Raw genomic sequence first — 72,089 nt, 5'->3', positions numbered from 1 at the left:
CCTCAAATTCTACTTTCTCCAGGCACCATCCCCAAATCTCCAGGGATATTCAAAGCCAAAGCTGGCAACCTGAGGCAGGCTGCAGCTGCTGCTTTCTTCTCCTGATCTCTAGCTAAAATGAGGGTTTTGTGGAACCTTAAAGGCTAGCAGTTTTATTCTAGCCTAAATTTTCATGGGCCCACAAAGATGCAAGAATGAAATCTTGTTAGTTTTTAAGGTATCACCAGACTACTGTTTCGTGTTGCTTCAGCCTCCTCTGGAAATATTCTGGCTAAAAGGAGTCCCAGATTCAATAATATACATCCAGCGGTAATGGGCTGTTAACTTTAAGACCTCATTAGCAGGTCTAGGGTGTCAATCCTGTTAACCTTTGCACGTTGCTGCTTCTTGGACCAGAAAATCCCAGCTCCCTGGGAAACCCATCCAGAAACGTGCGGCTGGTGCAGGTGTTTCAGCCACCAGAGTGGTGCTCTCGGACCCTTTTGCAGGGCAAAGCTTATCACTGGCATGTGTGAAGTTTGCTTGTTAAAGAAAGGGAAGAGAGTGTCCCTGAGTATATGCAGAGTGCATTCTCCTTGTGCCTAGGATTAAACTGAAGGAGGTAGGATTGCGGACTCTGGGTTGGCAAATTCTGGAGATTTGAGGACAGAGCCATGGACGGACCTCAGTGAGATATAATGCCATAGAGTCCATCCTACAAAGTAACACTTTTTTCCCAGAGTAATTGACCTCTGTTTTCTGGAGATCTGTTGTAATTGCAGGAGATTGCCAGGCCCTTCCAGGAGACTGGCAACCCTAAAGGAGGTGGAGTATAACTCTTCCATTCCTTGACCTCCTTTCATTTAAAAAAAAACATTTTGTGTTAAGATTATAGTCTTTCCAGGGTAAATGAGTTTAAATGAATCTCGTAAGAGATTCTCATAAAAGAGCTGGAGTGTAACTTTCCAGCAGAAATCCCCTTTCCAAAGTGAAACTGAAAGCACCACCAAGGGACACGGCAGCAGGCCAAAGGCCCCAAAGGCCGTCAGAGACCAAACTTTGGAAAAATAAGGTACTTTTCTGAAGCCTGGGGGCTGCTGTGAGTAGTGTTATGTGGAAGGAGATTTCTTAACATGGTGGTTTCACTTCCATGGTAAGAAAATAATTCATTTCTAAAAGGGGATGGAATCACCCACCTTCCAGGAGTCTCTTCCTCCCACATTATACTGCTCAGGCAAGAGTCCTGAGCAGTTATTTTGCAAGCCAACCTACATCAGCTCAGAGAGAATAATATCTCATTATTTATAGAGCAACAAATAACTGGCAGTCACTTGTTGTGACCTAAGACCGTAGGGGGTCTATTTAAGTTTATGTGGCGTGCCATACAATTTTTTTCCTGCACTGTTCCTCAAAAGCAAACAAAAATCCCAGTGGGAGGTGTATTTCCTTCAGGAGTTGTTGATGTCCACACAAAATGGCTTTGAGGTTCAGGGCAGGGTTTTGATGGGAGGTGGGAATCAAGGAACACAGAGGAAGAAATACTAGAGTAACACAAACCCCTTGGTTCCCAATTTGCTTTGGGAAATCCCTGCACTGCAGAGAGAGAGAGAGAGAGAGAGAGAGAGAGAGTGTACTGGCTGTGATTGATAGCAAACGATGTAAATATGGTTGTTCCAAGGTGCTGCTGCGCACCATTGATGCTTACTCCTTGTGCATGACAAGACCTCTGATCTGTTAAGGAAAGGGCTGCCAACTGGCTTAGATAAAAAATGCCTTTTCCTTTTAATGGAAGCTCAATGCCTGGAAATGGGCAGCTGAAGCTTTTCGTGGCATGGGAGTAAGTAACAAACCATTAATTAGGGTTTCCAACCTCCAGATGGGGCCTAGAGTGCTCCCAGAATTACAACTGATCTCCAGACTACAGAGATCAGTTCCCCGGGAGAAACTCAGGGCCAAGCTACACATGACGAATGACACTTGAACGGCAAGTGTATTTCTCCCTGTTCACTTGCCCTCCACTCAATCCACTTGCCATTCAAGTGTCATTCGTCATGTGTAGCTTGGCCCTCAGTTTTAGAGGGAAAATGCTACAGTATACTGTAGATTCGAGGCAAAATCCCTCTCCAACAGGCACCACTGCAAATCTCCAGGAATTTTCCAGGATGGAGCTGACAACCTTACCATTAAGCTTCTATTAAACATACATGGTATTTTCTGGAGGCCCCTGGCCAACCCTATTAAAGGGAGGGGGTCCTAATACATGTACCTTGTATACATTAACCAGATGGTTATATAACAATTGTTGTTAAGTTGTTGCTTGAACTTAGTATTGTAAAGTGTTACTTTGTTTTGTATTATTAATATTGTTCTTATTGAAAATTAATAAAAATTATATTAAAAAAAGGGGGGAGGGGGTCCAAACTGAATCTTTGCTATCAAAATAGGGATCCTCATTCTATAAGATGGATGGTATCTTTCTGTGAACAGGCCAGCTAAAGTTTTGTATTTTTGTACCTTGTTTTTTATTGATACTTTAAATTTTTTCATGAAAAATTTCCTAATAAACCGATGACTGCCAAGCTGCACACCATCCAAGCACACATGTCCACTCTGAGACACCTCTCTGAGCCCCCAGCAACACTCCCCCCCTCTCAGTGGTACAAAACAGCCTGTTGTTAAGGACAAATTGGTGACTCAAAAGCCCTCTCATTTTAAAACCAAGCTAGGGCTGGGTTGGCCATTGTGCAGGTCTCCATGGAAACGGGCCTTGCAAATCCAGTTGTAGCTGATACCGCAGGGGACCTGACTCCCCACCTCCTTGGTTGCATCCTCCTTGGGCTGAATCGAAGAAGCCCCCAGAGATCCCCCTGGGATATGTCAGGTGTAGAAGGTATCTCAAGGTTGCCTAGATCTACCACTTAGTCAATGAATAGTGAACCAAGAAGGCCCGGAATGGAATTGTGCCTCTGTCCACAGACTTAGGGCCAAGCTACAAGTGACGAATGACACAGGTTGGACACTTGTCAGCTTCCCTCAAGTTTTGATGGGAAATGTAGGCATCCTGGTCTTGCAGCTTGGCTCTCCGACTGCTGTCCAATGGACTTTAACTGTCACTGTCCAACATTCTGCCAAGCTGCCTACATTTCCCATCCAAACTTGAGGGAAGCTGACAAGTGTCCAACCTGTGTCATTCGTCACTTGTAGTTTGGCCCTCACTCAGTGACCTTAGGCAACCTCTGTTCTCAATTTCAGCCCCCAATGAGGGTTAATAACACTGGGTCGCCTTCCAGGGCTGTTGTAAGGGTCTACAGTCCTGATCTGAACCTTCTTTAACTTTTGTGTCTCCTGTGCCCTCCTGCCCAATTGTAGGAGTTACAAATTTTGCGAGGGAGCAGAAAATACCTTATTAGAGATACTTTCTTCAGTCATCTACAGACACTGTGGTTCTTAGGCTTGGAACAATGACCGATCAGTACATTTGGAAGTGGCTTGTATTTGTAGTGTACAAAATGGGTCTCAAGCTTTTTGAAGTGGGACTCGCTTCTAAACATATTGTGCTTTTGGGGACCCGCTGGCAAAGGAACACCACACTTCTCCTCCCCCCTCCTGCAACATAAAATGCAGCAAACTCAAATCAATTGTTTGTTTTATTTATAGCCCTGAACCAATTTACATTTTGTGTGTGTGTGTTCAATACAGTACCGAGCTACGGGCTGTTTTTCATGGCCATTTCACTACCTGAGGGAAGTCAAACCCAAATTTGCCATCCAGCTTCCCAGAGCTTTCTTCTCACTCACTCACTCTGTTCCTGAGCCAGCAAGTTGTACCCATTTTTGGGACCCCTACTGACCCACAGTTTGAGAACCACCCAGTGCATTCAAACCCTGAACTGGTTTCGACTGCTTGAGAAATGCTATATAAATGTGATTGTGATGCTGCTACTGTCTGCCAGGAGCGATGAAGTTGTTTTTTCAGGCTTATACAGGGTGTGTGTGTTAGAAATAAATCAGTGGAACTACCAGGCAAAGGACACACACAACCCTTCTCCCGTCTGCCAGACCCTCCCCATTCACACCTGAATTGCAGGGTGTGAAGAAGTCCTTTAAACAGGTTTAAGTTTTGCAAAGGAAACCGACCCCACTTGCATAGGCAACTGTGTGATGCAAATTTCGGCTCAGGATTAAACCAGTTCAATGTGGTCTGTGTTTAGGAATGTGAGTCAGTCAAGGTAGATCATTGCTGAACTGATTCATTTAAGAACATTCCCTGCCATTCCTAAACACATTATGAGGAGTTATCGGATTGATTTTGGTGGGACTCGCCTGCACTTCAGGTGATGTATTTAGGCCTGGGGAATGTAACACATTGTTTTCTACCAGTGAAGGTATGAGGTAAGATTTCATTCTAGAGATAATAAAGGTTCTTTTTTGCAACATAGTCCTTGCTCCTCTGTGGGTGCCTCCCACTCATTCATCTCCAAGATAGCGTTAATTCTGCTGTCTTTTGGGGGCAATGGAAATGTAAACATCATGTATTTCACTCGAGAAGGGCAAAGAGAAAAATAAAATCCCCTGTGCCCACAATATTTTGGAATAACGTGTAAGTAAATGGATGTTCCAAGTCTGTAGGGGGGGGGATTCATGAAATGCCATTAATTAAAGCTACCAGCAGTGACACAAAACTGCATGCAGACTTTTGAGTTCAACAAAGCTCTTCATCGGGCTAGATGTTTAAAAGTGGTGTGTTATGTGTTTGTATGTATGTGTGTATGAGAGAGAAGTGTCTTAATATGATTGATGAAGGCCTCAGATGGACATTTACAAGCTTTTTTGGACTAAAGCTGCATCTACACATTGTGCTCATTTCAGTCTGGTTTACATGTGCTTGTCACTGCGCAGTGTATTGACAGCTGAATGTGTGAAATGACTCCCTTGGATATCATGGGTTTGAGTAGCTATGAATGTTCTATCTGTTTCATAGCTATGACCCGTATAGGTCATCACCAAGTTATTACTGTTGATATTTTCATTTATATTCTGCCTTTCTCACTTGGATCCAAAGCAAAATACAAGTAACATAAGTAATATTCAGTCAATGTATGAACCAGATTTGGAAAATGCTGTACTTTGAGATCAGCATTTGAGTCTAACCTACTGTACTGCCAACAATAACACACACCAGAGAGTTCAATATCTCAGATTCCTAGAACAATAGGATGCCTTCTTCATGGCCTTCCTTTACGGAAGCCATGAGGCTGTCCTCACTTCACAGAGGCCTTGCATTCCTGCCATATTTCATAAGGCTATTCTGGCACAGCTTCTGCTGGGAAGACCCAAGGCCAAAGTCATCATAGAAAGCAGTAGATTCCTATTCTCTTTCATGAGCCCCCCCCCCCATTCCCAGAGTGTTGCGCAAACTTCAATGACGGAGGCATCTTTGCCAAGAAGACGGTGCTCGTCCGTAGCCATGGCAACTGTAGCTCATGCTCCAGGATGCCAAAAGGAGAAAGAGGAACATGGATCCAGGGGGTGGGGTGGGGAGTGGGGAGAAAAGAAGGAAAGAAAGCTGGAATAAATGGCATGGTGTGGTTGGTGTCTTTTGAGCTCTTCCTGGGAAATGGCTGGAACATCCCCTCCAGGCTCTCGGGCAAATTCATAGAAGAAAAGATCCATTAGCGGCTGCTAGCTATGGAGACTAAAGGGAACCTCCATATTCAGAGGCAGTATACCTCTGAATACCAGTGCCAGGAAGCAACCTCAGGGGAAGGCCTTGAACTCTGTGCCCCATTGTTGGCCTTTCATAGCCACATAACGTTGTGCGAGACGGGATGCTGGGACTAGATGGACTGCTGGTCTGATCCAGAAGGGCTTGTCTTATGTCCCTCCATCCCAACAACACCACCAGCTGTATATGGAATCCACTCGAAAAAGGTGCTGCAAAGTGGGCTGGGCTGGGGGGAGGGCTAGAGCTGAATCCCAAGCAAAAGACCGGCTGTTCTGACCCCCATGGAGTTTGATCCACTGGCCTGACGGGAAGCACAACATCTCTTCTTGCCTAAAGCCAGGTTTTGGAAAATACCGCCTCTTTTTCTCAAAGGGACATATTATTTAATGGAGTAGAGTGGGTTCTCCTGATTTCTTGTAGCAGCTTCGGGGTCTCCAAATGAGGCCACAGAAACTCCGAGTAATCGTCACACTTGCCCTGTGAGGTAGGCCAATGTGATTGTTGCAATATTGGAACTGGGAAGTTGACACAAAGCTAGCCACTTGCCTAAGGCTGCCCACGGCTAAGCTGCAAACTGAACAAGGGACTGCAGACAGCTTATTTACACAGGGACAAATTGGTCCTTTAACTCACTGGGAAAGTTCCCAGCCAGCTGCTGCCATGGAGAGCCACCAGCAGCCAGGAGCAAACTAATCATCATCAGTGCAGGATCTGCTCCACTTCAACCGGCCAGTGGCAGCAATATGGCCCGGCATAGGCTTGCTCATGGCCAGGCAAACCTACCCGTGGCATGGGTGCTGGCTCGACCCAAGCCAGCAAGAGTGGTTCGGCTCGGCTTGCTCTTGGGTCATTCTCATTGCTCCAACCACTCCTGTTGATGTGGGGGGTTCAGCTACTGACACATTTTGCAAAGGTACATCCACCCCCCACTTGTGTACTTGTAGAGCTGCAAAATGCACAGGGAGAGAGAGGGGGAGATTCAGAGATGCTTCTTTGCCGAGTGGCATAAGGAGGTACCCGGGTACTCCTGCTCCAAAAAGCAGAGGGAGGGATGGGGTCGGAGGAGGAGGAGAAAGGAAATGATCAAGGGCTCCGGGGCCACTCTGCTGCTTGCCAAGTGGGGCTGATTGTCCCTTTTATCAGCAGTTGAGCCAGGCCATAAAGGGCTAGCTTGTTTGCTCAAACGCCCCGGCGCAGGGTTTCAGCAAGACACTGTCGGCCAAGCTAACTTTTAACCTACGGCACTCTTTCATCTTTCGCCTCTCCTTCTCAGGCCTGCGCTGAGAAAAGTGTTCTGAGCCAATGGCACAAGGCCAGCAATGGGACAAGTTTGAGGCACGATCCCCCCACAACCATGTTGATATCACTGCAAATCCACTACAGTTGGGTGTCTTTGTACTGCTTCGAAAGCCTGCAAAACCTGTTATACCAGGATGGGGGGGGGACAAGTTTACTCACAGCAGTGCTGGCTGTGTCATCCTGTTTTGCAAACCTTCCGGGAACACTTTCCCACATCACTTTGTCTGCTGAGGAATCCCTGAACATTGTGGAGGGTTCTGGGGCATGCCTAGACATAGGATGGACAGGCATTTCTCATGGGCCAAGCCTGTTTGGCTTCACTGTCACCTGTGCGAACCAACACCCCTTCAGGTATGCCCGTCACTCTTCTGTGGCTGTGAAGAGGAGCAGTGGAGTCTGTTGGAAGGGCTTGCCTGCCAGAATTGCCTGATTTAAACTTCTGAGGAACTCTGAGGCTTCCTGAAACACAGGTTGAAAACTGCCCTTGAGTCTTTTGAACACACCTCTGTACAGATGAAATCCAGATGCTTGTTGTGGTCTCAGCATACCAGGGCCGTTTCCAGACGGCCCCCCGCCTCGCGAAACGTCACGCGTCGTTGCGCAGAAAACGCGAAATATCGCGTTTTCTCGCGCGAGTTTTGCGCGACGTCGCGCAAAACTCGCGCGAGAAAACGCGATATTTCGCGTTTTCTGCGCAACGACGCGCGACGATGCGCGACGTTTCGCGAGGCGGGGGGCCGTCTGGAAATGGCCCAATTCTGCACCTCTGACAGCTGGAGGTGGGGTTGGGGGGCGGGAATAGTGGCAATTAGGGTTGCCAGGTCTGGGATGGGAAATTTCTGGAGATTTGGGGTGTGGAGCCTGGAGAGAGTGGGGTATGGGGACAGGATGGGTCTCAGTGGGGTACAATGCCAGAGTCTACCCTCCAAAGCAGCCATTTTTCCAGGGGAACCGATATCTGTCACTTGGAGATCAGTTGGAATTCCGGGAGATCTCCAGCCACCACCTGGAGGCTGGCAACCCAAGTGATAATCCATTTATTGACCCTAGCTAGGTCAATATTGATGTCTGCAAAAATCTGTGCAGAGGGCCCAGAGGTAGAGTTGAAACAGAGGAGTAGCACAAAAAACTTCATATTAATTGGTGCATCCTTGGAAGTTGTAAAATGCTCCAGCCCATCTTCATCCTGAGCCATAGCGAATTCTGTGCATATGGAACTTGAGAGGGCTCATCCCTTGATCTGTTTCTTATCCCTTGATAGCCTTGGCTCTCCCATCCCCCATCTCTCTGATGCCTGTGGTCCTTTCCTCCCTTTCCTTCCTTGCCTTTAGTCAACATTTACATAGTCAGCTCCATTTTTTACTATGCAAAGTGCCATTTCACCAAGGGCACAATATAAATCCATCAGCATTTTGAATGTTGTCCCTCCCCCAACTTACCCTTCCAGTTTAGTGCAGAGGACTTTGGAGAAGGCGGACAAAATGATTGTGTGACCAGAAGCAAAGCCCAGACAAAGTGTGAGGCTTAATCGCTACCACCTCATTAACAAGTTGTGAACCACTAAGGTTGAGGGGGAGGGGGAATACCCCAGGGGCTGTGTTCACACTTAACCAAAGCTGCCTATGAGACTTGTGTAGAAGTGTGAAATGAATACAGCACAATTAACCTTGATTTGCTGTGTTCACACTTTAACAGAGGCCAAGGCCCTCTTTCCCACACAATCAGGGCTTTGTCTTTTGCAAGCCCCTGTTAGTTTAAAGAGCATAAGAGAAACCCCGCCAGCTCAGAGCAAAAATCTACCTACGCCATGATTGTGGGTTGGATTTCACCGCTTTGCTCTGCTAGTGGAGGTGCCTTCCACTGGTGGATCTGCAAGATTCAGCCATGTGTTCCCAGCAGAGGCGAGCCAGTTTCCTCTGGGACAGCCACCAATAAAGCATGAAGCCACTGGCCCTCCCTGTCCGTTCTCTCCCCACTCCCACATCTGGTACAGTGCCTCTGAACATAGAGGTCCTATTGAACATGTGTCATGCAGGGTCCTCGTGCCATCTCCGAAGGTGGCATAACTCAGAAGCACTTGAAACTCTTCCTGTTCAGCAGCCATACTGGGAAGGAAGGGGGTTGCCAACCTCCAGGTGGGGGCAAAAAAAAGAGAAAGAGTCACGGAAAGCAACAGCAAGCCACAAAATGTGCCATGAACTGCTTACTAAGGCAACAAGTTAAACCGTATTGTAATCACAATAAAGAATGAATACAACCAATTTAAAGGTGGTGTTTATAATGAATCATATCCAAAAACGCACATGAACATAATGCACTGGGAGCAATTGGTCTTGCTCCCAGCAATTTTGTAACACAACCTCCGCTTGAACTACTATGGGGCAGCCCTCAGAATGGGACTGACTTCTGCTGGCTACCCAGTAGTAGTTCACAAGTGGAGGAATCCAGAAGATATATCCCGTCTTTATATTGAATGGCACTTTTTGTATGAAAATGTATTGCTGCATTTGCACATTGTTTACCATTTCAACTCTGGGAAGCACAGTTACTTTATGCAGGCATTAGCACTTTAAATTGCTACTGTAACTAAATACAAACTTGTGATTGAGAAATTCAACCACTAGCACTTTGCATTTTAGGATTTCATGTTTGTACCCTTATTGCATTGTTGGTTTGGTTGTGTTACAAGATTTATAAATGTTCCTAGTACTTTTGCGTTGTCTGAATGACCAATTGCTCCCAGTTCATGTGCATTTTTGGATATGATTAATTATAAACAACATCTTTAAATTGGTTGTATTCATTCTTTATTGTGATTACATGGTTTAATTTATTGGCAACTTCCAGGTAGGACCTGGAGATCTCCCAGAATGACAATTACTCTCTAAACTACAGAGATCAGTTCCCCTGGAGGAAATGGCTGCTCTGGAAGGTGGGCTGTATGGCATTATGTCCCACTAAGGTCCCTCCCCAAATCCTGCCCTTCCCAGGCTCCACCTTGAAACCCCTAGGAATTTCCGAATGTGTGTTGGCAACCCTAGCCAGGTAAGGTGGAAAGGGGCCAAGGCAGCGCTCTCTTGTAGAAAAAAAACTACACCTTTACCTCCTGCTTTATATTTGAATGTGAACGCACAAATCAATATATTTGAATGTCCTTGTCTAGTTTAGCGCAAGGGAAAGTATGACCATTTGCTAGGTAGCACATTATGATTGCTGGGTACAGGACTGGCTCAAGAAATTTGGGTGCCTGAGGCAGAGGATCTGAGCACACTCCCCCACCTACACACTCATTAACATAATTAATGTGTATGCCAGCCATTTCTGTCTTTTGGGAGACGTAGGGATCACCGGATCACCAGAAGCAGGGGAATTGTGTGTGCCAACACACAGCTCACACAATGACGTTATTTGTTGCACAATGAACTCATTTTAGAAGTTATCGCACTATTACTCAGTAGCAACCACTCATTTTTTTAAATGCCTGAAAATAGTCTTTTGATGCCACAGTGGGGGGAAATGGTGGCTCTGACAGGCTTAGGGAAGGGGAAATGGTTCTAATGTGGGTGTTCCCTAGGATAATGCACTGCTTCCCTTCTAGACAGCCTGATAACGTGCTTTGACAATGTTCTTCCCAAAACAGATTGGAGAAAAGATGGTCTGGGAAAGAGCATGTCAAGGAGAGGGAAAGGACAATGTGGCATGGATGCTTAAAAACTGCTTTTGAGGCCAAGCCCCAACAGAAATTAAGGCTCAGCTTCAGGGAACTGCAAAGGTTTCATGTGTGTGTATGTGTGTGTGTTGGTTCTTATGCGCCAGCGATACCAGCCAAGGGCATTATTGTCATGCTGCCTCTATGGGTGATGCTAGCTCCCCTCATTCCTCTGTTCCTCCATCGCTGCATGCGTTTTGCTCCCTTGCCCACTGGTGGTGAAAGAGCCGTTAGCCCTGGGCCAGCGGCTTTGGCAGCAAAGCATCTCAGCTGGAGAAAAGCCTCCAGCACTGTAGTGACCCACTAACCTTGTTCTCTTGAAAAATGCATGAAATGCGGGGAGGGATCCCTCTGCAAAGGGCTCACAGCCACACTTGGGGGGGGGCGTTCCCTCTTAACCTTGCCTTGGCTTGCACACAGCCACTCGCTCACACCCACTCGCAAATTCCCTTCCATGCAAAAAAGACATCATGGACATGTGCACACTGACACATACATTCTCCTCTGTTGCACACAATCCTAGAATGGAGTGCTGTGCCTCTGTTGTCATCTCTCGGATATGTGCCTAAACACACACGCAGCCTTGTTCTCATGCACGCACACACATATTTCATAGAGTGCAACCAAACACAGAGATTCACATTCTCTCTCTTACCCCTCCCCCCCCATTGGCAGGCAGCATGACGCGCTGGATAGATTGATGGAGGTAGCCTGGGGAAATCTCTGTTCCATGCAGCCATGAAACTCAGGGCACTACAAAACAAGGCACAGGAAATATGGGCTCTGTTCTCCCAGATTCTTTACTTTAAAACTGACACTTGAGCAGGGTGGGGAGTGTGTGTTCGATCAGGGCAGCTCCGGATTTTTAACCCTTTCCTCCACACTGCATCCTCCATGGGCCTCCTCCAGTGCCTACTAAGGAAAAAAGGGGCACCCAAGAGGGTGCTTTCAGTCTGAGAAATGATCTCAGGGGAGTAGTGCCCCTACGCACACGCCATGGCTGCCCTTAAATAAAATTAAGGGTATGGGGAGACCAGTCACAGATCTACTGTATCTTGTATAACTACACCCTGGTCATGTGAGGTCCCATTCACCATTCTTGCAGGGCAAAATCAGATGTGCATTGGACATTCCAGGGCTTTGGGTTCCCTGTGTTATTCCAAATTTAATTTTCAAGTGGGCAGGGGTTGAATTCGGATCAGGACTGTGGAAAGAGGTTTTTTTTTTCCCCCAAACCCCTCCCACCACTGTTTGGCAAGAGAGGAGATCTTCCTGCTGGCCCAATCCAAATGGTGGGGCTCATGTCCAAAAATTAGTTTTATAAAATTGCTGAAAACTCTGAACAGAGCAAGGGGTCTGTCTCCCCTCTCTAATCGTGTTAATGAGGAGACAATAGGATAAGATTGCACATGTGATCCTTAGCTCCCTGGAGAAAAAGTGGGAGCAAAATGTGACCCAAGTCCACCGTCTGGAGTCCTCCTCTCCCATCCCCCTCTCCCATCCCTCTCTTGCTCATACAACATACCCAGACAGGCAGGCACAAGCCTACATTTGCAGCCTCTTTCAGGCAAAGCAATGGCCCCGTTCTGTCACATATACACAGTCTCGTGTGCACAAACTGCATGCTTCTGATGTGCACGCCAGCTCCCTCTAAGCTCAAACGGCACCCAGAGATCAGTGGAGCCCCTCCCTCTCACACCATCCAGAGGCAGGCGCATGAAACCTGGCTCTGTCCTGACCCTTTCTGGTTGTTGTGTATTTGGCAGACAGCATCTGCATTCTCCCACCTCCTTCCTATGATAGGCACAAATCATCCGCTGGGTTCATCTCTGTGCTAGCACTGACGCTGGGCTTTCTGCTCTCCTGCTGCCACAGCCTCATCCCTGATAATTCTGCTCCAGCCGAAGCAGCGGCAGGGTGTAGCGTGCCGCGGCGGCCCTTGCAGACAGCAAGCTGCTCTGGCCAAGCTTGTGAGATGAACTCATTTCTCTCCGGTGTTGTTGTTTTTTAATACACTGGATAGTCTACGATTCTGTCACTCCCTTGTGGAGCGCTGCCCCATAAAACGTAAAAAATGCCTTGCTGGATTGGACACAAAGTCCGACATGTCTGGCAAGGATTTGATGGTCATCCCCTTGTGTTTGTGAGCATCTGGTACTTGGGGGGGGGGGGTAGGAGGGACAAGCATGCTGCCTTTGAACATGGGTGTTCTGTTTTGCTTCTATGGCTCTGTGGCTGTCTAGGTCTTTTTTCCCCAATAGCTGTCTTAACTACAGTGCTATGATTTCGATGGGTATGTCCCCAGCTCTGGTCAACAGGCATCGTTGGGTGCCATGCTCAGGGCTTAATTCTCAGGCTTGATTCAGATCAGATCACAGTGCACAGGGAAAGGAGGTTTAAACCTTTACACCTGAGCCCTGAGACATTTTCAGGACCTGAAACAACTCAGGGTGGGGGGTTTGCTCTTTGTCTCAAAGGGGAAACTTAAGTGTTCTGATTGGCAACATGTTTACCAGTGGGCTACACGTTGGTTTCCGTGGTAGGGCATTTAGCAGCTTCTTAGGGCTTTTTGCCCTAACCTGGATGGTCCAGGCTAGCATGATCTCATCAGATATTAGAAGCTAAGCAGGGTGAGACCTGGTTAGTCCTTGGATGGGAGACCACCATGGAAGTCCAGGATCACTATGCAAAGGCAGGTAATGGCAAACCACCTCTGGACATCTCTTGCCTTGAAAAGCCTATGCAGTCACCATAAGTTGGCTGTGACATGTACACGTTACACACACACACAAGCAGAGGGCTTTTCCCAGTTGGAATACAGGTATGTGTATGTGTCTCCACATGTCGCAGTCCCAATCTGAATTGGGCCTGAGACTCAGAGTCTCTCTACATGAGATGCCTCAGTGCATGTTCATCAAGTGCAGGGAGAAGCAATGTTAGCTGGGAAGCGTAGTTTAAAAAGACAGAGCAGGCGGAGGTTGCTCCTCAAAGGGTTTGTTAATTTCATCTTCGCCTCCCCAAGGCTCAGTCAATTTCACCTCTCCAGTCTAAAACTGTGTGGGATTGCAACCAAAGGGCAGTGAGGAATGGAAAAGGGCTAGGGCTGCCTTCCAGAGCCGAGCTTGGACCTGGAGAGGTTATAAGGGGCTGAAGTTTCCCTTCTGGCATTTCACAGTCCCTCCACACAGCTCCAGTGTATAGCAAAGCCTTTGCACTGCCACCGACTCTGTCTTTTTAAACTTCCTTTCCCAGCTAACATTGCATCTTCTGACACGTGTTCTTCACGTGTCAGATGTCTCATGTAGAGAGACTCTCAGGAACTCGCAATTCATGTCTGGCCGACAAGACCTGGTCGGGGGCATGTGACTAGTGAACACAAGGACTTTGTAACATGTCAGCAACTAATTCAAGATATCCTGGTATGTTTCACACTTGAGCAGAAATCTGAACACAGCCCATGCCAGAGGATATCTCAAAAATCATGTCACCAAATTTGGAGGAATAAGGATGGCTTTTCAATATCGCCTTCTCCCCCCCGACCCCCCCCCCCGACACTCCAATGGTTAAAGTCACAAAACCGCAGGCTTTTCAGCATTCAACTGACAGGGTCATTTAGCTGTTGTTCCTTTTGATGTAACAATGTTATCTTGGTGTTTTCTTGAGCTAGCACATTGTTCTGCTGGTTAAATATTACAAAGGATGTGGGGATAAGAACACGTTCCCCCCTCCCTCAAAGAAACGAAGCCTTTTGTTATGATGTTAACAAAAGAAAGTACTTCTTCACCCACAGCATAATTAATTTATGGAATACACTGTAGCGATGGCTTATAGATTAGATGGCCGTTTCAATGGATTAGAAAATTATCGATGCGCTAGGTAAAGCTAAATGGAACCTCCATGGCTGGTGGCAGTGTGGCTCTGAATACTAGATGCTGGGAACAGCCAACGGGGAAAGGGCTGCTGCGTTCATGCCTTGCTGATGAACATCCCAGAAGCATCTGGCTGCCTGCTCTCAGACCCTCCTTTGAATCCAGCTTGGCTCTTTTTAAGGATGTTCTATTGTTGATAAGGCAGGAGAGCAGAATGGAAATGGGGAGGGACTTTTGCAGCTACAGTTCTTTCCTCCATTTGCCCACTGATCTTTCTGGAAGTCATAGCTGCACCTCCCCCCCCCCAAAAAAAGAAATACATCTTTTATGTATTGCTGACATAATGAAAAGAAGCAATTTCTCCCCAAGGCCTAGCTTTTCATACTGTTTTCATGAATGCAATGAATAGCCATCTTCAGTGACACGTCCAGTGACGCGTCATTTGGCTCAAATCCCCCACTCTTGATTTCACCAGGATTTCAGTTCAGCATCCACCCCTAACCAAAGCCGGGGCACTTGCTCACATTTTCCTCCTTTTTCTTCCCTCTTTGGTCTTTTTTGCATGGGTGATTTTTGCTGCCTTTGGCCTCGTACCTCTTCGTGTTCTCTTCCAAATTCCAGACGCTTAACTTCCCCTTCAGATTTCAATTGCGGTGTTTCAAGGGTTCAAAAGCCGCACTGAGATCTGAAGAGAGAGTTAAGCATCCAGGATTTGGAAGAAAACCCAAAGAGGTATGGGGCTAAATGTGGCAAAATCACCCATGCAAAAAAGGGTTTTGTATGATTTTATCCCCTTTCTTTCTTTTCCTTTCCTTTACCCCACAAGGAAGAAAGTTTCTTGGGGCAGGAACTTGTCTGTCAGGTTGCTTTATGAAGGGCAGATACACGAACAGTGTCATCATAACCGGGGTGACAGTAGCTTACCTCTCTAACTTGTCCTTTCTCTCTTGGGAGACTCTTTGCAGAAGGCGGGAGATACCAGATTGGCCACTTTCTTCCTTAGCAGCCCAGCTGGCTGACTTTCACCTTTCATCATAACAATAACAACACATTCCCTGCTATTCTCTAATTGCTAACTCCAAACATGTAATTGCTTTAAGCCGTCCCCCTCCAAAGCTCTTGAGAAAGGCTTAAAAAAGCCTCTGCTGGCATAACCAGTTTGGGCTTTTTTCCAGCAAAGATGGCTGCTCCATGTCTCAGCGCAACTGATGGGCCAGATTTACTTCTGCTGTCACTCTGTTAGAAATGAGGGAACTTGTGCAAAAGCAGAACTGTGCCTTTGTGCCCACCCTGTGGCTGTCCACAAGCGTTTGCAAAGGTGATATTTCCATTGCTGTTGTCTTGCGTGGTTGTGATTTTTTCCCCTAGAACCTCCCTTGTAAATGTAAGGCTGATGCAAGGCTGTTTTAGTTCAGGCAGGCACTGACTGATGCCATCTTTGCTCTCTTTCTCACATATGCTTTCTCCTCCTCCCTTTGCAATCTCATTCCCAGGGTCACAGCAGCACACGCCTATGCATTCACTATATTTATAACAATGGCTCACCCCACTGGAACAGAAGATACTCGATGGGGCTACCCTTGGCATGGATTCTGCAAGATGCAATGGGAACACTGACCCCTCTGGTGCATTAGTGCAGACTTTCTGCCCATTGGCTTCATCACAGTCCATTAATCACTTCTCAACACAGGCAAAAATCCTGACTCAGCTATGAAATATACTGGTTGCTTCCCTACTGCAAGGATTCATTGCCACTGTGAATATAGAGACATTGAAAAGAGATTGTCCATGCAGGAGTTTTTGGCACAGTTTCCTCCCTTAGCCATCATTTTCCCTGCACTTTCCTCCCTCGGCCATCACTTCCCCTGCACTTTACCACACCATCGGAAGGCTTTTTGAGGACTTAATGCTATTCCAGTTACCAATTTTTTTAAAAAATAAAAGCCTCCCAAAAGGTCTCCAGTAGTCCGGCGGGGAAAATGTATGTACTTATTTATTTATTTACTTCATTTATACTCTGCCTTTCTCCTCAATGAGGGCCCAAAGTGGTTTTACATGTGCATGTACTCTGTTTTATCCTCACAACAACCTTGTGAGGTAGGTTAGGCTGAAAATGTATGGATGGTCCAAGGTCACCCAGCATGCTTCCATAGTGGAATGGGGATTCAAACCTGGCACCTGTGTGGGGCTGACGGGAGGAAACTGCTGCCAATGTGGGCAGAATCTTACAACATACGCACCTTCCTTCCAAATGTCATGACAATACACCAGGAGTGTTTGCTTTCAGAAAAAAAATCATAGTAAATCACGTTTGAGAATGATTGTGCTAAGGATGGAGAAAACCTAGAAAATGGATGACTTGAGGGCAGCATCTTGTAGATGCTCCTGAAAACAGGGCTCCAGTTTGCAAGCAATGGTGGAGAAAAACTTCTCTATTGAAACAGCCACTGTATGGTTTTAGGCACACCTCTTTTTCCCTCTTAGAGTCTCCACTGTTTTTTCACCTAGCAAATTATGAACCATCCAGGCATTCAAGGATCTCCTAGGAGAGGCTGTTCTCTGACTTCAGGCTAGTGTGCTGCACAAGTGCTTCTGGGATAGCCATATTCAATTTTACCTGCCATTGGACTGTTGAATTATCCTACACGAAGGGGACTGTTCCTTTCTGTCAACATGGTATCAAAGCGGGCCAAGCACCGTGGTGTACAGATCAGTCTGCACCAAGAGAAGGGGCATCATTTCATTTGATGTCTTAAAAGAGGAGTGGTCAATATGTCCACTTTTCATTGTTCATGCAAAATGGACCACCCTTCCCTAAGATATTATTATGTTCAATTATGAGCAATTCCTCCGCTCCAACCCTAACTCATAATTTGCAAAGTTTCATCCTCCCCATTTCTCTGAGCCATGTGAAGTTTCAGGAGGTTCCTTTTAAAGGGGCACTCTGGGAAGAGTTCTGGAGAGTGCTTTATTTATAGATACACAAATTGGGCAAGAGGTATGAATGCATTTGGGGCAGAGGAGTGGGCAGGTATCCTCAGACACAGCCCATGCAGTCTGCAAAGCAGTTTCCTAAAACAGGTCGTACGCCCTTGAAGCCCGCCCCCCTTAACAGCCAGCCATGAAACATAGTTCTAATTCCTTTGCTGGCTACGTGTCATTGCCTGCCCATTCCCAAGTGACCAGCAGCTGGTAGTCACCAGCCAGGAATGCTTATTTGAGGAACCATTATTGAGCGATCATTGTTCAATGAAAGTAAATTGTTTTGTTACCAGCAAAACAAGAGCCCTTTTTTAAAAAAAAGGTGGTATCCCAGATCAAAAGAGAACAGTATATTTTGTAGATGGCGATCCCAAAATATCAATCCATGCCCATCAGGAAAAGGTGGCAACCTAGTGGCTCAAAAAGGCACTTCTCTTGTTCCTGGGGGTCAGGAGCTGCATCACTTTGGGGAGGAAGGCAAGGTCATTTTTGCCTCCCCTGGCCTGGCCGTTCCTGCCACTCACTGCCATCTGTCTTGAGCGCAGGCCAGCGGAGAAGTCTGAGTTGTTGGTCACCATCCAATTCCTCATGGGCAAAAGTCCACCTGACAGAATCCACCCTCCTAACTGGTGCTAATTGGTATTCCTTCTTGTGACAGACTTGGCTTGGGGGAACGAACGGAATGCAAGCAGGCACAACTTCTGTGCATGAACGCAGATGGAACCCAAAACTGAGCCAAGGGGTAATGCTGCTGAGACAGAGCTTGCTGTGTCCACGGCAAGAAGAATCACTTCTGCATCACTTAGAACCTCTGAAAATGGCAGGTATTTGTGACAACATAAGCGACAGGAAGAAACTGTTATGAAGGGTTTCAGGTGGGTAACCGTGTTGGTCTGCAGTAGAAGAGCAAGATCCAAGTCCAGTAGATTCAAGACCTCCGATCTGATGAAGGGAGCTTTCTGTGCGATCCTAAGAAGAGTTACTCCAGTCTTTAAGGTGCTACCGGACTCAGATCTTGTCATGAAGAAGAGACTCATTCTCTCAAACGAAAAAGTCATGGTAGTCCAGTAAAAATGGTAGGCTACCTTTTTTAAATTCTAGATTATTATCCTATGAAACTCATTGCCACAAGATACTGTGAAGAACACAGCCATGTATGTCTTTAAAGAAATCTATACAGCCACAGAAGTTGTCAGATTTCAGCAGGGTACTTGGATGGGATACCCCCAAGGGAGTTCAGGGTTGCTTCGCTGAGGCAGGCAATGGCAAACCACCTCTGAACATCTCTTGCCTTGAAAACCCTCTGGGGTCGCCCTAAGTCAGCTGCGACTTGATGGCATGTTCCAGCACTACATTTGTACCTGATGAGTGGTTGACATTTTTTGGTGTGCTTTTTAGAATGCCTTCACATATAATCATGAAAACACCACCGTAAAGTGGCTTGATATTATAATCCTCATGTTGCCCCACTTGGCAAACTCATGACTATGGTGACATTTGAACCAGGGGCTTCCCAGTCACTATGCTACCCCAGTGCTTTTTCTGTTGAAAGGTTACCTTTTGTGAAGACGTAACTGATATGAGGAGGACTCAGTGTCAGAACCTGACGGGCATAGATACAGAGGAGCTAGCCGTGTTAGTCTGCAGTTGCAAAATAGTCAAGAAGAGTCCAGTAGCACCTTTTAAGACTAACCAGCTTTATTTTTAGCATAAGCTTTCGAGAACCACAGCTCTCTTCGTCAGATGCATGGGCAGTTTCTTTCTGCATTTTGTGCAGGAAACAAAAGTGAAGGCAAAGGAAGAGCTGATTTCTCAGCTCTTTGCAACCAGCAGCTCTTCCTAATGGCCAGGCCTGTCCTACCATAAGCAACGCCTTTCTCCTCAACAGAAGTGCCCCTTCATTCTGCAGGTACCTTTGCTTGGTATTTCAAGGCCAATAAGAGAGAGGGGGAGAACTAAGCAACAAGACAGTTTTAATTCGTATTCAGGAGATTTAGGCATTTGCCTGGCTGCTGTAATAACCGATGCCTAGATCATGAGTTCTAGAAACTTGGTTCTTAAAAGAAATGAAAGCTAAGCTTTGGACTGCCTATTCGGGCAGCTGCTTCATTATAAGTAGTGGCTGGGCACTCTATGTTGTCGGCTCTGGCTGCTGGGTGACCACCAATCTTTGAGGGCTAACCTGACTAAGATCAAGACTGGATATCCTAGGTACATGTTTTTTGAAGGATAAAGCAGATAAGGGAGGGTTGGATCAGGTTTTTTAAAAAATAACAAAACACTCTTCCTTCCCAAACCCCTGCTTGTTTTCTTCTTTATCTAAATCACCTTCCTCATTGTGAGGGGGGGTCATACATGTGTCCTTAGCAGGGCTTTTTTCTGGGAAAAGAAGTGATGGAACTCAGTGGGTTGCCCTCGTTGAAAAGGGGCACATGGCTGGTGGCCCCGCCCCCTGATCTCCAGACAGAGGGGAGTTTAGATTGCCCTCCACGCTGCTCCAGCAGCGCAGAGGGCAATCTAAACTCCCCTCTGTCTGGAGATCAGGGGGCAGGGCCACCAGCCATGTGACCATTTTCAAGAGGTTCCGGAACTCCGTTCCACCACGTTCCAGCTGAAAAAAAGCCCTGGTCCTTAGACTACGCTCAGAAGCTCCAGGTATCTTTTATGTGTGGTCACCTTATATCTTGTCTTCTTTAAACCCAAGAGTGGAAGGAGGCATGGAGATGTTCCACTTTGTGGCTTTGCCCTATATGCTGGTCTCAGTTCTTCTGGTTGCCAGTATTTTGGAAGCTTGCTGGGTGACCTTGAGCTAGTCACTATCTCAGCTGAACCAGCCTCACAGGGTTATTGTGAGGGGAGAATGATGATGTAAGATGAGAAAAGAGGGATATAATATATAAATTATAAATAGATAGAGGCACATGAGCAGGTCTGGTCAGGGTGGTTTTTTTTTTTATCAAGGGGCTATCAGTGGTGTGGTGGCACTTTACTTACTGGGAAAGTTCTGGGTAAGCTGTGGCCCTGAAAACAGAGTTGCCAACTGTGGGCTGAGAAATCCTGGAGATTTGGAGGTGGGCCCTAAGGAAAGTGGGGTTTAAGGAGGGGAGGGGCCTCCGTGGGGTATAATAGCACAGAGTGCCCCCTCCCATGTAGCCATTTTCTCCAGGAGAACTGATCTCTGTCATTTGGTCGGTTTTAATTCTGGGAGATATCCCAAGCTCCCCCTAGAAACTGGCAGCCCTCTTGGGTCTGAGCCAAGTGAGGCAGACCCAGTTGTGCTGCCAGCACTGCAGGGGCCACTTCATTCCAATTTGCCCCAAGGTTGTTTTAGGGTCCCACTGTGCCCTTGGGAACAATCCTCGCCAAGGCCCCCATACTACCCTTCCTTCTCTGTCCCTAGAAGCATTGCCTGCCAAGCCTGTAGCACTGCAGTTTTTTCTTCGATGGGACCAAATTTCTGCTGGGCAAGCTTGTTTTGGAAGACAAGCTTGGGTTGGGGACAAACTTGTGGAACCATTTGCATAGCTGCTAGACAGAACTATGCCTCCATGTTTGTGCTGTGTGTTTTGACGAGCGCACACACATTTTGAGGCAACCCCCCCAGGATCCAGGAGGCCACACAAAGGCCCTTCCTCAGCTGTGCTTCAGTGCAGTTGCTATAGCAACCCAAGAGCCAACCGGCCTCTTCTCTACGGCCAGGCCTTGTCTGTGTTGGGAAGAGAATGAGCGAGAGGATATTTCATAGGGGAGATGCTGCTGGATATAGAACACCCTGCACCTGCCAGCCAATTCATACATGATATTCTTTTGAATTCTGCTACAAAAAGTATCCAAATGGTAAATGGCACCAAGGTTGCCAGCCTTTTCAAAGTCCCCTGAGCTTTTACGGGCAGCCTGATTTGCAGCTATCAGGAGACAAAAAAGCTTTGCTGGGCACTTTGGGAAGATCAAACATGTGTTAAAGGCCCAAGAGTTGTCTGGTTAGCCAGGAATCCATGCACCTATACGCTTCATCAAGACACAAAGTGATGAAGGCCTCATCCCTTTCTCCCAAAAGGGTATCACCAGATAGCAAGGGAAACTATGGCTTCACATATTTCCATTATTTTAATTAACAAAGATGGCAAACAGGTCAGTAATGCCTAATGAACATTATAGCCCCTTCAATTTCATTTTTCTAAATAGCAACCTAGGTGCATAATAGTCCTTTTGGGGCATTATATTTCTGGAGGTCCTATCTTGTGTATTAGGACAGCATGTTTTATGTGATCATCTCAGAATGCACAACTGCCATTTTGTCCGAAAGGACAATAAGCACAAGTTGCAATTTCAGAATGCACACACCCCAAAATCCAGTTTTCAGGTAGCATGCACTGAAGCTATAAAGTACACATGTTGTCCTTTTCAGACAAAATGGCAATTGTGTGTACGGAGATAATTGTGCTTCGTGTCCTCTCCCTGTACATGGGATAGGAGTGCTAGAAACATGATGCATGCAAAGAGCTAAGAACTTGGCAGAATCCTTATGGCATAATAACCCTCTGTTTTGTAGCAAAAGAGATGAGCAGAGAGTTTCTTATTCTGGGCCATTTTCACACTGCTTACCGGCCATGGAACATCGTGCCGAGCTCCCGGAACGACAGCGTCTTCCTGGCGCGTTCTCGCGAGAAATCACGCCAGGAAGACACTATTATTCCGGGAGCCCGAAGCAATGTTCTGTGGCTGGTAAGCAGTGTGAAAACGGCCCTGCTTTCAGCCTTTCACGATCTCTCCTCTGCTACAACATACCTGCAGCTATGATCAGTAACCTCCAGAGCTGTGGCTTTAATATATGTCAGAGTTAACTAATCCACATTAAAATATACTAGGGTGCAGCATGGGGCTGTTCTGGGCAAGGCTCTTGATTTATTTAACTGATGAAGTGCTGCAGCCTTACAGACATCTTTTAGATAAGCTACAATATTCTGTATCGAAAAATACATCTCATGGGGTGAGAGGGTGAAACGAAGAGTTGGAAGGAACTCCTTTAGCAACTCACAATGTTGCTGAGGCAAGTGCCCTCTTGCTTCCCCCAGCATGCTGTGTATCCTGCTCACCTTTGCCTGAGCTGGGCTTGGGATGCAAGGCTGAGATGTATGGAAGAGATGTCTCAGCACCAGCGCCAGTCAATCTGTGTGTCTTGCACCATGTGCTAATACTCGCACAATTGCAAATTGTGAATGTCGCTCTCGTAATTTGCCAGTTCACTGGCCATTGCTCAGTCACTGTCTGGGCTTGCTATCAGATCTGGCTACCTGCCAAAAGCCAAGCGTTTTTGAGGGGAGGGTGCTCAGGAATTGAGGGCCAGAAACGGGGAGGGCTCGAGAAGGCCACATCTACAGTGTCACAAGAGTAGTTGTGAAAGAGAATTCTGGCTTGAAAGTCCAATTCCTCTATCTCAGATACATAAGAAGAGCTGTGGTAGTGCCTTAAGGAGGATAACACCTTTCACATATGCTCACAGATCTTCTCGCCTGTTTTACTGCGTCACATTTCATTGGCCTGAGCCTTGCACCAAATCTAAAGGGATTTGTCAAAGATCCATGGACCAGTCCACACATGGTGTGGACCAGTACACTGCCAGAAATCTAGAGTTCAGGAATCCAGCACATGCCTTATCACATGAAAACTGTTTCCTTCCCCCACACCACAGCCTGCACACCTCCAGTGTTTCCAAAGCTATTCACCGAGACACGTTTCACTTCCTGCATGGTATCAGGAAGGAAGTGACGAGCCACCTTGGCTTGCCGCAGAAAGCCGCAGATACAATCATAGGCAGCTCAGTGGGGTCCCTGGACAGGAAGCTCCCAGCGAAGATGAGGCCAGCCCTCTTGATCCATAGTGAAGGCATTCCTCGGTCACTGGAGGGCTGCGCTAGGCAGGGAAGGCCACTCTGATGGGTCCCGGCTCATCCCACACAAGCCTTTCGCATTTGCCGGCTGATAACAGATAACGTTTCTTTCCAGCATTCACCGATAACACGTCCACAAAATCACTCCCTTGTTCTCTGCACTAACTCATTTCAAAGAAAGCTCCCACTGCCTGGTTCTGTCTTCACAACCAGCAATGTGCAGCCTGCAAGTCAGCCCACAAAACTCACTGGCCCCCAAATCAGTTTTACTGGCTTGCCTAACGGGTTGCACGAGAGACGTTATCTTTTTGGCTGTACAGATATGTCCTCAAACTTGACTGCTTCGGAGGTCATTCCAGGCAACCTCTTTCCTTCTAATGAGGCATGTGCTGGAGAACTTCCTGTTGGATTGAGCGGCTTGTTCATTAGCCCAGGGCTAAACCATGCCAGGTGGACTTTCCATGCTGGACTTTCCCTGTCCTGGACACTGATATTTTTGCCAGTCTTTAACAGCCCTGATAGGTTGGAGCTGGTAGTCCCGGGCATCAAAAATAGAGGCCTCCAAGATGTCATCTGCTATACTCATGTCTAGCCTCTGGGAAAGGGCCAATTCTGCCTTCTTACTGGTACTCCTCATGCATGTAGGGCTACAGCCCACCATTCTTCCTGTACTTGCACCTGTAGATAGGGTTGATACCTGCTTATAGAAAAAAGGTGCTGTCCCTTTAACAGAGGCTTAATGGGCTATGATGGACCTCCATGCCATGACAAGCTTCAGCTGCTGGTTTCCATGCATGGAGCCTCTCTTAAAGGGTCAGGATGTTTTGCTCCAGGCCTATTTGGCAATCCTGTCTGTAGAAATAAGTGGATCTTTCCTTTCATGTGGTTCCAATGCTCTGCTCGCTAACCTTACAGGCTGCCTTCTGTTCCCCATCACTAAGGGAAGGTGGAGAAAAAGCAGCAAACAGGAAAAGTGCCAACCATTTTATTGGAGTGAGAGGACGAGGCAGAGTGGGCCACAGCCCAGAGAAAAGTTCCTCACAGGAGAAGCATCTTTCTTGGCTGAGGAGCCAGTCAAGCAGCAGAGAAGCTCCTCGGATTCTACTGGGGCAGCTGTAAGAGCAAAACATGAAAAGTCAGTTCCATTGGTTCCATCCGCCTGGCTTCTCTCCCTGTCTGTCCCCTGGAGCTTTCCCATGTGGGTTAATTGCCCCCTGGATCAATGTTGTTGGGAACCATTCCCCCTCCCCCCTTCCCCACAGGATGTGGTACATTCATTCACCTTCAGGGTTTCCCCTAGTTTCTCTCATATCGTTCCCAAACCTGCTTTGCTGTGATGTTTGGGAAAGATCACAACAAAGGGGGGGGGGCAGCTCTTAGAATGGGAAAGTCTGGATCTTCACGGTACCATCAACATGGCAACTGTCTCCCCTTAGCCGTTCCGATGGGGGCTGTTCTCCTTCCCTGTATGCAACTCAGGAGGGGAGCTATTTGAGTTTTGTTTTTAAATTGGTAATTGACAAATCAGCATACCAATAAAATGGTATATTGCTATGTCAATTACTGGGGGGGGGATTCTTGGAAAAAAAGGGGGGATGGCCACTGAAGGCACTGGGGTGGGGAAAATGTGGGAGAATTCACCATCTGGAGGCCCTGTTGCTGCTGTGCTGCTCCACTATGGCTACCACCTGCCTGGAGAAAAAAAAATGTCCTGCCCCTTTAATAGAGACTTAATAGGATGTTATTTCCCAAGTGATTTGGTTGCATGCCCTGAAAAATTTCAGCTACCCATTTCCACACATTAAGCCTCTATTAAAGGGACAGAACATTTTTTTCTCCAGGCCTGTTGACAGCCCTAAGCTGCAGCAGCACCAGGGCTTCCAAAGGAAAGCACTGCCATGTGGAAAAGTGCGTGTTTTGTCCAGCACCTTGAAAGCACAAAAACTATTTTGCAAATCATGTGATTTCCCCCCCCCCAAAAAAAGATTCATTATCTGGAGCTTTTATTAGCTTGTTAACACCTGAGCTTGCTACTTATATTTTTATTTTATGCAAATATATTTAAAGTGCATTCAAACCATGTCATAAGAAATATGAATTTCAAACCCATTTGACATGTTTTATCCAGGTTTTTTGGCAAGTTGAGCCACAACGCTCACCTCCTCTTTCCCAAAGCACTCACCAGAATTCTCAGTTCTGTGAGCCTGGGAAAATCCCCCTTTCAAGTGGGGGTTTCATTAGCTGTGCAACCATCTATCACATCCAGAATCCAAGCCTGGGAGAGCCAAATGCAGAGATGGTTCCCCAGGCAGAGGGAGCAGAGCTGTGATAGAAACGCCTCTGTGTCCCTTTAAGCCCCCCGTCCTCATCCTCTGTCTGGGGGGATCAGATGAATGGGGGATTGAGAGAGGCAGTGGCAGCTGTTCGCCTTGGGACGGCCTGAGCCATTTCCTTTGTGTTGTGAAAATGTGGCTGTGTGCTGAGCAGGAGGGGCCCAATGAGGAGTGCGGGGCTTGCAATAGCTCTTCTGTGGACATGCGCATGCCTTGATGTGCTCAGTTGTGTACATGTCCAGGAGGGATTTTAGCATCTCTGCAGATATCTGGGAACATGGATATTTGTGCTTATGTGGATGTACGGGAAAGTGGGGTGGGGGTGAGAGACAAGTATGCATCCACGTAAGTGTTTGGGTGTGCAAGAACATGTATTTTGATGGCTTAAAGGAGCAGGTGGCTGCCTGGAAATTAAAAAAAAATGTGTGCATGTGATCTGGTGCGTAAATACACAGTGCCTGATTTCTATTAAACGCAGCCTGGGGCTGAATCATTTGGATAGATAATGGAAAGCCTCACTATTCCCTCTGATGGATGGAGCCACTGTGCCATAAAGGTTAGTGTGTTGGACTCTGTGAGCAGAAAGACCTCAGTTCAAATCCCTCCTCTGCCCTTAAAAGCTCTGGACATCCTACCTCCAAGTGCCTAACTATTTAACAGGACTGTTATGAGGGTGAAATGGGTGAGGGGAAGCACATATACCCTGAGATCCTTGGAGAAAGGGTGGAATAAAAGTTTAAGGATGAACAATTCTTCTCATGGAGCACTTCTGATTTACAACATGCCTTAAAATCCATTTGCCATGAGTGAGAGGCACAGGGGCTCATGTCTCTGTTGTCCCCTAGCCTTGCTGTGAGCCCATTCTTTCTCTCTCCCATGCAGTAGCTATCCCTGTGAGGTTTCCTTAGGAGCATGGCATAGCCACTGCTAGCAACAGGCATGGGGCCAAGGTTTGGGGCACGTTTGGTCATCAGGCCTATGGGCACTCCAATCAAACAAACAAAAATTAATATTCTGCTCCCAGGTTGTATAAATTCTGTGGCATGAAGGAGCTGGATGTTCTTTTTTTAAAAAAAATCTTGATTAAATTATGCTAATTGCAGATCTGGTACAATGTTCATTTATGCGGAGACCGTGGAGCCATGCAGGTCACAAACCCAGTGAAGAGCCAGCGTGGTGTCGTGGTAACCTTGTCAGACTAGACTGTGAGCTGCCAGGTTCAAATCCCCACTCTGCCATCGAGGCTCGCTGGGGGACCTTGGGCCAATCATAAACTGTCAGGATAACTTACCTTGCAAGGTTGTTGTGAGAATAAAATAAAAGACATGAGAGTGAGGTAAGCCACTTTGGGTCCCATTGGGGAGAAATGTGGGGTGTAAATGAAGTAAGTAAGTAAGTAAATGTTGTTCGGCCATCACTTTGGATTCTGAGAGTCCAACCAGAGGATATTCAGGGAAATCTCCAGTATGTTTTTTTAATTGGTGAGTATCAACTATTGGGGCGGGGGAGGGCTTCAAATAGCCTCCCCCACAACAATATTTTTAAATGTACTAGAGATCTGCGAATAGATCTTCCAGCATCTCATTGGATATGGCCTTCAGAAATCATAAACCATTTTCTCAAAGTCTCCTGGAACTTATATTTGCCCTGTTGAGAAGAAACATCTAGGATGTTTGAATTTTACCTGTTTTTCATGCCAGCTCTGGGTAGTTATTTGAGATCCATAAAATAATGTGATGGTGGTAGGAAAAGGGTTAGCTCCCTTCCTCTGGCGTTATCCATCGCCTTAGTTCACAAAGCTGCTCCCTGCCGTTTGAAAAAAAGGCCTGGAGATCCATTCATGGAGCTTATGGCATTTCAAATGGTTTTTGATCCTGAGATTTCAGCAGGCCTCCTTTACTCTTAGAATTTCAACCAGGACCGTTTTCCACTGCCTTAGTGTAGTGCAAAACTCGCGCATACTATCGCTTTTCTTCCACTAAAACCCGTGCATACCTGTATAATCCCACAATCCTGGAGTTCCATTTATTCCAATGACGCTTTTTAAGCAGTTTGTGGGAACGACTGGAGATGATTAGGAACTATTGGGAACGCTTCACCAGTTGGGAAACGCCTCCCCACAGAGCCCATCCCCCTTCCCCCCCTTTTCTTTTCCAGTCTGTGCTGGCGGGCAGTCCAGACCAATTTTTTTTTAAAAGGAAGAGATTTGCACAATTGCGATGTTTCTATCTATTTACCTATTGAAACAGCGATATAGCGCAAAAGTTGGTGACCCCAAAAAAAGGCGGAGAAAGCAGGCAGTAAGGCCCTGACATCAACTGTGACGCGAGCAGTTACCGCCCACTGCCGCATGATTTCTGCAGAAGTTTGACCTGCTGGGAGCGCAAGGAAGCGCAACGAGGCACAACAAGTTGCAACGAGGCAGATGGCTGGTAAGCGATTCATTGCGCAAAATTTGCGCTATATTTGGCATTGTGAAAACGACCCAGATCTTAGCCCGCATAAAGACCTCCCATTAAAAAAAAGAAAAGAAAGAAAGCCAAATTGCTGAGGAAACAGGATTCTGCACCAAAGGCTATTTCAAAACTTTTTGAAAAATACATTCTTCTCCTTTGGCAGACTTGCCTCTTGCACTGCCTTTCTTCTGGGCTGAAGAGGGCAGGGAAATTACATTGGACCAGGAGCAAGCAAACCCCCCATGATTGTCAACTCTTGGTTGGGAAATTCTTGACAATTTGGGACCAGTACCTTGGGAGGGTGGAGTCTGAGGAAGGGAGGGAGCTCAGTGGCGATGTGATGCTCCAGAATCCACCCTCCAAAGCCACTTTTTCCTGCAGGGGAACTGATCTCTGTAGTATGGAGATCAGCTGGAATACCGGGGGAATCACCTGGAGGCTAACAAGAGAGACACAGGCAGGTACCACGAGCCAGACGTTCTGAAGGGGCCACTTAGCACAGACCCCTCTGCTTTTAAACTCAGGTTGTTGCAAACAGGTCTGCCTCGAAGAGCTGGTCTAGCCTCCCAGACTAGAAACACCCCAGCAGCAATCTTGGATTTCAGGCTGAGAGCCAACTGGATGGCCCTCGCCTTTTCCGCCAGGGTTCCTGATCCGGCATTTCTCATGGGGGAAGAGGAAGGATGTGGCGTCACTGGCAGCATACACATACTAGCATGGTGGCTTCTGGAATGCTGGGCCATTGCCCCCAGGATCTCGGCATTGATTCTGGCACTGAAGCCCCCCCTCTCAAGCCTGACCTCATCACCAGATCTGGACTGTTAATAATAACATCTGCACTTTTAATATGCAAAGCACAATGAAGGGCATTGCTTCTGACACGAGCGGTGCCTGGGCTCATGCTTGCCTGCTCCAAGGTCACATCCTCTCCAGCCCCTGGAATCCCATCTTCCTGCTCCCAAAAGCATGCGTGGTCATGGCAGGGAGAGCGGCAGGCTATGCAGAGGAAAAAGCGTTTAAATAGGAATTTCCTGATGGATTAAGCCATGCATAACAGGTACCGAACTGTCTTGTGTTGGTGTTGCCTGAAAACCTCCCTGCTTAAGAAAAGAGACAGCAAACCCCAAGGAGCTCTCATCTTAAAGAAATTTAACATGGCATGAACTTTTGAACCTGCTCTCATGGTTTTTTTTTAAGGTGCCAGGGGAGACAGTCCCCCTCCCAACAATTTTTGTCACGTGTCTTGCATTGTGTGGTTCTCTCCGCACCGTGTTGGCCTTCACTGAGATGGCATAAGAGTGTTTACTAATGGACCTTTTTCGCTTGATTGCTTGTTGAGTTACCTAGGATTTGAGCAAATATTGACTCCTTTGTAGGCGACAGGAGATGTGGCTCTCGGCTGCAGCTCTTACAATCTGCAGTTCTGATTTATACTGGAACCACTGTGCTGGGGGGGGGGGGTAGTTCTCCACCCCTGCACACAGTTTTCACAATCAAAATTGCCTGCACACACACCTGATTAGACTGGGGGGTGGGGAGACAGTCTATCATTTGCCTTTCTAGGGCTAATTGTGACGGGGGGGAGGTCGGAAGACTTGTTTTGATGGAAATTGTTAGTTTGAAAACATGACATACTGAGCCTCAAGCATGCTTGGAAGTCCTGCTTTTAATGCCAATCCTAGAACTCATGAAATAGCAATAAAAGAGAGTCTCTGAGCATGTGTAGAGAGTGCCTTTCCACTGAATAACCACCTCCTACATATTAGGAAGAGGGAGGGAGAGAGAAGTCTATTAGCCTGCAGACTGCTGTGGTCTTGGGATCGAGGGCCCCAACTCTTGCCTCTGCCACAGACTCATTAGGTAGGGCTCGACAAAGGTCCATGCCCTGGGTTGCCAACTCCAGGCTGGAAAATTCCTAGAGATTTGGGGTGGAACCTGCAGAGCTTTGGGGAGGGGAGGAATCTCAGTAGGGTATAATGCCCTATAGTCCTCCCTCCAATACAGCCATTTTCTCCAAAGGAATGGATCTCTATAGTCTGGAGATGGGTTGTAATTCTGGCAAATCTCCAGGCCCCACCTGGGAGTTGGCAACTCTACACATATGTAACAGGGGTAAAGGTGCAGGAGTGTGAAATGGTGGCTGCAGGTAGCAGAGTGGATTCAGAAGGGTGTGGCTGACACTGTTCCCATGCCACCAGGGGTGGATTTGCCATTTCATTTACAGGGAAATTACCTGGTGGGCTGCTGCCCTCGAGGGTAACTGGTGGCTAGGAGCAAGCATAACCAAGCTCTAGCAACACTGCCAGAGCTTCAGGGGCCACTCGGCGCAGACCCTTCATCAGCAATGGTAATTGGTGTCTGTTCACCAGTTGTATTTTCCCACACTGCTGCCAGTTTCCAGGAGGGAGCAGTGGGTGAGCTAGTATTGTTAGCACCGCTGAGCTGCATGTCCCTCACAGTGCAGGTGTGTAGCACCACAGGGGTTAGGGCTGCCAACTCTGGGTTGAGAAATTCCTGGAGATTTGGGGGCGGAGCCTGAGTGGGTGGAGTTGGGAGAGGGGAGGGCACACAGCAGGGCTGTGAAGCAATACAGTCTACCCTCCGAAGCTGCCATTTTCTTTAGGGGAACTAAGCTCTATAGTCTGGAGATCAGTTGAAATCCGGGGATATCTTCAGGTCCCAGCTGGAGACTGGCAACCCTAACAGGGGCCACTCAGTGTGGCTCATTGTGGGGACATTTTTACAGACTGCACACAACTTGCTGCTGTGGTGATGTGTTTTCGTGTCCCCCTCTGGAAGCAGTTGCCATATAAATGCTTCCTGGGACTGGTTTCTTCCAGGGCAAAACCCCCTGTATGCATGCACGGCTGAGCCCCAGCGCCCCCAGAGGCTTGGCTTGGGGGGGTGGGGCTGTCCCCATTGAGGTGAGTTGTGTTGAGTTTCCTTTTGTGCTTGTGAGGTCATAGCCACTATTGGGTGGAGGAAAGGGGCACAGGAAAGTTTTCCTTCCACAGTCACGGAGAAGGCCCTGGCTGGCAGCTTCTGGTATGGGTGACGAAACCAGAGGAAGGAAACAGAACTTCCTCGCTTTCTGCAGGACTTAGGCCTGGCTGACCCAGAAATGTGTTCACCGCTGGCTGCTCCAAAGATTGCAGCTGCATGACTCCCCTTCCGGATCGGAATCCGGGCGTAAACTGCTCATTTTGACTCTGCTTTGCATGGGCATGTCCACACGGGCCCAGTTTGCCTCTGCGTGCTTGTGGGGTGAGTCACCCTCCAGTAATGAACATATCTCACTCAGCTCTGGCTTCATGCACAGCCAGAAAATAAGCTCCGCACATTCCAAAGCGGCTGAACTGACTGGAAGGGTAGTGGAGAAACCTGGGAGCAGCATGGGATAGAGTGAGGGCACAGAATTAAAATTCTGCTCCCAGGCAAAGCACATTCCGTGACATGAAAAGCTCAGTTCTGCCGTTAGCTAAAAAAAAAGTTCCGGCAAATCAAGCCAATTTGCATTATTTTGCATATGTTTGCATTCTTGGCTGTTCTCCTTAAAATTGTTCCTGGCTGCTTCTCATGGGAAAGGCAAGAAAGGGTGGGCAATGAAGCTCCGCCCCAATCTTATCCAGCCCCTTCCCTCTAGCTTGTTGAGATTTCTGCAGGCATTTTTCCCACGCTGCTAAACTTCCCCTTGCAGCCATGAGGGCTAGAAACTTGCCAAGGTTCTCAGTAAGCCGCATTCTGCACCTCAGACCATATTCTGTGGTTTTTCTCTTGGCTCTCCTATGGCATTAAAGCTTACGTACAACCTGGTCTGCGAAAATTCTTGTCTAGACTGGCGCATCATGGAATCTCGGCTCATATGTAGGAATCACTGCTGTGGCTTTGAAAGTCATGACTTGCAAATGCAAATGGGATATCCTAGATCAAACCGCACACTGAAATATAGCTGGTGCTTTCAGTGGAGGCAGCCCATCCTCTTGTATGACTGTAAGTTTCAAGAGGCACAGAGTGCCTTGCCGGCAAGTGGCAGTCATCCCAGAAACTTCCTCTGGTCTGGCTGCTGCCTCTGACTACAAAATCCTCTCATCAGCTTCATCTTTTTCTCCCCTTTCTCTTCACCCATCTCCGCAAAGGTAAAGATAATACTGAGCCTTTGGAATAACAGAATGTTCAAAGTGCTTTGTCTACATTGTAATCCTTACTTATTCAATTCTTTTATTTTACTGTTTGCTGGTCTTGGACCATAACAATAAATCTATGATCACAACAATCCTGCAAGGTAGGTCAGCATTATTATCCTGTATTGTGGATGGAGGCTAAGGGAGAATGGTTTGTCTGAAGCACTAGGGTCAGCTCAGGGCAGGAATGAGATTCAAACTAGGGGATTCCTGAGTCATAGCTCAGCTTTTGAGTAATCAGCCAGATGATACTTTCGGGACTGGATCGCTCTTCTCTTTACACTTCCATTAACAGGAGTTGTGTGAGACGTCCCAACTGCAGGGCGGGAGGCTACCTCTTCTAGTCTAGTATTGTAGGAAAGGGATCCCAGATGTTTCGCTAATGAGTTAGAAACCATAGATTTCACCATTATGTTGCCTTTCATATTATCTGTTGCTTTAAACATGTACTCCTATATCCTACCTTTGCTTTATGTTGTTCAGTGCAAGTCCTAGAATTGATTATGTTCTGTTTCAGCAATTCCTCAACCCCATACTGGATCCTTGCTAATACTATATCTTTGTAAACTTATATTCTTTTACCCCATGACATTGTTTATGGAAATGTTCCTGAAACTGTATTCATTAACTGTTTATTAGTCGATGTTTGGTAAATTGTGATGTCCTATGGCTATAGACAATAAACTCTTTGGAACTTTGAACTACTGTATTCATTTACCCTATGACGTTGTTTATGGAAATGTTCTTGACACTGTATGGAAATGCCTGCCTTTGTCCTTGCCACTAATTGTACTAATCTCACACTATGTAATCCACCTTGAGTCTCAGTCAGAAAGGTGGGATAATATAATATAATATAATATAATATAATATAATATAATATAATATAATATAATATAATATAATATAATATAATATAATATAATATAATATAATATAATATAATATAATATAATATAATATAATATAATATAATATAAATGTTCAGGACATTGTGGCTACCTGGGGTCTATTGCTTTGGACCCAGCACTAGATTGGATCTTCTGTGCTGACCAGTGCCCACTGAGAGGCAATGTGGTGTATCAGCTAGAGTGACAGACTAGGAACTGGTGACCCAGCTTTGATGATTTGCTCTGTCATGAAAGCTCTCTGAGTTTGCTAAGGGGGCTGCACATACAGCTCATTCCACAGTCACACCATTTTCTGCTAAACGAATCACTCCTCCGTCCTGCAGGGGCAGTGGACCTGTTCCACCCCCAGGGATTCTAAAACATTCTAGGAACCCCATTGAAGTCCTTGCTAGGGCTCTCTAAACTACAGAGATCAGTTCCCCTGGAAGAAATGGCAGCTTCAGAGGGTAGATTTTATGGTGCCTCATTCTCTGCTCAGCCCTCTCCCCTCCACAAGCCCCACCCTCCCCAGTCGCCACCCATAAATCTCCAGGAATTTCCCATGCTGGAGTTGGCAACCTAAAAACAGTACAGAAAAATATGGCAAAGGCTAAAGAGGAGAGCTGACCATGGACAGGGAATGTGGAGGGCACTGTTTGTTGTGCCTGCTGCGTCCTCTCCAAACGTGGCCAAAGCAGCCTGCCCAGATTAACTCATCTGTCTGGTTCCAGGATGGGAGAGGACAGGGGCAGGCAGAGAGAAACTACCTGCCAAGAGCCTCAGTGTACAGTGATGCTAGGAAGGGGACAGGATGAAGGAAGTGGAGAATAAATCAAAGCGCTGAATTGGCACTGGACCCTTGCAGGCAGGAAATGGAGAAGGGAAGGAAGAGGGATGCGGGGACAGGCCAAGGTCAGGAAAGCAGCTTGAAACATTCCAGGGTCAGCAGGAAGTCCTGGGAATCGGAGCGGAGATGGGGGGAAAGGAAGTGGTGACGATGAGGAGCAGGCAAGGTGGCCAGCCGGCCCTTATCTCGTGGAGCCACAGGCAGGCTCCAGACGGAGGGATGAAGCAGAGAGCGCTGGCCCTGAATCAAGGCAGCTTCCGCCTCTAGCCCTTCAGCGAGGATGCCTGTGAGCACAAAAGTTTCAACCAATTCACAGAGGAGATGTCTGTCAAGGGAAACTAGCCATATGTGTATGTGTGTGCAGTCAAGTCACAACCAACGTACGGCGACTCCATCAAGGAGTTTTCAAGGCAAGTGAGGAGCAGAGGTGGTTTGCCATTGCCTGCCTTGGCAGAGTCTTCCTTGGTGGTCCCTCATCTAAGTACTGATCTTGCTTAGCTTCTGAGATCTGATGAAATCAGGTTATACCATATCCAAGTACCACCTAAACTTGCCATGGGGCTGCACAGAGCCTCCATGTTCAGAGGCAGTTTTTTGTTCCGCTCAACTGTCCAGTGAGGTCTGTTGATTATATTGTTTTATGATTTTAACTGTTATTTATTGTATTTTAAACTGTGGTTTTATGATGTTGTGACCCGCCCTGAGCCTGGTTGTGGGAAGGGTGGGATATAAATCCAAAAAATAAAAATAGTGTGCACGCTAAGAGCCAGCATAGTGTAGTGGCTAGAGTGACAGACTAGGGGTTCGATTCCCCGCTCTGCCATGAAAGCTCACTGAGCGACCTACGGCCCATCACACACTCAGCCGAACCTGCCTCACAGAGACGAAAAATGGAGGAGAAGAGAATGATGTAAGCTGCTCTGGGTCCCTACTGAGGAGAAAGGCGAGGTATAAATGAAATCAAATAAATGTAAAAAGTAAATACTGGCTGGGGACGCAGCATAGGAAGGCCCTTCCTGTCGCAGGCTTCCCAGAGGCAGCCAGAGGAAACAGGATGTGGGGCTAAACGGGCCTCGATGTGCTCTTGTGGGTCTGGACTCTCTCCTGTTCACTTCTGAGTGAATGCTGCAGAACGGATGACAGCTTGCCCACCCAAGCTGGCACTGGCTCGACCGTGGCTTTCAAGCCCTGGGCACTCCCTTCGTCAGGCCCGTCACATCTGGGCGAGGCCAGGAGGCAGCACCTGCTCTTTCCCTCCCGCTCCTCTTCCCTCCTCCCTCAAACGGCTCTCAGCAGGTGCAGCCGCTGCGGAGAAGTGATCAAACATAGCCATGGTGGCAGGAGTGTAAAATAACAGCGTGGCAAAAGTGGGGGGAGGGCAGCTTGAGTGGGCTGAGCATAATGCAGCCTTTCATGGGACTCCGGCAGCAAGCTGGCTCGCCCAAACAGCTGCTGCCACTTGGACCCCATCACTGGCAGAGAGATGGCCGGTGCGGGACACTCTGGATTGCTATGGGGCAGAGCGGAGGGAGAAGCAGGCCTGGATCACGCAAAGCAATTATGAAAGCGGGGGGAGTGCGCTTGTGAGCATGCACAGAGATTGTCTCATCCTCGAGGCAGGCTGTGGCTGCACAGAAATAGCTCTGTGCATACGCACATAGCCATCATCGTGTAAGAGTTGAGGTGCTGGACTGAGATCTGGGAGACCCAAGTTCGAATCCCTGCTCTGCTCTGGAAGCTGGGCTGGATGACCTTGTGCCAGTCAATCACTCTCAGCCTAATCTGCCTCACAGGGTTGTTGTTGTGAAGATAAAATGAAAGTAGAAGAAACAAACTTGTAAGCCGGTTTGGTTCCCACTGGGGAGGGGGGAAGCAGGGCATAAATATCTAAATAAATATATAGAAATTCTTCCCCATCATAGTTCAAAGCCTCTGGGTCTTCTCATATGTATGTATGTGCCTGCCATCAAGTCTGATTTAGGAGCAGAGGGGGTTTGCCATTGCCTGCCTCTGCAGAGTAACCCCTATCTTCCTCAGTGGCCTCCAACTCAAGAACTGACCAGAGCTGGCCCTGCTTATCTTCCAAGATCCAATGAGATCGGGCTATACCATGCTGCCTTCCTACCCAGGTCGTCTCCTACTTTGCATTTATTCCATTCTCTTTGGGCAATTTTAGGTTCAAAATCTGGGTGGGTGAGAAGAGACGGGTGATACTTGACATGTAAAGAAAGAGCTGCTGCTGGCAGGAGTGTCTTTGTGATTCTGAGGCCCTGGGCCAAAGTCTGGGATGGGGCCTGGAGTCATTCCCACCTAGGCATCTCAGGTTGCCCTACTCCCACACTCTGCCCCCCGCCACCACTCACCTGGCTGGTGGAAGGAAAGGCGGTGGAACAGACTTCACCGGAGTGTTCCCGTGCTTAGCAGTGGGCCGCTTTGGGCCCCAAATGGCCTGCTGCAAAGCACGGGAGTGCTCCCAGCCCCTGTGTGATGATGTCACTTCTGGGAAGTGATGTCATCGTGCCACCCTGGGAATGCACATGCGCATCCCAAAACCGAGTGCCAGGTCCTCCCTCCTGCCAGGAGGGTAAAGGGACCTGGCAACCCTATTTCCACCCTCACTGAACTCCTGCTGGATCCCCCTTGGTCAGGACCATCCAAGATGTGACCTTTGCCCTGTGCGAGGCAGTTGGGAGCCATCGCTAGAAGCTGGAAGCTGGAACCCCAGGTGCAGCAGGCACAGGCAGCCACTGCTGAGCCAGCTGCTCAAGTCCTGGACAGGGTGGGTATGAGTTTCTGTCTCTGTGAGTGGGTAGCCTGAGCCCCAGGTGATGCGAGTAGCAGCAGTGGGAGTATGCTCTTTTTCTTCTCCCACCCCTCCATTGGGGGGGGTACTCTGAGCAGTTGGGCTCCCTTCTGCACAGGGATCCAGGGCAGCGACGCCTGTTCCCTGCTGACTAAGACTGCCCCTGCCTGCTGGGCTAATGGGCTAGCTCCCAGGGCAGATCTGTCACGTTCTCATTTATTGCAGCAGCTTCCTGCTCCCCATGTGGGAAAATCCCCATGTGGAAGCAACCCTAATCTAAAAATAGAATCTGAATGAGCAGCTCTAAGTCTTGGACAAGATGACCATTGAACATACTTTAATTCATAATTATGCCACGGGCATACACTCTATGCCATCCCTTTCTCCCCTTTGTTCTGGCAGATGTGTCAACTTTAGAAATGCCAAGTGATGGAGCGGAGACCTGACTTCCTGTGGGTATCTGAGCAGTGTTTCCTGTTGCATCGGCCTTTTTCCATCACATCCTCAGAGGTTGGTGATGTCACCAAGACACCCGTGTGCCCGCTTCAGTGAAGTTGGGCAAGGAATTACGCAAATGGCACCCTTGGGCTTACGAAATATTTCGCCCAGGATGAAGCATGAGAACTTCTGTGATTTTCCATGGCGTGCATGGACATAGAGAGGCCACTCCCAGAAATACCAGTGATCACAGCCTCTGAGCACATACTAAATTTCCCTCTCTGCTGAGTAATCCCAGCCTGCCTTCTCAAATCATGAGAGTTTGAACTTCCACACCAGAGAGCACCTCTTAAACCCCAGCACCTCTCTTCTTTTTTCTTTTTAAAAGAATTAACCCTTGAAAGGTTTGAATCTTGTGGGCCAGGGTTAGGTGAGATAGGTAGCAGTGATAGCCAATCTTTGTTTTGTCCAGCGGGGTTCGCAGTGCAGCATCAAACATAGGTTTGATGGTGAGGGAAGAAGAAATGCTGTAGTCTTTTCGAGTACCAATAGAGGCGGACTGGCCTATCACCATATGGGGAAAGTTTTTGGTGGGCCCGTCCTTCTGGGTTACTGGTAGCCTGTTGGTTTGGAACGCAGCCACACTATCTGAGCCCCCTCATCACCTCCAGCATTGCTCTTGGGCCATTTTAACTTCTCTGTCTGCGCCTGAATACTGCCTTCTTTTCCAGGATTCTCTTGAGGTTCTGGGGTTGCCAGCTCCAGGTTATGAAATTTCTGGAGATTTTGAGGGTGGGGCCTGGGGATGGTGGGATTAGGAGGGGAGAGGCCTCAGCAGGCTATGCCATAATGCCCACCCTTCATAGGACCTATTTTCTCCAGGGAACTGATCTCCGTTGCAATTCCAGGAGAGTTCCAGCTGTCGCCTGGAGTTTGGCAACCATAGTTCTACTTCCCCTCCTTGAGGCTGTCTTGCACTTGTTATCAAGGATTCTTAGGGCTTTAGTTCTGAGGGATTTCCACGTCCATATCAAGGCCATTTTGATTGGTACAGCTCTGGGTTTCATGGCTGCCATGACAACCGAGCTATCTCAGAAAAGCAAGGTCCCCTTCCAAGCTGTGGATTTCTGGGATGGACGAGGAGGGGGGGGCATGATCTTGGAGTGTGTGGGTGTTTACAGTGTCCTCCTTGTCAGGAAAAGGGACCTGTGAATCTCTGCAGGAGTCTGGTTGATTTTTTTGGCCTCAGAGTCAGGTTGATTTGGATAGCTCTGGAGACTTTCTGGCTGACAGTGGGCAGATCTGGTTTATCTCTGGCATATGGAGATCGGCTTTGGCAGAGGGTAGATGACTGCCATGAACTACAGAAGGGGCTTCATTTGAAAAGTCTTCGCAAATGTCAACTCATTTTGCACATGGCAGCCAAGTGGATAACAGGGACTTGCTGTTACCTTTTCTTTAGTGTCCAAAGATCTGCACAATTCAGTGTGCTAGTATGGACCTTTTAAGAGCTAAGAGCCAAGCTACAAGTGACGCCTTACACAGGTTGGACACTTGTCAGCTTACCGCAAGTTTTGATGGGAAATGTAGGCGTCCTAGTTTTACAGCTTGGCTCTCCATTACAGCTGCAAGACCAGGATGCCTACATTTCCCATCAAAACTTGAGGGAAGCTGACAAGTGTCCAACCTATGTCAGGCATCACTTGTAGCTTAGCTCTAAGTGTCTGGGATCAGGAACCCAAAGGACCTCCTTCTCTGCCCTTCAGCTGAGAGGAGCGTTGGAGGCGCTTCACAGGTGCCTTTGTCTTTGGAAGATGAGCCCGTACCTGCTGTAAAGAGAACCTTTCCAGCAGTTGGATCCTGCTATGGAATTCTCTCCTGAGGGTTCTTAACCCAGCACCATCTTCATTATCTTTGTTACAGCAGGCCAAGCTGTGCCTTCTTCAGCCAGGCTTTTAGTGATCGGATTTGTTGGCATGCATCTGCTTCTTACACCCCTAGTTGCTTGGCTCTTTAGATTGCTTCAAGTATCTGCTGCTGAATTTAGTTCTAGCCATTTCTTTTCAGCAATTGTATTTTTGTTTTTGTTTTTTTTTTTAAATTATTGCCAGTGTTAGTGTTGATTTTTTTTTAAATTGAGATTGTAATTTTTTTTAAAAAAATGAATCTATGGGCAGAAAGACAGCATGGAAAAGCCACCTCAGACAACATCCCTGGAGAGGGGGTATAGAAATGTTCCCGTTAAAAAATAAATATAAAAAACATCAGTGAATTGACTGTTGTGGCTTGAAGAAACACTGCAGTGGAAACACTGCAGTATTGGGACAAAAAAGGAAGGCAAGACCATCCCTCTGGAGAAAAGAACGCACTAGAAATTATGGGACAGAGACCCAACGTTCTATGCAAGGTAGGAAAAAGCAGAGGAAAGACACCTCTAGTCACATGGGCAAGGAACTATTGGGAAAATCTGTACAGCACCTGTTGGTGTCCTTTCCCTGTCATTAAGAAGTGGGTTCCCCACAGTAACTCCACACTATGGATGACATTGTGGTATAGCCCCTGTTGGCAGCCAACAGTTCCCGTCAACACAAATGTGACAAAAAGCACATACTGGGTGGGTGGTATCGGGCATTACCTGTGGGCAGGATCATCCCTCGTCCTTTTAATCTGGTTTGAACCCAGCAAGCGCGAACACAGAGCAAAAGGCTTCTTCATCTTCCACAATCTGGGGCTGGTTCTCTGGCTGAGACACCCAAGGCACTGCTTCAGGTGGCACGTGCTGAGGCAAGGGAGTCAATGAGCATCTTCTCCTGGACCTGGACCGCTGTCAGCCAAGTCCAAACCAAAGCTCTTACGGTGGCATGGGCCCAGGAGGGGAGAAGGGGGCCTTGCTTGGCATGACAATTGTCTGGCAGTTGCCTGCTGCCCTTCCCCCCCCACGTAGGATGTTCCTGACCCCCCCCCCCTTTTACCCCTTCAAGAATCTGGAGGAGCACTCTCTTTGGCAAGCTGCTGGTTATAATCCCATCTCGCCAGGGCTGCCACTGCCCGCTATCTCCACCTTCCTTGGTGTCACACAGAGAATATAATCTCTGTTTATAACCACCCAAAGCTAGTTGTTTCAGGAGGGTAGCTATGTTGGTCTGCAGTAAAACACCAAAATTCGAGATCAGTGGCACTTTAAAGACCAACAAGATTTCCAGAGTATCTGAAGAAGGGAGTTTTGACTCTTGAAAGCTTATATCTTGGAAATTTGTTGTTCTTTAAGGTGCCGCTAGGCTAAAATCTTGCTATACAAAAGTTTGTAGTTGCCCCTTTTATCCCTTCCCCCCGCCCCCCACGGCTGCTGGGACAGAAGTCAGGATTGGAAGGAAGCAGGAGGGATGTGTATATTGGGGGGTTGGGATTCCAAGCTAGTCAAAGGCGACCACCCCAGTGCTTACAATTCATCTACAGGAGCTGGAGATCTGAGTTCAGATCTCTGGTCTCTAATTTCATGTTCATGGCAGTGCGAAGGGTGAGATTAGGATCTCGGGATCTTCCTTTCACTGGATAGGTGGAGGCACTTATGCAGGTGTGCCCAGCAACAAGCTCCAATCAATAAGGAAAAACACAAAGTGCTCAGTTTTTGGAACACTGAACGGGGGAGGGGGGAACACTGCCAGAAGTAGGTGTCGATATTATTTATTTTGATATTTGCGCCCTGCTCTTTTTCCCCAATGGGGACCCAAAACGACTTACAGTACCACTCTCCCCTCCTTCATTTTATCCTCCCAGAACAGTAATGCTAGGAACAAATAGGTTAGAGTGAGAGTGACAGGTCCAAGGTCACTCAGAGCCAAGCTACAAGTGATGAATGACACTTGCATGGCAAGTGAACAGACTCACATGTATTCCTCCCTGTTCACTTGATCAAGTGGAGCGCAAGGGAATGGCAAGTGAACAGGGAGGAATACATGTGAGGGCCAAGCTACACATGACGAATGACACTTGAACAGCAAGTGTATTTCTCCCTGTTCACTTGCCCTCCACTCAATCCACTTGCTGTTCAAGTGTCATTCGTCATGTGTAGCTTGGCCCTCACATGTATTCCTCCCTGTTCACTTGCCATTCACTTGCTCTCCGCTTGATCAAGTGGAGAGCAAGTGAATGGCAAGTGAACAGGGAGGAACGCACGTGAGTCTGTTCACTTGCCAGGCAAGTGTCATTCGTCACTTGTAGCTTGGCTTTCAGCAAGCGTCTATGGCAGAGCAGGGATTCAAACCTGAGTCTCCCGGATCTTATTACATGCCTCAAACCACCATGCCATGTTGGCTCTCTATTGCTAGGACGGAAGCTGGGGAGGGGGGCACGGAGACTAAGTTGATGAGGTCATTCGTGACCCTAACAATCCCCACTTCCAGGCTAGAGAGACAGTGACATCTGTTGAAGCGCATTGTTCCAACGACTTCACAGTACTTATGTCTCTGGAAGAAGGTGCAGTCATTCCTGTTGATTCCCTCCTCCCACCACAGACTCTCAGTTTGCCTGCTGTACTGATTCTGAGGGTCCATTGACACCCCCCCCCCGAAATAAACGGGTGGGGCTCAGAGAGAGAAAAGAAGTCCCCGTCAGTGAAGTCTGTGGAGAGGATGGATACAACCCAGTAACACCACTGAGGCCTCCACCAATTACAATGTGATGTTACTGTATTTGATATGAAATGAAACATGACAAATTATATCTGGAGGGAAAAAACACAAGGAAGGCTCAGGCAAGGAACAGACTGTGATAAATGCCATCTAATTGCAGGTAACAACCAGGGCCGATTCCAGATGACTAACCTTAAGTCGCTTCATGCCGCCCTCTTCCGGATCACGACGGGGAAAATGCGAAATATCGCGTTTCCTCGCGCGAGTTTTGCGCGTCGTCGCGCAAAACTCGCGCGAGGAAACGCGATATTTCGCATTTTCCCCGTCGCGATCCGGAAGAGGGCGGCATGAAGCGACTTAAGGTTAGTCATCTGGAATCGGCCCAAGTGAATTGAGCGTTATGATAGTTGGGACTGAGGATCAAAAGAGACGATTTTTTGAGAATTGGAGCTGGTGAACCTCTGCACATCACCCTGTCCTGTTTGGATAAGCCTTGTACAGTTTCTGCAAACTATACCAAGGTAGTCAAGGGTGGAAGTTAGTACGGTGGTGGTGGACTCCTGTGCTCATCCCATTTCCAATCTAAAAGGCTTTCCTAAGGCAAATGGAAGCAACCATGGAAGGCCCCCAGGCAGGGCTTTTTTTCTGGGAAAAGAGGTGGTGGAACTCAGTGGGTTGCCCTTGGCAAAAATGATCACATGGCTGGTGGCCCCGCCCCCTGATCTCCAGACAGAGGGCAATCTAAACTCCCCTCTGTCTAGAGATCAGGGGGCAGGGCCACCAGCCATGTGACCGTTTTCAAGAGGTTCCGGAACTCCGTTCCACCGCATTCCAGCTGAAAAAAAGCCCTGCTCCCAGGCATTTGCCAAGCAGGCAGAAAGCAGCCCACCGGTAGATGGGTTCAAATTTGTTTTGCTCCCCTTTAAATTTGGAGTCCTCTTGCAAGAGATTTCTCCAACTATATCTCTTCCCCAAAGGGTTATATAATTGAATACCAAGCCCATCTCCACTTACCAAAGGCTTTGAGTGCCTTGCCCTGGGGGCAGAGTTCAGCAGTTCACCTCCAGGAAGCAATCCCACGTGGTCTCTTGCCCAGGTAATGATAGTTGAGGTTCTGCCAGTGGTTCTTCCATCTGCAAAAGAAAGGCAGACCTATTTTAGAGCCTTGGTTTAAACACGTGGACAAGGAAACTGATGGCTACCACAGGCTCCTGTCTTCTGCGTTATTGGTTCTTACAGCAAGGCTGTTGCTTTGGGCTTGTCTGTGCCTGTTGTCTGTTTCGGACCCAAGGATGAGGTCATTTCATAGAAACTGGAGGACAGGAGGGGGATTGACTGTAGTTAAAAGCATGAATTTCTGATTTCGGACCATGAGTGGCTGACAGCCAAGCTACAAGTGATGCCTGACACAGGTTGGACACTTGTCAGCTTCTCTCAAGTTTTGATGGGAAATGTAGGCATCCTGGTCTTGCAGCTGTAATGGAGAGCCAAGCTGTAAAACCAGGACGCCTGCATTTCCCATCCAAACTTGAGGTAAGCTGACAAGTGTCCAACCTGTGTAAGGCGTCACTTGTAGCTTGGCTCCTAGATGAGATCTGAGTATCTCCTTACAATGCAAGTCATCAGTCATAGGAGTTCAATTGGTCTCTGGCAGAACGGATAAGCTTGGCTGGGCAACCAAGATCTGCGTACATTTGTCAACCCAAAGCTGTATGGCACATCTGAACCAAAAGCCGTACAATGTTATGTTCCAAGTCATCACGGAGAGAAGAGATGACAAAGGAAGGAGGGGACATTGCCCCAGCTTATTCTGTTTATAAACAAAGCTGAAGCCATCTATCTAACTTTATAGTGCATTTTTATTCCACTCTTCCTCCAGGGGCAGCGTGTATGATTTTCCTTCCTGTAGGGTATCCTCACAACAACCCTGTAAGATAGGTAAGGCAATAACTGGCCCGTGATCATTTAGTAAGCTTCAAGGAAGAGTGGAGGTTTGAACCTGCATCTCCCAGATCCTTGTCGGACATTCTAACCATACCACCACACTGGCTGTAAGTCTGAATTTTCATTTTTCTACCACAGCTATTGAGGGACAGATGCTTGTTTTCTACCTCCCCCTCCTTTTCTTTTGCAAACTGCTTTCATCTTTAATGTCAGTGGTGGGTCTGAGTAATTTCATTATTTCTCTCAAAATTGAGTAACTGTTTTTTCTGGGGAAATAACTCCCAATTTAGGTGACGGGGTTCAGAGCTCAGCCGCAAACAGAATGGATTACACAACAGCACAGGCACCAGACTGCTGTGATTAACACCGAGGCCCACAAATTGGACAAATGCTGCATTTTTTGGACCGGCTGCTGCTGCGTATCCAGAAATAGAAGCAACAGCAGCAAGACTCACTGACAGCGTCTTAATTTGGTTAGTGCTCCAATAGCAGCGCACAAGACGCATGCCGGGGCTTACTCTGGATCACAGCAACAGCCGCAATGGCCTCCGTGTAAACGGATGGTTCACGCCCGAGTTTCACCAAGCGCTTTTGGAGAAAGAATTTTAAGACTGGCTGCATGGGAGAGACGCCCCTCAGGTTCACCTGTCAAGTGGTGATTTGCATGTCTGAATGGGCTGGTCACAAATAGATCAGCTGTGGGGTTTTTTAAAAAACAATTTGATCTTGTATATTTAAACCTCGTTGAGAACTTTTGCTCTCTTACTCTTCTCTCTACTGAGTAGGAAATTAAGAGAAGGTGCCTTTAGAAAAAGAACAATTTGAGAGAACAAGTGCGTTTAGGGGTCAGGAGGAACAAGGATGCACATGAGAAAAATAAGAAAGCTTCATTGCGAGTTGTTTCTCCCCGCTTCCTTCCCTCCCCAGAGCCGGAGGCAGTTTAATGATTTTGGTTTCATAACAGGAGAAAGCCTGGAGGTTGTTAAGTATTTATAGGCAGCTTCGGGAGCAAGCTTAGCGAAGGCTCCTCTCTGTTTACGAGTCTCCCCCTCAAGTCCATCTGCTCTCCTTGGGCCACGCCCGGTCTTGTAATTCGGTAAAGAGCCATCTGCTCTCGCAGGCGCTCCTGCTTGCTTTTAGGCGGCTGCATGGTGGACGTGGCTGTTGCTGCTGCGCCTGCCCTCTTTCCAGGTTGGCATCCAGCTTAGGCCAATTTGCTGCATAACCTGATGCAGCATGGCGCATGATTGGATGAAGCAGATTCACAAAGGTGCAAGGTTATAAGAAAGACTGAGTGAAAACCTGCTGGCTCGTTTTGCTTTGGCTTAGTAAAATGCACTGCCAGGCAAGCAACTTCAGAATTTTAGTTTCCAAACATGTGCAGTGTTGCTTACAAATCGGGAAAGCACATTTTTTGCACCTTCAGATGCCTCAAATTTAGCATACTTCTAATGGAATTATTTCTTTTTTTCATATACTATGCTTCTCAAAAAGGATTTAAAAAATTCTTTAGATATTTATAACCCAATGGGGACCCAAAGCAGCTTACAACATTGTTTCCCCCTCCTCACAACTTACCCTGCCCCCCCAGGTAGGTTATGTGGAGACAGTGACTGGCCCAACAAGCTTCTGCGGCAGAGCAGTCTGACACTCTAACTGCAACGCCGTGCTGAGAAGACTCCACAAAGTGTGGTCCTGAGCAGTTTTAAACCCTACCGAGTCCAGAGGGAGGATTGCTCCACTGGAAATATAAAGCGTGAACATGAAGAATGAGTTTGTAGGAAACAAGTATATCGATCAGAGCGCTGCAGCTGGCTGGACTGCCCTGTGAATATGTATTTTGTAACCTGTGAAAAAGCTCCTAGTTTCAAGGTCATTGAAACAACACCTCTCTCTTTGTTTCGTGTGTGTGTGTGTACACACACACACATGCTGCTGCTCAGAGATAATTGCATGCAATCCAAGGCACAGTGTATCAGACAGAATATCAGAACCCTTATATGAGGCCAGTGGAGCAAACTGCAGCCCTGCTGGCAACAGGGCCATTTTATCCATTAGGAACTATAGGCCCGGTGCCTAGGACCTACCAGTTTTTCAAGGGCCTGTGAAAAATGTTTGAGACCTGGGGGGGGGGGGGGGGGAGAGATGGCTCCAAGATACAAAGAGAAAACTGCAAAACTGAAATTAATAAAACAAAGTTATTGTAATCCTTTCAATTTTTTTCCAGAAAAAGTATATATTTAATGTGGCATGTGGGTGCATTTTCACATTTTACTAGAGCCAGGGCCTTTTCGGTCCTGGCTCCCACCTGGCGGAACGCTCTGTCTGCTGCAATCAGGGCCTGGCAGGACCTACTATCTTTTCGCCGGGCCTGCAAGACAGAGTTGTATATGGCTGAGGCTGGGCCTCTGCCGGCCTGGAAAAAGGGGTGTATAAATCTTAACCCTCCCTGTGAAGGCTGTCCACCATCCTGTCTTAAATGTGTTGTTTTTAATGTACATGAATTTTTTAATTGTATTTTTAATATGCTGTTATCCAGGGGCGGCGCAAGGGTTTTTGGTGCTCGCGGCCAGCCCACTGGGCACCCCCCGTGCGTGCACAAGTGCGTGTGCGCTCTGACCTGCATGATGACGGCACGTGTGACGTCATCATGGGAGTGCATGCGCGCACCGCCGCCGGCCCAATCGCTGCGGCGGGCGGCTGTGACAGTGCATGGGTGGCCTCCAAGCTCTCCCGCTTGGTTGCGCCGCTGCAGATGCCTACCCGAGGCGGCTGTGCCCAGCCGGGGGCATGTGCTGGCGGCGGCGCAGGGCAGGTGGGCTAGGAGGCTGCAGCTCTGTGGCACGCGCTTCCACCCTCTGCGCCTCCTCCGGCGCTCCCACCCTCTGTGCCTCCTCCGGCGCTCCCTCCGGCACCCCGTGCCTGAGGCCACTGCCTACCTGGCCTCAATGGGCGTGCCGGCCCTGCTGTTATCCGCCCTGAGCCTGCTCGCGGGGAGGGCGGAATACAAATTTGAAATAATTTTTTTTTAAAGGCAAGCTATATTGGCAACAACTCACTTTTTATCCTCTCGCAGGCACATTGCTGACAACTCTGGCCTCAAGGCCACAGTAAAGTGCCCACTTGCCACTGGTAGGGGGACCGCTGAATTGACGACCTAAGCACTCCTCCACATGCCTCCCCTCAGTGCCCTCCCGCTCTGGCCTCCAGGCTGATGCAAAGCACCTGCTTGCTGCCAGGAGGAGCGGCAACAGTTTTCTAGAGCCTGTTGCATTTTTTCACTAGTATTTGATATAAGGTGGGACCTCCAAAAATAAGAGTGCCTCAGGACTACAAGGTCTTCAAATGGCTCTGACTGGCAGGTTTCGGGTCAGGAAACTGGCTTGGGGTTGAGGTGGTTCCAGTCCCAACCAGGACCTCCTGTACTGGCTATTTAAAAGAGAGGAGGCTCTCATATATGCAACTCCCAGCCTCTCATCTGGTTTGGAGGCACAGAGACAAGGCCAAAGTGGGCCCTGCTCAGAAGCAGGGGAAAGCAGGGAACCACCTGCAGGCACTTGGAAGGATGGGCGGGTGAGACAGTCAGCTCTGGCCCAAGGGGTACCTTCGACTTCACTCTCCCTGCATGCTCCTCTGTATTGATTTGACTGCTGACCATTGAGACCCTTGGAAAAAGAACCTGGGGAATGCTGAAGCGGTGGGCTCTGTGCTATTTGGTGCCCTCCCACCCTCCCTGCCGTTTCAAAGGGCAGATGGCTGCTCCCATCCCTGCTTTGATCTGCTCTCTTCTAACCTGGAGGGACCACCTGCCTCGCTCCTTCATAAAGCGGCTGTCAGTCTTCCTGCTAGCCCAGACTTGGGGGCCTCTCCCCTCCAGAAAGAGAAAATTCTCCAATTAATGTAATTTTGCCTGCCTCGGCAGCCTGACTCCATACAGCCCACCTGCATCTGTCTGATAGGCAATTTTGTGGACTAGGATAGATCTCCTGACGTTTGTTAGCCATGACAGAGAAATGGAGCCTCCGTGCGCAGAGGAAGTATAGTTGTGAGGATCAGGCACGAAGGATGGAGGAAGACCCTCAGGTCCTGCTGGTGCTCCAGGAGCCTTGGGCTGACCATGCTTGGAGGCAGGCAGCTGGGCTTGCTGGATGTGCTTGATATGGCGTGCCAGGGCTTTTGCATTGCCGCAAGCCATATTGCTGTCCTGCCCCTGCCTAATGTAGAAATTTCCAGTTAGAGCCTGTCCTCCACCAAGCACAATCCAGCCAGATGTTGGCTTGCACAAGCGCTTGTTAACAAAGCTGCCTCAACGTATTCTGCTGCCCCAAATGGGGGCTTGACCCGGACAGGCGCAGTGGTGCTGTGGGCCCCAGAAATGTTGTCACTGCTGGCCAGGACTGAACTGCAGTGCATCAGCATCCTCTTCCTTGTGTTGCTCCAAGCAGGGCCCTGGCCCTGATGCCAGTGAGCATAGAAGAAAAGCATGCCAGCGGATTGAGCCTACCCCTGTGCCACTTGGACTGGTGCCCCAAACCTGCCACCTGACATTACGGCAGGACCACTGCTGGCCACCTGGAGGTGCCGCTCTGGGACTGTAAGGCTCTCTGGCTCCGGCTGCCTCTCCCTTGTCTCCATCCCTGGCTCCTTTTAGACCTGGCAGCTTCTCAAGATGCCATGAAAAGAGGGACAGATGGAGAAAACAGAGCAGAGAGGCTCATCTGGGACCAAGCGCACGAAAGCAGCGGCAGGCAAGAGGCCGAGGAGGAGGCTCCTGTTACACAGCAGAGGAAGAAGCAGTGGAGAAGAGGAGAGAAAGTGAAAAGGGGGAAGGGGAGGGAGGATCAAAGGGTGGTGGGTAGAATGGGCCCAAGCTGACAGCAAGAGGAGCTGAAAGGCAACAGGGACACTTCTGTTTCCTTACTCCCTGCACCCCCACCCGATTTGCCCATCAGCCAAGGCGGCCACCTGTTTGCGGGCTTTATTCTGAGCTTATTTTCCTGTTGGTTGAGAGGGTCTAATTCTGGCAGGAGGCTCAGAAAACACACACACAGCCACCCCCCCCAGCTCCTGTAATGAATAACACCTTCGACTGGTGGGGGAGGGAAGAGGACCAAGGCACAGGGTAGAGTCAAAATCGCAATACTAGCTACACATATATTTGGGATGCCTTCCAACAAGGAGTGCCAACTGGTTAAATTTAAACCTTGTTTTTTGTTGATTCATCACCTATATCTATCCAGGTTTATTTTGCTTTTCTTCCAAGGCCCTTGGGGTAGTGTACCTGGTTCTCCCCTCCCCCTTTGTCCTCAGAACAACCCTGTGAGGTAGGCTGGGCTGAGGTCTAACTACCGCAGATGTTTTCTCTAGATCCAACCTGGATCTGTGCAACCAAACCTTATTGTGAGTTCCATGCTAGGAACTTAATCCTAGTTTGGATCAGAACCACAGCATGTGAGAAGGGCCTTTAGCCCACCCCCACCCCCTCGCCCCAGTTATTTTCCCAATGGCCAGTTTTCCTGAGAAGGGAGTGGCATCTCTGTGGGGGCTGGGGCCATTGCTGAAAAGGCCCTACTCCAGGTAACCACAAGCCTGCCTTTGAGAACAGGACTTCAGCCAATAATAATGGCGCAGGCACACTTGAGCATGCTTATGCAGCACTGGCAAGAAACGGGGCTGGACGAGGATTCAGGTAGCCAAAGGATGCATCAAAGAGGCTGGACCAGTCACGGCCCACAGGCCACCTGCTGAGGAATTGGGTGCTACAAGATTAATTCGTTGACTGTTTCTTGACCTGGAGAACTTGGCCAAGGAGACTGTACCTCTGGGTGGTTTTTCTTTTGAGCCTACGTTCTCATGCTGGGTCCTCTGGGGTGAGAGAAAGGAGGCAGATACCTGCAAGCAAGTCATACAATTCCAGAACCAGGCAGAGCCTTCTTCTGTCCATTCATGTATCCCCCCCTGCCAACTGGGTGGGCCGAATGTATTCCTATTCCTTGACTTTTGCAGCATGACCTTTCATTTTTTCTGGCTCGAGCACTGGTATTCCCGTTTTACAGAAAGGGAACCAAGGGAGAAAGGAAAGTAACAGTTTCATCGAGCTCATGTCTGTGATAGCATTTCACCTCCTGCTCCAAAACCAAACGTCTTGCCATTGAGCCACAAGCAAATGAGCAGAGGGAAGTAAGGCCTTTGATTGAATCAGGCGCTCATTTCACTTTTTGTTTCCTAGTTTATAATACAGTTAATTCCTTTCAACATTTGACACTCCTTTGAACGGTGATCTAGCAGAATGAAATTTTGTTCAGGGCACCAATGTGCACGTTAAGTTCAAACACAAGTCCAGACTCCTGCCTACCCCCTGCATTTTCAAAAAGGGGTGGGGGTGAAATGGAAATGCAACATGCACCACACCATGATGTGCCCTTGAACATTAAGGCATCAGAATGAAAACTGGTGTGCATGTTCAGGACATGACGTTGCTAGGGTTACCAAATGCCTAGAGGGGAGGGGGAATGTCCTGTCCCTTTAACAGAGGCCAAATAGGATGTTATTTCCCAGGTGATTGGCCTCCATGACACGAAAAGTTTCAGATGCCCATTTCCACACACTGCACCTCTATTAAAGGTTCAGGACGGTCCCCCCCCCCCACCTCCAGGCTTGTTGGCATCCCTAGAGCCTGCATTTTCAAGCCTGAATCTCAGTTCAGCTCCTGCAGCTATTTACAAAGGCGCCAGGAGTCCCCCTGTGAAATACAGTGCAAAGTGCTATCTCCCTAGGAGGCTGTTTGTGTGTGCTCTGCTCAGATTAGTATTGGTGAGTGAGCATGCATGCTTGGGATGCATGCGATGGGCTAGTGCATGGGGTGTCATGGGCAGCTGCCCTGGAGGACTGATGGCGGCTGGGACCAAACTGAGCAAAGTCTCAGCTGTGCTGGCAGCTCTGCAAGGACTGCTTGGCTCAGACCTTGCCAGTGGGAACGATGGTGCCAGGTGAGCTTCTGCTTGCTGCTGGTGTTGTCACAGAGCCCAGTGGTCCTTGCAGGGGCCGCTTAGCTCCGCTTGCCCTTCCAATCTGCCCCTGAGCATCTCCTCCAATCTGGAGGCAAACAAGAAGCAACAGCCTGCACGAAACTTCACCCAGGTAACCATCCTGGCTGAATATTAAACCGCAAGCTCTGCCCCAGCCAATGATACACAAGCTCGGAGCATGACATCACAACCATGGACACTCATTGGCTTAGGGCACAAGGAAGGCAGGATGCGGTAACCCAGCAACAGCTAACCGCTTATTAACACTTTAGTGAGCCACTGGCATATATCACAGGGACTTGGGCTGGTTTGTTTTATGCACGCTCATAACTGCTAGCAGCCTCCCCTGCACAGAAATGGTGTGAGTGTGTATTGCTATGCATACTTGGAACAGGCTTCCCTCTGTATCTCTTGTGTCTCCGTAAAATGCATCATAAATGTTAGGATTTTGCCATCCTTTTCTGGCCCACCACCACTGTGGCTCTCCCACCAGCTAAACTCCCCCACCCAGGGATGCTCTTTCTCATTTCAGACAGGGTCTGGATGGAACGACTGATGAATTTGCTTGCCCTCTCAGCCCTGGGAGTCATTGCAACACGTGGGCAAACCAAGAGTCACGTATCCATGGCTGCAGGAACACCGTGATAAGACCTGGGTAAAACAGTGGGCATAAATGGTTTGCAGAGATGCCCCTGGTGTTTTTACCCCACTACCTTCTTGCCCATCACCCAAATTCCCTCCCTCCATTGGTGGTCTTCAGTTCTTGAATCAGTAGTGGTGTACTGGTGACTGTGTGGTGTAGTGGTTAGAATGCTGGGAAGAAAAGCGGGGTATAAATTACAATAACTAAACAAAAGATTGTGACTCACATGAGATGGTGCCTGTATCGGCCTGAACTTGGCCAGTGGACGGACTCCACTTCTGACACCCCTGTGCTCCCAGGGAGGATCAAATGGCGTCTTGTCGCAGTTTGCCAAGCACTGCCCGCTGGGTAGAATCTCTGGGGGCTGACCCAGTAGTCCTGCAGGCCTCGACGACTGGAATAGATGGGGTTTAGGCTGACTTGGCTCCTGCAGCTGTAGTAAGGAATCTCCATTCGACAGGGAGAAGGGGACCGGGGACTCCTGGAGCAAAGGAGAAAGGAAACTGATCAAGGCTGTGGCCCGGCTGGGGGCGTCAGAAGTGGGTTCCTGCAGAGGGTGAGCTGAGCAGGGCACCAGCAACCCCCATGTTACATGTGCTTGACTTTGGAGTGACAGGGGAATCTGGGACCCATTTCTAGAAGGCAAAAAGAATCATGCCCATTAATGCAATGCAATTTTTGTTACTGTTAGTTTAAATAAAGGGACAGTAACCTCATTGCTAGTGCTAGTCTATGGGTAGCAGAGGACACCAGGAACTGCACGTCTTAGCAGGATTAGGGCCCAGAGCTGGATGGGGCACTGTCCTTAGGCAGGGGGGTGGCAGTCTGAAGTAGGACTGCCAACTTCGAGTTGGGAAATTCCTGGTCATTTGGAGGTGGAGCCTAGAGAAAGCAGGTTTGGGGAAGGGGAAGGACCTTAGTGGGGTATACAGTCCACCCTACAAAGATGACATTTTCTTCAGGGGAACTGATCTCTGTCACCTGGAGATCAGTTGTAATGCTGGGAGGCCTCCAGGTCCCACCTGGAAGTTGGCATTGCTAGGCTGAGGCAGTCAGTTGCAAGCCAGGGACTAAAAGAAAAGTCTCATTGAGTAGGGGCTGGCAGTCAGCAGGGCAAAGGCAAGAGGGAGCAGGGAGACAGGGGAGAAACTGGCTAGTGGGAAAGCAGGCCCCTGAAGCAAGGCTAGGGAGCAGGGTTGCCAACCTCCAGATGAGCTTGGTGTTCTCCCAGACTGACAACAGATCTCCAGATGATCTCCAGAGATCAGTTCCCCAACAGGAAATGGCAGCTCTATGGCATCCCATCCCTGAGAAACCTCCCCTCCCCAAATTCCTACCCCCGGCTCCACCCTCCCCAATCTCCAGGAATTTCCCAACCCAGTGCTGGCAACCATACTGGGGAGCCACACAACCCAGGCTTCCTGTAGCAGCGTATGTAGGATTTTGTATCCTGATCCATATTTCGTTGTGCTTGGTTAACCTCCAACTTGGCAAACCAGCCCAGTTATTTTCTTTCTTTAAAAATGCCTCCTGCCATTTCCAGAGAATGTGCTCGGGCATGAGCTTTTGAGGCGGGTTGTATTCTGGTTAGGGGATGGGAAGGGAGCAGGGAAGCCCCCAAGATTGCCGTCTCTGTTTGCAGTTGCTATTTCAGTGCCAGAACTCAGCTCTGGAACAAGCACAGCCAATTAAAGGCACCAGTGAGCAACCCACTCAAGATATCCAACACAACACTCTTCTGATGAGAGGCTATAACTTCCAGATAGCTCTGTCTTTTGAGAAGAGAAGATGGCTGAGGTGCCCTCATTTGGAGATGGAAAAAATAAAGTTACCAAGCTCCAGGCAGGGCCTGGAGTTCTCCCAGAATTATATCAGATCTCCAGACTACAAAAATCATTCCCCCTGGAGTAAACGGCCACTTTGGAAAGTGGACTCCGTGGTATCGTATCCCTGCTGAGCTCCCTCCCCAAATTTTGCCTTTCACAGGCATTGCTCCCAATTTTTCAGTAATTTCCCAAGCCAGAAATGGCAGCCTTAGGAAAAAGCCACCACAAGATCCCGCCATAGACTTGAAAAAGTTGAGAGCCCTGAGGGCTCATCTTAGGGGACGATGGTTACCCCCACCACCATCCTTGGCATTACCAAATATTGAAATTTCTGGTTGAGGGGCTGGAGGAGGAGTCCACAGCAGGTCTAGCAGTGGAGTAGGGAGCCAAACCTCAGCAATTTGGCAGGTCTTGGAGGGTGGCATATGCATTGTAAGAGCCAAGCTACAAGAGACGAATTACATGAGGAGGAGCACGTGAAGGGAGTCGCAATGTTAGCCGAGAAGCTGAGTTTTAAAGGAGATCGGAAGGCTTTGTCAATTTCCCCTCTCTCTACAGAGCCAGGGAGATGCTGCTCAGAGGGTTTATTTATTTCCTCTTGGCCTCTTAGAAGGAGAGGTGAAACTGACAGAGCCTTCTGGGGGCAAAGAAGAAATTAACAAACCCTCTGAGCAGCATCTCCCTGGCTCTGTAAAGAGAGGAAATTGACAAAGCCTTCCGATCTCTTTTAAAACTCTGCTTCCTGGCCTTCACATGCTCCTCCTCACGTAATTCATCTCTTGTAGCTTGGCTCTCAAATCCATCTACTCCTAAAAGATAAAGAGGTTTTTTTTAAAAAAAAATGTTAAGGGGGAAGAAATAAACTTGTCGATTGCTTTTCTGGCAGCTGGCCCCAAAACATTACAACAAAGGTTTTAAAACTGCAAACTTTCCCCACAGCTCCCCCCCTTGCCTCCATGATAGTAAGGGGAGGTGAGAATACATACCGACTGAGGATATAATTCACCGCAAACAGGGCTGTTTCAGGAAATATCATTTTCCTGCTTCTTTGCTGGGTAAGTTGCCAGTCCGTCAATGACTAAGAGGCTGGGCTGTAACCCTCTCTTTAAATGAACTGGGCACTTCAGGAATAGTTGCTGCCCCTGGGGTACGGCCTTGTGCTCTTTGAAAAGCGATATCCCTCCCAGCCAGCTCCTCAGCCATGAGAGGAATCTTGCCAAGTATCAGCTGAGCTTGGGGTACTGTGCGGCCTTGAGCAGTGGCCTAAGGACACCGCGCCCCCCCCCCTCGCTGCAAACATTGGCCTTTACAGAAAGATACTGGGAGGTAAAAGTGTGCCAGGTCTGGCTTGAGACAAGAGGTAGCCATACGGTCTGTGAGAGCTTTTTGGATGGATGTTTAATGCGCGAGCCTACCAGGCTGCAGTGCCTGAAGCAGGCCAAGGCACCCCAAAATTTGTGAAGCAGCTCAAAGGGCCATTAGGACGAGCAGAATGGACCAGAGGTGGGGTCCAACTCAGAGCCCTGAGACATGAGCAGAGATGTGGCACTCAGACCAAAGCTCCCCCTCCCTGTAGCCTTTGACGAAGTGTGCTCCCTGGTATTGAATTCCTGGAATTCATTTCAGAAGCTGCCAGTGGGCCTCCCTGGTAGCCGTGCCTCTTCTAGCATGAATTAGCCATGGGTATTCTTTTCCTGGTGACTTACTGGATGAAAGAGTGTCTCTGAGCTGAAACAGAATGCACTCCAGGGTTGCATTTACAAAACAACGATTCTATATTTTGCACTCATCATCATTGCAAATACAGAGTCATTTGCACTAGCAATAGAGCATCCACATGGGAGTTTTTGATGCACTTCCTTCCATCAGCTACCATTTTCCCTGCTGAGCCACTAGAGGGTTTTTGGAGTCTTAAAAAAATTTGGTAATTGCTATAGTACTATAGTAATGACTGATAATTAATTGCTTTAGAGCTATTACACTATAGCATTATACTGTTATCGTGCTATAGCACTACAGCAGTTATTGATTTTTTAAAACCTTCCAAAAGCCTTCTGGTGGTGCAGCCGGGAAAATGGCTGCAAGGGGCTGATCAAAGGAAAATCGTGGCAATGTGGATGGACCTTCAAAAATGTGAACTTCTGTGTCCACAGAGTGTGCTAACCTACTTGGAATGTGTTCTTTCTAAAAAAGATTGTTGTAAAAAATGTTTGAGAAAGAATGGAGAACACCTGGAAATTGGACACCTAGAGGACAAGGTTGTGTGGATGCTCTCTGTATTCCAGTTTGGACACAAAGACAGGAAAAAATGTCTACATGGAAGCAGTCTGTGAAACTGACTGTGCCCTTCCCACTGCTTGGAGGAGCAAGACTACACCAAGGTAACTTCCTACAGCCCCCCCCCCACCTTGCTCCACACCTGGTGCTGCCTCCATCCTGCCTGGATACGCAGACGCATGCTCCTCACCTCTTTGGGTCAGGAACAAGTGCAGGATTAGCAGTAATTGCCTGCCCTTTGAGATCTAAAACCTTCCCTCTGATTACCTGCCACAAGTCCACACCTGCCATTCAGCCACTAATCCCTGGGATTAGAGACACTGGAGGGACCCCGGCAGATGGCTCACAGCCAGAGATGCCCCCTTGAGTTTCCCATCACGGCTCTCTCTGCTGGATGGCTCTCTGCCTCTCTGTGAGAGGAAAGCCTCATCTTCAGCAACGCTCATCCTTTGCCTGGAGCCAATCATCAGCGTGGCTCGTCTCTTCTTGCTCCTGGGAATGTGTGTTCTCAGCAGCAGAAGTGTAGTATGCCATCTGCATGCACTTGTGAAGAAATTCTCATCCTGCAGTTTGTTCTTGGAACATTAGTTTACTTACTTTATTTGTACCCCACCTTTCTCCCTAAAGGGGACCTAAAGTGGCTTACATAATTCTACTCTTCTCCATTTTATCCTCACTATAACCCTTGTGACATAGGTTAGACTGAGAGTACATGAGTCATTCACATACTGGGGATTATTATTCTCTAAAATAAAGATTCCCTGGTGCCCTCTTTCCAAACTACACTTCCCAAGATTTTTTGAGGGAAGCCATTACATTTAAATTGGTACTAAGTTTGTAGTAGCAAGAAACCCCTGGTTATGTTCCTGCACATAATGTCATAGCTACTCCCTTACCTGCCCTGACCTGGATAACCCAGAAGAACCTGATCTTGTTGGATCTCAGAGTCTCTGTACACAAGACGCCTCGGCGCGTGTTTGTCAAGTGTAGGGAGACGCAATGTTAGCCAGGAAGCGTAGTTTTAAAAGACAGAGCTGGCAAGCTGTTAATTTCATCTTCGCCTCCCCAGTTTCACCTCTCCAATCTAAAGCTGTGTGGGATCACAAGCAGAGGGCAGTGAGGAATGGAAATGGGCTGGAGCTGCCTTCCAGAGCTGAGCTTGGACCTGGAGAGATTATAATGGGCTGAAGTTTCCCTTCTGGCATTTCACAGCCCCTTCATACAGCTCCAGTGTATAGCAAAGGCTTTGCCCTGCCACTGGCTCTGTCTTTTTCAACTACCCTTCCCGGCTAACATTGCATCTCCCGACACGTGTTCTTCATGTGTCAAATGTCTCATGTAGAGAGGCAGAAGTTAAGCAGGGTTAGCCTTGATTGGTAATTGAATGGGAGACTGATGAAGATCAGGATTGCAGAAGCAGGCAATGGTAAACCATGTCTATTAGTGTCTGGCCACGAAACCCCCACCAGGGGTCGCCATAAGTCAGCTATGACTTGAGGGCACTCTCCACTCCACTCTGTGCATTGAAAGCATTCCATCGTCTCTCTGTGTTGCTCCAGTTCGCAAGCCCCAGATTGGTGGTATGCCTGTTGCTGAGGCAGGCGAGGGCTTGGTGTGGTCAGCCACACAACTTTGGCAGCAGCATCCTTTTCAACAGCATCATCATGTCTGAAAGGCTTATTCCATGGAGGCGGACTTGGCCAATACTACATGTTGGGCTGCAGGGATGCTCTTGGCCCTGGAAGGCAGAGAGAGGAGAAACTCCCTAAATGTTTTAGAAAATGGGGTTTGTGTCCAGGGACAATCGTTGTCTTCTGCATTCATAATTTCAGGCTGCCTTCAAACATTTTGATGACTTGCCGAAATCTTAAATTGGAACAGGATTCCGAGCAGGTGCCATTGATAACAATGGACCTGCAATACCATTAACAGATTGGGGGGTCTGATCTGCTTGATGGTGCTGTATGGTGCTAAAAATAGGGTTGCCAACTCCAGTTTGGGGAAATTGCTAGATATTTGGGGGGTGGATCCTGGGAAGGGAGGGTTTGGGAAGTGGCAGCACTTAGCAGGGTACAATGTCATAGAGTTCACCTCCAAAGTAGCCGTTTTCTCCAGGGGAACTGATCTCTGTAGTCTGGGAACCAGTTATAATTCTGGGGGATTTCGAAGTCCCAACTGGAGGTTGGCAATCTTATTACTAAAAACTGTGCAGCCACATTTACTGCACTACAAAGAAAATAGGACATTTTCCCTAGCCCCCAAAGGAAATCTGGTGGCTGCCTTATAAACCAGAGTGAAAGTCAGACAGCTTCTGCCCAGTCCTGGGTCTCATGAGGACCCTGTTGGTCTCCTTTGCTCACACAGCTCCCTCTGGGTTTCTGCTGCTCCCAGTGGACTGATGCTAGCCAAGCTACAAGTGCCGCCTTACACAGGTTGGACACTTGTCAGCTTACTGCAAGTTTTGATGGGAAATGTAGGCGTCCTGGTTTTACAGCTAGGCTGTCCATTACAGTTGCAAGACCAGGATGCCTACATTTTCCATCAGAACTTGAGGGAAGCTGACAAATGTCCAACCTGTGTCAGGCGTCACTTGTAGCTTAGCTTGTGTACATCCACCAGGGCTTCATGATCTCTGGACCTCTTGCTGACCTTGGGGGCCTTGTGCCTATCCAGACAGCTGGCAGCCTTGATTTTCCATTGCCTTGTGCTTTCTCTGACCTCATGCCCCAACATGGTGGTCAGAAAAAGGAAGTTCTTCAGGAAAAGATCCACCCCAGGCAGCAATCTGAGCTGCAGAAAAAGGGCTGCTCTAGGCAGCTTGGTGGAGCGCCTGGCTCCTTCTGTCTTCCTTTCGTGGGCATTTTTACAATCCGCTGCCCGGACGAGAAAATGAAACTGGGGAAGATTCTCCAAAGGGGAGCTCCCAGGCAGCAGCAGCTGCAGCCTTTTTGCAGAAAACGGGTGATTTTCAGGAAAACAGCACAGCAGCCGGGAGACAGTGGTGGCGGTGGGGAGGGGAAAGCCCAGCAAAGGGAAGCTGGACACCTTCCAGCAGCAGAGAAAGTGGGGGAGAAGCTGTGGAAATCCAGTGAGTAAATTGCATTTCCTCTTCTGCCGTGTAATGAAATCCATGGCTCCAAGTAACCCCAAAGGGCAGGAGAATAATGACAGGGCCCTGGCTTGGTTTCCCATACCAGGCAGTGTTCAGTCCTAGAATGTACGCACGGGCAGGAAGCACAGTTGAAAAGCTCCTGAGCAGGTGTCGAGTGCAGATATGACTAAGTAAACACATAGAACTCCCTCTCCCCCCCCCACACACACCCCAGCGATTGATGGGAATGGCTTCCAGAGGAGAGAGGGATGATTTTAGACACAGAGACGGACCTGTGGATCTGTTCCTCTACTGGAGGCACTTTTCCTCCATCTGAAGGACCCTTCCCTTGATTGCAGAGGGGTCCATTCTTTTTGCAGAAATTAGGCACTGAACAATAGACTTTCAGGCTCCCTAAGTGTCGAAGAATCCAGACCTCTGCACCAATGTTGGTCTGCACTATGAGGATGGTCCAGATGTGGGCGTCCTGCTACCTGAGGACAGAACTGGATATTATGGGGAAAAACAAAAACAGGTTCCCCAATCCTAGCAATGCTTAGAGGGGAACAACTCAAATGCCACAAAGTAATTCACAAACTCTTAAGGTCTTTAGAACACTTAATCAGTCAGGATGTCCAGGTTTTTAAAGGAGGGGTGGGTGGAAAAAAAGGGGCAGGGTCTTCAACCTTTTTGAGCTTTTGGGTTGGGTACCTTTGGATTCTGACACAGAGTGGTGGGCTGGGCACAAGTACTAAATGGCTGCTGCAGAAGGCGGAGCCAACTACAAAATGTCTGGCAGTGAGGTCACACATAATCTAATGATAACTCTTTATTTCGGGCTGAAGCTCTGTTTAGCAGGATGCCTTTTAAAATGAACATATTGTTTAAAAATATTTTCTTACATACTCACAGCTTACTTTCAGTCTGGCAGTGAAGATCTGTGTGCTTTAGTGGGCAGCTGCTCTTGAAGCGACTTTTTACAACTATGCCAATCAGATCTCCAGTGGCCAGTCAGAAGCCCTGCTGGGCAAAAGCCCTCTGGCCTTGCCTGCTTTTTAAAAACTCTTGGTGGGCACCAGTAAAGGAGTTGGTGGGTGCCATGGCACCACATTGGGGATCCCTGGTTTAGGGAATGATGGACCACCCTTTAGAACAAGCACAGAGACTCAAAAGTAAGGGATAGTAAGAGGACATTTGTTCGGGCTGCCAGTGCTTCTGTTCATGGTGTTTGCTTTGGCGTCTCTAGGAGAAGGCGTCTGTTTCAGTCCAAGACACTCTGGGATTCCTGTGGATAGGATCCTTGAGGAATCTGTCCTCTAGAGCTGGCTGTATAGGGGATGTACCTTGCAACTGAATGCCCCAGAGGCCAGCCAGCCACATTCTGAAGCCCAGAAAGAAGCCAGAGCCTCAGAGGATGAGAATGCACAGTGTTTAAGACGAGAACTTGACTTTCAAAGAGCAGCTGCTCTGTCTCCATTTCCCCCTCCATCCCCTGGGAGCAGAGGAGGTTCAAGGGCTTGAGTAAGAAGCAGATCTTTGCATTGTGACGCTGACTTTATTTGGAGGGTGTGAGCTGAGGAGGCTGGCATGGGGACAGAAACCATCCAGATGTGAGCCTGACAGCTGAGTTAGGGAGGGAGGGTGATCCCGGCAGGAGTCAAGGAGAGAACTGCTACACATGAGTATGCAAATAAAGGGCTGGGCGGAGGGGGCTGCTTGAAGAAACAGATTTTAGCGTAGGGCAAAAGTGTGGGAAGGGGCTGTGGCCAAGGGAAGTGGCGCAAGTTTCACTAGCCAGGAAAGAAGGAACCCTGAAGGGCAGGGACCTAACTGTCAGCAGAATGTCCTGGTTTGATTTGTTTAAGAAGTGAGATGTTTATAGAAGGCAGCCACACAATCAGGAATCCAAGCAGAGACCTCAATCAGGCCCTCAGAATTCAGAAACACTTATAGGAACTGTGAACGGGGAAGAATTTCATGCACCTCCTCCCTTACCCTATTACCCCTGTAATAAGAAATACCTAAATCTCACATTCCACCATAAAGCTCCGGACTGTGAAGCATTTTAATGTTGCAATTAATTAAGCAGAGGACTTTAATGGAGAATTTTCTGGATTTTTTTTTTAAAAGCAGGTGTGAAAGAGGTGAGAGAGAAAAAGCACAGATGGGAAAGGAAGCTGTTTTGAAGCAGAGAGAGGAATGGGAGAGAGGAGGAAGAGAGTCTCCATGGCCGAGCAGAAGATTCCTGAGGCAGGAGGTTTAGATGGGAGTGTTAGATGGAGGAAGGAAGTTTAGGTGGAGGACAGACTGACAGCTAACTAAGGCCTTTCCCACATTCTTACAGCAACCATGGGGCTTCTAATTAGCATCTTTCCCCACATTTTCCCTACCCTGGTCTCCATTATATCAATTCAAACCCTCAAAAAGGCCCCTGGTGGCATTTGGGGTGGGGTGGGATCTGTCACAGGAACATGGGCAGGGAAAATGGCTGCTCTGTGAGGGCAGTGGTACTGGGAAATCATGCATCAGCCCACCTGGTTTTGTCATGACCTTTCCCAAAACATCACAGAAAAGCAGGTTTGGGAAAGATCACAGAAAAGTCTAGGAAAACCCAAGAGATGCACAGAAATACCACAATGCCTTGGGGAAGCAGGGGGAAAAAAACCCACTTCCCAAGCATCCAACCTGGGGAAAATCACCTGTGTAGAAATGCCCTAATACGTGTCTGAGCAGAGTGAAGCAATTCTAGTGCTTCTCAAAATGACTGTTCTGGGGCCAACCACCTTCTGAATAACTGTCAAAGCGCTCAACAGAGTCTCTCTACATGAGATCTCTTACACAAAAGGGTCGTTTCCACACGGCTTACCTTCCCTCGGAACGACCCGGAACATTGCGCAAAAAACGTGGAAGATCACGTTTTCTCGTGCGAGATTTGAGCGACCGCACAAATCCTGCGCGAAAAAACGCGATCTTCCGCGTTTTTTGCGCGATGTTCCAGGTCGTTCCGAGGGAAGGTAAGCCGTGTGGAAACGGCCAAGGATGCTTAACGGTAGGGAGATGCAATGTTAGCTGGGAAGCGTAGTTTTACCTCTCTACAGGAGGGTAATTTTAAAAGACAGTCAGCAGGTTTGTTAATTTCATAAAATTGACAGAGCCTTTGGAGAGGAGAAGATGAAATTAACAAACTCGCTGAGGAGCAATGTCTACCGGCTCTCTTTTCAAACTATGCTTCCCTGCTAACATTGCATCTTCCTACCGTTAAGTGTCCTTGTTTAATTCACAAAAAACCCCAGGAAGTCCACAAGTTGTGCTCAGAATGAACACCATGTTGCATGAACATTCTCATTTAATCTAGGGTCTTCCTACATTCCATTCAGGGGGAGGGAAATCTCTGTGTGGAAACAGCCTGGCACTGAAACTTACAGCCTTCTTTGGCCATCTTTCATTTAAACAGGGGGGGAAAGGAATGCTTAAGTTGCATGCATGTAAGTAGACATCACGTATCCTTCAGCTCATGGGTAGCGGGGATCAGAACGAACCCTCTTTGCCTATGGCATTGGAGAACAGCTGCTGGTTGAATTAGACAGTCCTGAGCTGAATGAACCCATTTTCTGACTCACAGCACAGGGGTTCATGGGCAGAAATTGCTGGACATTTCTATGTCTTCTATGTCGCAAATGGCTCAGAAAGGCATGTGCCACTGGAGAGAAAGAAATCTGTGAATGGGGATCTGGACCCACGTGCCTCCTCATGCGCAGACCCCGCCATATCCCTAGCTTCATATAACCATGGTTTCTGCAGCTAAAACTGTTCCTGCCTAGAATATCAACAAGGCTGGGAGTTGGGGGTGGGGAATATCTCCTCCAGCGGGCTCCTGCCTGCTCCAGTGCCCTCCCTTCCCTGTTTCAGACATTCCTCTCTCTGCTCTGCTGCACAGGAGGATGTGCCCAGCCTGACAATTGAGCCCCCCCCCCGCCTGAGCCGGAGAGCAAAGAGGAAGCAGACGGCAGCCAATGGGTTTGTGAGCATGACTCTGAGTTTGCTTGCAGGCTCATTGCAATTTCTCATGCACGGTGTGAGGCACATCAGAGAGACATCGCCAGGAACAATCAGGGAATGAACACAGGCGCCTCCGCTGCTCCCGCTGCTCCTGTTTGCAGCCAGCCACTGCCTTATGTCAATCTCGGCCCACAGATGCTCTTTCTTTCCTGGATAACAGCCCTGACTTGAGTATTGTCTGCTAGGCTTCTCATCCCTGTCTCTTGAGCTTGAGGGACAGGACAGGGATTGCCAAATGTTGCAGGAACCAGATCTCACCTGTTGTTTGCTTCTTTGTCCCGCCATCATGTCTAGTCCAACAGCTTTGGCCAGTTTCCTTTAGTGCCTTTGCAAGGTGCATGGAAACCGCCAAGCCATTGTCTCTGGTCTCCCCTTTTTATCTTGTTTTGGCGATTATACTGGATGATGGAACTGGGCTTAATTCCATGGTACCAGCTTACACGTCACCAAAATTCCACACATAAAAACAAGGTGCCCACCCATGATAAAGCCACGTGGACCAGCTGCAGCCAAGCGAGTTTCAGTTATGTCTGGATGCTATAAATTAGTGGTGTAAATGACCAAGCAAAATAACTCAGTTTTAAATCAAGTTTCCCATTTTTCAAGGTATCCGCTTCCGGAAGGAGCTGCTTGCTGGCAGGTGGCTGACACAATGAATCCAAGCTGGCTTGCAATGAAAACCTCCAGAAGTCTGCTCCAGAGCTGGTGGTTGTGCAGTCCAGGTGTCTTCTGCATTACAGGGTTATTTGTTTGGAGGCCAGAGGCAGCTATGAAATAAATTGATTTCTGTTTGCTGGTCTATTAGCAAGGACATGGAACCTTTCTTAGCACAGCAAACGAACACCAGGATCCAAAGAAATGGCATCCCATCAACGCCGTTAATGCAAAGTGCTTTATTTTCCTTAAAGAGCGCCCCCCCCCCCAGCCCTGCCACACGGCACCCTGGTTGTGAAAGTGAGGGGAATTTCAAAAAGCTATTTGTTCTAGGCCGTGGCGGCGGCAGCAACAGCGGTGACCTGACCTGTATGAGCAGGTGGGGTAGGGAGCTGTTCCAAAGAGTTTCCAAAAGCAAAGCCCGGCAGTTCATAGGCAGAAGAGTCTCCTTTGCTGTGTTGGTGGCCATAAATATTCACATATCAACACACTAAGTGGTCTGTTCTGTCATGCTTATAATGAAAGTCAAGTATCCTCCCAGTCCCACCCCAGTCTCTGCTTGTTCTGCTCCCAGTGCAGCAACTTAGGTTTCACCTCATTGTGCTTGATAGAAGAGGCACTGTTTTTTATGAAAGAAAAGTTTTTAAAGACATGCAGCATAGACTTGATGTATGAATGATATGTGCTGTGAAGTCACTTGCGACTTATGGCATCCCTATAAATTAATAACCTCCGGAACATCCTGTCATTGACAACCTTGCTCAGGTCTTGCAAACAGGAGGCCGCGGTTTCTTTCACCAAGTCAAACATCTCATATTTGTTTGCATTAGATTTGGGTTTCATTTTAAACCAGCTTATTTTTTAAAAGAGGGGCTTTGTCGATTCATTCCCCCCCCTCAAATTAAAAAATCCATTTTCAAGGGATTGTATCTATTTGTGGGCAACCAAGCTGACGGGGCTTCCAACATAACTCATGAGCGTTTCACACATAAAAATAGCTTCACTCTTTTACACTTGCTGTCTCCTTTTCCCCTATAGAAGCAGAAACCTTGCATGTGTGTACATGGGGATGCTAATCTGTCTCAATGCATATGCATCAGTAGAGGGTGGAGCTTGCCACCAAAATCCTCTCTTTTCTTACACAGATGGTGATGCGGCAGAAACAGACGGCTTGGCTTTCAGTTTCTGCCAGTTTGCCACAATCATTTGCTGTCCTTTGGAGCATGCTAGGGCAGGGCCCAACCCAATCTCTATATTTGGGTGTGCGTGTGGTTTCTTTTTACTTTCTTTTTTTACAATAACAGTGTTTTTTTCCCCCTTTAGTTATTCTGAATTTTACCTGGCTCTGGTAGATGGTCAAGTAAACGTTTAATAGTTTAGCACAGAAAGCACCCGTTTTTGCAGTACAGTGCTTATAATATCTCTCCGTTTCCATCACCTCCTATATTTCTTTACTGGCCTGCACTGATTTGAAAAAAAAGAGGGCATTATGTTTTGGTTAGACAATATGCTAGGAGAGGGGTGGGTAAATTATTCAACCCAAGAGCCACATCTGGGTCTCTGTTTTGAGGACTCCAAATTAGACATGGCCTGATGGTTTGGCCCCACATTTAGAGAGCTAGTTTATAACATCAGGGCAGAGCAAGGCCCTGCCATTTGAAGTATGGCATTTCTAGCAACTTACATGAGCAACAGTTTGAAAAGGTATCACCAAAATCTCCTCTAAAAACAACATAGGGACAGAAATTTCTAGGGACAAAGATCCCCAAATCTGGACTGTCACCTACAAAAAAAAGTGTTTCTAAATCCTGGAATTTGCATTTGGTGCATGGATTATGGTGCAGCCAGCAAGTGGTCTACTCATATGAGCAGCCTGATGCATTAGGTGGAACATTAAGGTAAGATAAAGATCATAGTTGCTACTTAGAGTTGCCAGGTCCAGTTTGGGAAATTCCTGGAGATTTGGGGGGGGGTGGAGCCTGCAGAGGGTGGGGTTTGGGGAGGGGAGGAGCCTCAGAATGGTATAATACCATACAGTCCACCCTCCAAAGCAGCCATTTTCTCCAGGGGGAACTGATCTCTGTCACCTGGAGATCAGTTGTAATTCCAGGAGATCTCCAGCCACCTCCTGGAGGCTGGCAACCCTACTGCTACTTCACAACTATTGTTTAAATGCCGCCTTTCCAGGGATCTGCTCAAGGCGGCTCAGAAGCTTTAAAAATTACAATAAAATCAAGAGAACAACAACATAAGAATTATCAATATGAAAATAAACCAAGGGCATAAAAACAGCAAAAACATTCGGCTGCCTAAAAACTTCCCACGAGGTGAGCAGCCATTTGGTCTACGAAACCAGCTGTAGCAATATCCATGCCAGCTCAAGTTCAGAAATATACTGAGCAGACGATTGATTGACATTTCAGGCAGTAAAAACAAACCAGAATAACAACTGGACATTTTTCTTCTCCCTGAACTGGAATAGAAACGGAACCATTCTCTGACAGTCTCTCTTGAGCCTGAAAAGAACTGTCAAAAACAAACAAGCAAACAAAATCCAGTTCCCATTTCAAAATAAAGATTCAGCTAAAAAAACAGCTAAGGTGTCAATACACGCTCTGGCCCTGGCCAGAATGAATCACGAGTATGCAACCCTAATATCTGGGAGCATTTGGGGTGGGTCTTGGTTGCTCTCCAAATTCCCTTAAAGGAATGGGCAGGGAGAGAAAAAAGAAAAAGGCCTGCAGCTTTATATGTTAAAGGGAACTTTATGATCATTAAACTGTATTTTTTTTTTAAAAAAATTACAAATTTACTAGCAAAAGTCCCAATTCTTTGGAGTTCATAGTACTTATGGATTGTGACTGATGCTTAATTGGATTAATTTCACCCATTACCTTGCAAATCAGCACATATTTCAGATTTCCCAGGTGAACTGAACTGGTTCCACAAATGCTGTCAACAGCTTCGTCACTGGCAAGTGCATTTTTTCAATCTAGAAAGAGCGCCACTGAGCACCTTAGCCAGGAGAACTGTGAGGAATCCCCCTGACCTCGTGCCAAGCCACCGAAAGAGGTCTCGCAACTTTTTTGAGCATTTCCAAAGTCAACATAACCTCAGAGAGAACACCCTTCCTCCCAATCCTGGAAAGTTTTGCTGCCTTCCAAATAGCCCCAAGGCTGCATCCACATAGGGATTTTCCCTACATGGAGTACAGGAAGGCCCCACATGAAATGCGAGTGTTCACATAACATCCCGAGCATCAATTATAGGCTTCCTGGGGGCTTTCACCTTTAAATTGAATCAAAGAAAAACCTTCTTGATTGGGTCCCAAGTGGGAACTGCAAGGAGGCTGGCTGCAGGTGGAGCATTCATGCTGAGTGGGTGGATGGATCTATATTCGACATCCCCCCCTTTGCCCCTTTAAAGGGATTTTTCCCTTTCCTAGCTACACCATGGTGTACCTATGTAGTGTGGTTCAGCTGGGAAAGAACGGTTCCAGGCCACAGGAACTCACTTTACTTTCACTATCTGTGTCTCCTTTGTGCTTTTCCACAGATGCAATGGAAGGGAAGGGGGGCAGCAGTTAACAGGTATGGACTGGTGTGTGGGCCCTCCTGATCCCGCTATGCTTGCTGCTGCTGCAGTGGCAGGAAGGCACCCCTTGCTGATGCAGCCTGCCTGTGATTCCACCCCACACAGCTTGGAGTTGGAGAAGAGGGCAATGGCTGCCCTTGTCATAGCCCATAGAAGGACCCTTTTGAGTCTGATGCCACAGGCAAGATGGACAAGCACAAAATGTGGCTGGCTACCAATGCCAGGAGAGTGGAACTGGCTCCAAAATCTTTGTTGTTCAGAACAACAGTCATGGCTGACGACAGCCAACCAAAAGCAAACTGAATGACTCCTTGGTCGTTGTCGTCGTCTTCTTCTTGTCATTTATAGTCCTTTCTCACTGAGACTCAAGGCGGATTACATAGTGTGAGATCAGTACAATCAGTAGCAAGGACATTTCCATACAGTATCAAGGTCATTTCCATAAACAATGTTGTGGGGGAAATAAATACAAGTTTACAAAGACATAGCATTAGTAAGGATCCAATATGGAGTTGAAGAATTGCTGGAACGGAACATAATTCTAGGACTGACATTAGACAACATGAAGCACAAGTAGTATATAGGAGTACACATTTAAAGCAACAGATAATATGTAAGGCAACATAGTGGTGAAGTCTGTGGTCCCTAACTCATTAGCGAAGCATCTGAGACCCCCTTCCCTACAGTACCACCCTCACAACTAAGTAAAAAGCCTTTTTGAACAATTCAGTTTTGCATCGTTTGCAGAAAGCCAGGAAAGTGGGGGCTCTCTTGACCTCCTCAGGCAGGCCGTTCCACAGGGTAGGGGCCACCACTCCGTTTACATTTCTCAAAACTGAGGGGATTCATCAAAAAATATTTGAAAGGGAGGGTAACGGACTAAATAAAAACTAACAAGCCACCGAGTCCAGATGACATATACCTGAGGGTTCTTAAGGAACTCCTATGTGAAATTGTTGATGTCCTAACAAAAATATGCCACTGTTTTGCTAAGATCAGTCTCACTTCCAGAAGAAATTATGGTAACACCTCTTTTTAAAAAGAGGTCCAGAGAAGATCCAAAAAATTATAGGCCCGTTAGCCTAACATTTGTTTGGAATAAACTGGTGGAAACTGTTGTTAAAGATAGACTTATTAAATATGCAGAGGAAGAAGAATACAGTAAGTTGTGCTAGAATGTGAATTTTTAAAATGTGATGGAAGAATAGGGAATGTGATGGAATGTGACGGAAGAACAGGGAAAGCTTCATGGTGTACCACAAGAGGATTCTGCTGCATTTTAGATGTGACTGTGCCATCTCCTGCAGCTATCTCATCATTTCTTATGGGACCATTTCATTGCTACAGTATGATTCTCTATAATGTGGCAGTCTTCAGGAATGCAGCTACCATGTTCTAGCAGAACTGGTTGTACTGAGAAAGAATCAGCATGGCTTTTAAAGGAAAGTCCTGTTTCACCAACCTTTGGGAGTTCTTTGAAATCACACAGTTGTGGTTGTAGATAGTTGGGTGCTAGCTCCAGCTTGGGCCATTCTTCTAGACGTGCAAGATTTGAGTCCAGTAGCACCAACTGGACTTGAATCTTGCTGTTCTACTGCAGACCAACGTGGTTACCCACTTGTAGATTTGGGGGTGGAAGCTGGGGAGAGTGGGGTTTGGAAAAGGGAGGGACCTCAGTGGAGTATAATATCATAGGCTCCACCTTCCAAAGCAGCCATTTTCTCCAGGGGAACTGATCTCTGTTGTAGTTCTGGGAGATCTTCAGACCACACAGAGGCTGACAACCCCACCGGATAGCTATCCTGACCTTGCAGGGCTTGTGAATGTTTTTGTTGGATTATAGGAGGAAAAGCGGCAATTTAATTGTGCAAATGGTTGCACAGTTAAACTGACTGCACGTCTGGTCACAACAATGATTATTCTGTCTAGAAACACTGTGCTTTTAAATGGGGAAACGACGTGCAATTAACACAGCAGCACACACAAAGCACAACAATAATACACTAGGTTTGGAGTGGGGTTTGCTGCTGATGGTACAATTTATCTTTGCTGGACCAAGTTCAAGTTTCATCTAGCACAACAAGGAACTTCTGGGGTTTGTAAAGAAGGCTCCGTCCTGAATATGCAGCACCAGTGTTCAGGGAGGTGTTGATATCTGCAAAAATTACTCAAAAGTTATTTGTGTAGGTGATCAAGCTCTGATGCAGCAATCCATTCCTCCGGGAGAATCATTCCAAAAAGCACTTCTTCTTCTTCGCAGGCACCAAACTGAGACGGCTGAGTTGATTTCTGGAGACTTGTGGTCACTGCCTGCAGCCCCAGATAGAGGAAGCTCCTCCAAGGCAACTGAAGCTCAGGGTTCCCCAAGGGAGTTGCTAGTGGCTGTGGCGACTCTGAAAGGCATCTGCTTTGCATAGGAAGTGGAAGGCACATGACAGGCCAGCACTGCAGTGTCAAGGCAGTGGGCCTAGAAGTCACTCTTGGTCAAGTGCTAAGATGACGTGGCCGAAAGTACATTGAGGGTTTTCCCAGACAAGGGGGAAATGGAGCAGAGGCCAAGGGCTGTTTTTGCACATGCGATGTTCCGAGAACAAGGGCAAGGCAACAGAGTTGACCCAGAGGCAAAGGACAGGGTACAGTGGGTGTTGAGGACAAGACACTGCTTGACAAAAGGCATTGCTAAATCCACCATTTTGGCTGGTTTCCTCCTCCTAAGCTCAATGAGCAATCCAAATAGAATCCAGGGAGGCAGCTATTCTCAGCCATCCCATGCTGCTGCCAGAGCGATGAAAATCTCCAGAGGGAAAGCATAAAAGTTCTTTTATGCTCTTAGAACCAGCTTTTTCAATACATATGGGGAGGACTTATTGTACCATACCTTGCTAGATGGGATACACTAACTGTGTAACCCGCCCAAGATCACCCAATGAGCTTCCATGGCAAAGTGGGGATGCCATGGAAGCTCACCGGGTGATCTTGGGCTGGTTACATCGTTAGTCTCGCAAGGCTGTTGTGAGGATGAAATGGATGAGAGGAGGAGTAGGTTGGCTGCTTTGGGTCCCCATTGGGAAGAAAGGTGGAGTGTAAAAGAAGTAAGTGAAACACCAGTTGTATAACTAGCGTTTATAACTAGGACAGTTTCCCCATGGAGTTTTCTCTCCCCCTTGCCTTGGCTTCCAAACTAGAGCACTTTTTCTGGAGTTTCCACATGACCTCACGCTGTAATTGATTTGTTTTCAGGTTTTCCATGTCCTCAGTATGCTTTTTCCCAAACGTGATTTACTCTAATCTTTTTGGAAGGAAGGCAGCACACCCTCTGGAAGGAATGGTGAGCCCTGCAAAGGTCCTAGTCACATGGGCACCATTGCCCCACCATCAGCCCCTTGCGGGTGCAGTTTTCCTAGTGTTTTTGTTTTCCTGCTAGGCTTTGAAAAAGTCAGCAATTGCTATAGCACTATACTGTTCTGAGAATTTGAGAGCATGCTGGGCTATCCTAGGCTGTTTCCACACATCCTTAAAGGGACGGCCCACTCACCGAACACTGGCAGCTTCCCCCCTTGATTCCAGACGTCTCCATTTTCAAAATGGTTGCAGGCTGTTTGGCTTCTGTTTTTTTGGTGGGAATGTGCAGTCCCAGAAAAGGCACTGAAAAAATGGAAGATAAACAGCCTGCAGCCGTTTTGAAAACAGAGACATCTGGAGTCAAGGGGGAAAGCTGCCAGCATTTAGTGAGTGGGCCGTGCCTTTAAGGATGTGTGGAAACAGCCCCAGTCAGCTGGACCTGGAAACAACTGACACCCTAAACCAGAGACTCGAAAGCTCAAAAAGAATTTATTAAACCAAAACCAGAACCAGTTTTACGTACACACATGGACTTAAGAAGGTTCAAAGGCCCCCGTATTGAGGCAGGTACAAAGCTTTTATAGGCACTTACATTACTTTATATGGCAAAATAGGACCAAGAACACTTGGCATAGTTTGATTGGCTATAAGTCGTTGTAGGGCAGAACATGTGCTCTGAGGAATGGTAGACCCGACTGTCTCACTTACAGTTATGTCTGCTAGGTGACTTAACAGCCCTGAACTAAAGTTTCCCATAACAACACCAATATAGCACTATAAAGATCTAGGGCCAGCTAATGATTTCAAATCTTGACACATTGTCTGTTTGGGTTGCAGCTACTTCCTGGGGGTTCTGTGCCTTTATCCCAAAGATGCCCTTACGTATTCCACGGGAGATGTGAGCTTTGAAGATCTTGGGCTCTAATCCCACAACAGCCAGTCCAATGTTATTGAATGTGACTCCTACATTTGCAGATTCAACAAGCTCCTTCTGTGGCTCATGCTGAAGCTTGCTTTCTCTGCAAGGCACCAATGGAATTTCAGCCTCTCTCTGATGACACTTAAGTAAATCTCAACAGGAGTCTTGCGGGACCTTAAAGATGAACGAGTGTTGATTCTAGCACAAGCTTTCATGGAATCGAGCCCTGCTTCGTCAGAACTTGGCGCCTAACCTGTAATCTCCTGAGCCAGGATCAGTAACATGGATTAAGCTCCTTGGGGGAACAGGGTTGTTGGAGCCACAGAGAACCAGAGAGACATTAGTCATTTTGGGAGGGGGAGGCCTGGTTTGATTCTCACACCACCATGAATGTCAGGAGATTACCTGCGGTTTGCATTTCACAGCAACAGCAGAAAAGGTGCTACTGTAGAGGCCAAGGAGGAAGTTCTAGAGGAGAAAAAGCAGGTAGAGCACTCTTGGAAATGAAATGGACACTGATCAGGGGTTAAATTGTCCTCCAAGAAAAAAAACAGAGACATTTTAGCAGCCCCCCCACCCCGCCTTATACTAAGGATTTGGGCTGAGCTCCCATCCACTCGCCAATTTCACACTGCTGAAAATTCTCCACTTGTTCCAATTAAAATAAGTAACTAAACTGGT

This window comes from Eublepharis macularius, chromosome 15, assembly GCF_028583425.1.
Source record: "Eublepharis macularius isolate TG4126 chromosome 15, MPM_Emac_v1.0, whole genome shotgun sequence".
NCBI classification, from domain to species: Eukaryota; Metazoa; Chordata; class Lepidosauria; order Squamata; family Eublepharidae; genus Eublepharis; species Eublepharis macularius.
The sequence above is the reverse complement of the archived record's forward strand: the minus strand, read 5'-3'. Positions refer to the sequence as shown.